At 37.1% G+C, this 72,089-nt stretch overlaps 1 long non-coding RNA gene across 1 annotated transcript; it reads right to left on the bottom strand.

The window, feature by feature from the left end:
• Window positions 1-3,339: 3,339 nt before the first annotated feature.
• Window positions 3,340-34,812, bottom strand: LOC140651888 (uncharacterized). The gene is made up of 4 exons (XR_012042582.1): window positions 34,526-34,812; window positions 34,286-34,420; window positions 17,151-17,181; window positions 3,340-3,407 (listed from the first exon to the last, which is right to left on the bottom strand). It is a non-coding gene; the product is annotated as an uncharacterized lncRNA (long non-coding RNA).
• Between the last annotated feature and the right edge of the window lie 37,277 nt (window positions 34,813-72,089).

Here is a 72,089-nt window from a genome sequence, read left to right on the forward strand (position 1 = left end):
TACTTGAGAGGAATGTCCAGCTGGTACCTGTAGCCAGAGTAGGATGAAAAAGTTAATGTAATTCAGAATAATTTTATATAAGAATAATTTGAGATAATACTGTGATTAGGAAACAAGGTGTCTAGAAATTAAATACAGACAAGGAAAATCAGTGGTTATTATGATGAGAGACTGGAGCAGATTAAGCCCTTATACCCATATTTTCGGTTCTACCCAATGAACTAAACCAGCAGATAAGAGAGAAAATATTTTTGATCTGCGATCTTAAGACTCCAGAGTGTTGAATGATCTAGCATTTAACCACCTTATTGTTTGCTGCTGAAGCCTTGATCTTGATAAAGAATTTCAAAGGTTTAACATGACAGGAAAAGGGAACAAAATGGAGTGTGAAAATAGAATATAATTCTACCATCTAGTTACAAAGGAAAGATTGAGGTTTGACACGAAAGAAGGCTCTCTAATGGTAGACTGTGAAACATATTGCTCAGAGGTGGAGCAGAGTCTCAACCGTTTGAGTTTTCTCAGAATAAGTTTGACAAACAGCTGTTGGTGACAGCCGTGTAGCAGATCCTGTCTTGCGGGAGAGGAATAGCCATCTTCAACAGCACATGATACTATATTGACTCCCCGGCAGAATTTCTTTTAGTCCAAGAAGAGAAACACTTAAAAGAGACTCTGAAACCTACAGGGCTTTGCAGTTGTCACTTATCTGGAAAGGATGTCACTACTAGTCTGATCTCAGGTGTTACCATAGGGGTAACCCACACAGGTAAACATGAGTCAAGAATATGTGTAGTAATTAACTCCAGGTACTACATGCAACTGAATACAGTGGAGTAGGTATTATCGACGTAAAATTAGGTCAAAGCGTATCATAGCCCTTATAAAAATGAAAGGAAATATTTGAAATTAAGCAGAGCTTTTGTGTTCTAATGCTATATTCACTATGTTCATGGGAAGAAAATGGTAAAATCTTTGTTCTTTTCTTGAAAAAAACTATGCCGTTGTTAATGGTAAATAGGAATCCACTGGATGAATTACATAGTATTTGGCTATGCTATGATATGAAATGTTGAAATACGAACTCAAGATTGATCTAGCCTGGAATAACGTTTCAACCACTAGGGAACATGGTATTTTTGCAAAAATAGACTTGTGATTCAGATAATGATATTTCCACAGTATTATTTATTTGTTATGTCTGACAGTGTGCTTGGCCTTGTAGATGACAAGCTAAAAAGTTTTCCTGCCCTGGGACTGCATAGCCTTAGGCCCCAAACCTAGAAAGATTTATGTTTGAATAACTCGAGTAATCTCACTGGGATTTAAACATAATACTGAATTTACAAAATTGGTGCACGTGGCCAATGAGTGGGATTACAGTCTAGAACATGGAAGGAAGAATGTAACATGGCATTAGTAGTTATTTGACCCACATCCTAAGTGTTTTGTTGAGCACATTGAGAAGTTTGCAACTCTGCTGCAAGGAACTTATTTTCCAAGACCAGATAATCTGGAAGTCAGTAAAAATAGGGATCATAAAGTGGAATGACCCTTAAAAGAAACCCTTGGGTTTAACCTTACCTATCATCAGTTAAATGCTCTTCAAACATTTGATAGTTTTATTGGCAATCATGTGCCACTCAAGCGGCATGCATTACTGAGCTGGACAGGGGAGCTCATCAGTCTGGATGCTGTGAGACTAACTTCTTTGAAGGTTTTTAAGAATCCAATTCCTATTCTGTTGGCACAGGCTGCCTAAACTGGAAGATTCAAGCAGTGCATAACGATCCTTATTGTGAGAAAAAATGTCTAAGTTGTCTTTGAACATCAGCATAGTGAAATGTTCAGGTATACCCATGTGCATCCAAAAGAGAGCATAAAATATCAGAAATGCCACTTTATTTTTTAATTTTTTTTCTCTAGTCTGACTGAACTGGAAAACTTCTCCCTTGTCATTAAGTCCTTATGGAAAAAGACTTAGAATAAGGTGCTGTCAGCTGGGGAACAATGGGATCACCTCTTTCCCCGAGGGAGATCTGGAGAGTCTGCAAGACTAAAAAGCATCATGTGGTCATTTACACTGGTAAGCACGTTACAAAAAGCTTCATTGCTTGTTAGGTTTTAAAGTAAGAAAGTTATTACATGAAGTTATTACTAAAGGGAAGACTGAGATGGTGGATTACTAGGCAGCTGTTGTCTTGATGGTGTAGGGAAGGAAGCTAAAAATATAAGTCAAAAGGTATGAAAAGATATCTTTTCATATTTCCATTACATTGTTGTTCATTTGTCCCTATAAAGAAACTCTTTTTTGCCAGTGGTATGTAGGGAAAAATTAAAAACAGAGACTTAAAAGCTAAAATTACAGCCAGATACTTCTTAATAGTACCCTTACTGTTGCTGTTTACATTGTTTAAGAACTTTCAGCTATTTGCATTCTATTTTAATTGGAGAGAAATCAGAGCAAATCCTGTTTAAGCAGCTTTTCAGTCTATATAGAAAATAACAAGTTAGACCTTTTTTCTAATATGTCTTGCTAGAAAAACATGTTGAGTGCATACCATATTACAGCTGAATGCCAAAAAAAAAAAAGAAGCATATATCATATACATTTAGGTTCTTTGGGTTTTGAGAAACCACAAAACTTTGTCTGAGGTTTTTTTGTTGCTGTTGTTTCAAAAGTTAAGTGTCCACAGCAGTATTTCTTCGTGGAAATTACTTATAACCATCACAAAGTTAAAGATTCTGGACTTTGTGTATTAGTATTCAAGAACAGTACCCAAATAATTTTAGAAAACATGCCTACCCAGGGAAGTATTTCCACCAAAAAGCAAAACGTTTGCTCTTTACAGTCGAGGTTAATGGATGTTAGAGGAGAAGAAATGTGTTTTATGCATGAGGAAAATAGTACATGAACATTGTCTTCTTTGTCTTCTGTGCTGAGCACAGTACCAGTATAGATCACAATGTATACACAGGATTAACAGGTATGAAAATAATCTTACTAACTTTCTCCCTATTCTCCATGTCAAATACTGATTGGCTTGTAAAAAGGCGATTCATAGGCTAAAAGCAGGAAAACTCCTAGTTTCCTACATTTGCTGGTGAAACTGATATGAGTGTGAGCACAAGTTTCTTATTTCAAAGAAGTTGAGAGTTAATTAGGTTCTATAATAAATCTAAATAGATCCCTACAGCTGAGTTCAGATGAAGGAAAATAACTAAACAGCTTACAATGAGTTGTCACTACTGCAAAATATTTCCCCCCGAAACAAACCTTCAGGAAAAGGTCTTTAACTTATCATAAAATACAAACAGTTTATTGTACTTATTTGTGTTGTTTCTGTAGTGAGACAAGGCTGTGGAAAAGTAGAACCTTGCTTCTACGATGAGGACTCTGTGTAAACCTGGAACAGACAAGAGATATAGCAGCTTACTTAAGATTTTTTTCTTGTCTAAATACAGGTGCTCTTTTGAGACAACCATTCTTAAATTATTTTCTGTAAATGGCATAAAATTTTAAGTAAATATTTTCACAGTACTTCATGATAAAGAATTATCTATGCAAGGAGAGTAATTAAGATTGAAAAACTACCAATGTAATCTTCAGAAATATTCTCAAGAGTTGATACCGCAGGACACTGGTCTCACACCAAAACAAGTTTTGTTGCCAGGTAATAGAAACAAGAACTTGCATAATAATCCTTCTAAACCTATGACCATGGACCAGACGCCATATTTCAAATTAAAATAATGGAATAATAAAACCAATATAAACTTTCCAAGGCATTGTCTTTTCAAGACAGTCAAAAATATGAACTGACAGCTTTCGAAAAAAATTGAAGTCATGCAGCTTTCTGAGAGTGGAGGGAAAGAGGTTGGGGAGAGGAGAATAGTACAAAATCTGAGCAAATAAATTTTAAGGAATTTCTGGTAAAGACAAGGTAATAAAAATATTAATTGAATGTTCATTCAACTTTTCCATTATTGCCTTTAAATAGACTCCAGAAAGCAAAGGTGTTAAAGGGCAAAAGTAGAAAACATTTCAGGCTACCTTAAAAAAATGCTTTCTGTGAGGGATGTAAATTAATTACCTGAAAATCTAACCTCCTTTAAGCCATTTTATTTCATTCATAATCAGCCACATATTTAGATTTAAAATACTATGTGAAAGTTATCTGATCCTGAAATATTAGGTTTTTTTCCCCATTACAATGATCACATCAGTGCACATTATGATTTTTTAGTGCACAGGATTTTTTTTCTATGTTAAATACATAGAATAAGCACTAATGAGTTTTTGCACAGATTTACAAGTAGTTATTTAACTTCTCATGATACTGCTACTCCTAAAACACTTAAACTCTTTTTAAAACATTATTCAATCTCTAGAGAAAGGCTGGAGCAGAGCATCCTTGGTAAGTTTCTGATAGATTATAGGGAAAACTTGTACCTTTTCTGTGACAGAAATGCTGCCAAAAAATAGAAAAAAGTCAAACTGTGGTCAATTTCCTGTATTTCCCAATTCATATAGAACTAGAATTCAAATGATTTTTTTATTTATATGATGATTTGTCAAAGATTACATGGACCTTTTTTTTCTTTAACTTCAAAGTTGTAATGTGATCCCCCTGAAGTTAATAGGATGATTCCCACTGAATGCAGTGCATCAGGGATAAAATTATTGGAGTCATTTATGGCTCAGTATGGGAGAAAAGAGGGGGAGATGGCTGTGACCCCACAGTTCTCAAACTGTCCTGGACTTAGCTGAAGTCAGAGCGGTTTGTGAGTAGAACAGGGTTCTGCTCATTAGAGCGTAGAGGGTAGCCAAAGCACAAACTAAAATCCTTTTTGTTTGGTTGCTTGATATTAATTTGCAATAAAGTTAAATATTTTGTATTAATGTGGTAATTACTGTGGGGCTTTTGGACTCCTCATTATCAGCTAAAAATAAACTATATTTTCAAACTCTTTGTTTGCAATAGCTAGTGTCGCTAGATGATCTAAGGGAATCAGTTACGTTATTGTGTTTGTTGTAAAGAGTTTAATTGAAAGAAAATGTCAACTTTTTGTTATTAAGTATTTTAATGGAACACTAAATTCAGTTGTGTAACACAAGAAATTACAAGCTGGAGTTCAACTGTGATGAGTTAAGTGTGTTTCATAAATTAATAAGCATGATGAAAAATATATTATATTTGGGTAATAATCATATTTCACTGGTGATAAATCCTGTATTATATTTCTTAATAGGCTGCTAACAGCCCCAAGTTAACCAGCTATTTTTAAAGCCATTTCTTAAGAAAAAACGTGAATGCTGATCTGCCTCCTGCAGAACTGCTCATGGATAAGATAATAGGTAATGCCAAATATTTTTAGAAACGTAACTATTGGATAACCCAAATCCTTGCCCCCAAAACAGTCTGATAGTCTTGAAAAAGTGTTGAGTACCTACATACTAGAAATCAGGTTTCTCTGATAATTCTGTTTTTCAGGTATCATTTCTCTTTTGAAATTTTAGAATGGTGGAGGGAAAATAAGCGTGGTATCTATGAGCTAAGACTACCAGTCTCCCCTTTAATTCAAGGGTCTGAATGTTGATATGCTAATAGCAATCTACAGAAGCCAGAAGTGCAAGCAATTACATGTTTTGTTAAATATTTACCTTACACTTTATTATGTTACTGTGCAGATCTGTCTGTTGACTGCTACAAGTACAAGTTTTCCATAGTTCTCCTTGCAAGTAAAATTGGCAGATCTGCCAGAATGTCATGATTTCCCTAGTAACACATTACTCTAGGATTTAGCTTGAAGTCACGTACAATATCTTCAATTTCTCCTGTTGAGTGCAGGCATAAATGTTTAAGAGTCCCCAAGGATGGTGAAAGACACTGGAAGGAAACATAATCCCTATGAAGATGATGAAAATATTGAAGATCAGCCAACATAGATAATAAATAACATAAAAGAAAGACCCTGTTTTCTAATGTTCCCTGAGAGCTATTCTAAGCACTACTTATGTCAACCATTTGGCCGGGTAGTGGAAAGGGGATTCACGTCATCTGGATGCAGCAAGTAAATAAAGATTTTCATCCAAGATGACTATCATTTCATTGTAGTGCTTGGTGGAGAAATTTAATTCCATAACACTCTGATCTCCTCGCATTTGGCTTCGTTACATTCACAAACGTAAATTGAGCACCTTTTTTCTGCTTTCGCTGAAAGTCGCTCTAGAGGATGGGGTACAGGTGGATGTAGCACCTTCAGCTTTAACAGTTTTCTGGCTAGTCCAGGACAGGAGATTAGAAAGCCCTTAGACACAGGCTGTGGCCATGCTCGGTGATAGGCAGCTGAGCTTCCAGGCTCCTCTCACCACATGACACAGTCCATGATTCAGGCAGTGGAGCAGGAAGGAAGTCAAGTAACTTTCAAAACTCACTAGGGATTTATGGGAATTCTTTCAACTCAAGCAAACTATAGCAAAATATTTCTCTTTCAATCAATTAGCAAATTCTTATTGAAGGAACATTTTACCATCAACTTGACTGATTTGCAAATTTCCTGAGTTCTGTTTCCTGTTTATTCCAGTGTATGGGAAGACTTCCAATGTCAAAAGGAAAGAGCAAGGAAATAAAAAATAAAATTCAAAAATTCAAAAAACCAACTAATTTTAAATAAGTCTTCACTACTTCTGGGAAGTGCATTCCTAGTTCCAATGTTAATAAAATTAGGATATGCAAAATTCAAGTTTTTCCTTACAAACTTAACCCCTACAGTGCAAAACTGTGAACAAAATATATTTTAATAGTCTAGGTAATAGAATCATCTGACATTTATTTAACTGACTTTTTCACCAGGTCTCTTTAATGAACAAATTAAAACTTTACTTTCCTCAGTAAGCTTACTTTATTTCAGGTACCTTAAGTAACTGCACTTAGTTTCATATTATTAGATTTAAAGATAAAAATCTTAGTTTTTTTCTTGACTAGCTGACATGGTTCAGCCTGCAACAATCTTATCTCCACTAGGACTTTAATGTGGGTTAATCAGCATAGGTTATCTTAGCCTGGGCTAAGACAATCTTTTCTTCCTTTTTGGAAGTTGCAGCTTATGGGTTTCTGACTGAGAAAGGAAGCTGAGAGATGCTCGCACCACAATTCTGCTTTGGAATAAGTCTGCTCATCAGCAAACAGAAGAACTTTAATAGTCTCTCCATAGAGAGGCAATAGATGAGCATTAGCTCTTGAGTAAATGGTATAATAGAAATTAGAGGAGACATTGAGCCCTTGCTACTTTCAGAGGATGTAGTACAAACTGGGGATCAGCTGGAGTCCCAGATTTTGAGAGAAAGAGAAACATATGGGATAGGAGCCACTTATCTCAAAATTCTTGCTCCCTGAAGATCTCTTAATACTGACTTTTGGGTTGACTTGAATTCACAACTGCAAAACCTTCCTTTTGAAGGGACAGTTTTACTCTCTGAATCTCTGCATAAATGTAGAGATGTGACCCTAAGGAATGGTTTAAGGCATTGGGGTCTCAATGTCAGCTGTTGCTCAGTGTCATACAATAAATCATACAAAGATAAAGCACACACAGTCTCTACAGAGGTGGTAGGAGTCAGTGCTGCAGAGGCTGGAAGCCTTCCGATTTGAATTGGAAACAGAATCTGTTAGCTTCCTAAAAGGAAATATTGTGTGTAGACTCGCCCATTGAATGACTTCACTAAAATACTAAGCTAATATAATCAGAAACATTTAGCTATAATTTTTGCAGAGCTCATTGATAGTACAGGCTTCCCAACTCTAAATGTGTTTTGCATTTGTTTAAGGTTTGAAATAATTGGGCCTGGTCTTAATTGTGCCAGTGCAACGAGTCAGAGTTGTTTTACTGCCTTAAAGAACTTTTAAAGAAATTTAATTGACTGATTGAGTTACTGTATGTTCTTTAAACATACAGAGGGAGAGAGAATCAATCAAATTATTTTCTTATAAATAATGAGAAAAACTTGTTCATGGCCATGGAGAGGCCTTACCCATTGAAACTTTGTGATTGTTCTGGAGGAGCTTTTGTGAATCAAGTGCTGTGGATTCACATTTGCTGTGCACCAACCTGCTCTCCTACTGCTGAGCACCAGATGGGGAAAGAGCAGGTCTTCTGCATTCACTGACATCTACAGCTCAAATCCCAACCTTTCAGAATCAAAGTCACCAAAAGACATCCATTAATGTCAGTTCTGTGTTTGTTTCTGATCTTCATAACTCAAGAAGGGTGCATTGTAATTAAAGATTTTAGACAGAAGGGCAACAAAAATGGCTAAGGAGGTGGGACCCTGATAAGGCAAGACTTTCAAAAGGCTAGGAATTTCCAAAGCAGAGGAAAGAAGCCTGAAGACGAATATGATTGGGGTTCACAAAGTCATGAATTTCTTGCAAGGTAAGCAGAGAACTGTTATTCAGCTGGTCTCTCTGAATAAGAATAAGGGCACTCCCTGAAACTAGTATAAGGTTGGTTTAAAACAGGTAAAAAGTACTTCTTTTCTCAGCAGGTAGGGAAATTTTGGAACCTATTGTCAAAGAAGGTTGTGGAGGCAGACAGTAGAAGAATGTTCAACAAACTCATTAGAGGAAAACAGGTTTGTAAATGGGTTCTAAAATTACTGGGAAGGATGTTCTCTCTAATATCCCAAATGCATCAATCACGGATGCTGGGAAACCACAAGAGAAAAGTATTGCATGAAGTGGCCAGCCTTGCACTCTCTCCTTAAACACCCCATGTTGCTACTTTTTGAGACAGAATATAAGGCTAGGTAGACCATTAGACTAACCCAGTAAGGCACTTCTTACATTCAGTGGTCTTTGGGCGTGACTGAAGGGGGACAACTGGTGCGACAAGTATTTTAAAGCATAGATGAAAGAGAAAATTAGTCCAGCTTTATAAATAATTGTAAAATCATTATTCCCAGAAATGCCAATTGACCTGTTTTCTGGAACTGCTTGCCCCATAGTCACATCTTTAGCTAGCCTTGAGGTTCTTCAGGTGATCAGCTTGTCACTTACCTGTCAGTTGTGCCTCTTCTGGGAGACAGGTTCCTGTCTGAACACATTGTCATGATCTGTGTTTAGACAGATGACCACAGGATTCCTACATAAGATGTCCAGAGAAGGAGGAGGAGAATGTGGTGGTGACACCAACACTCATCAGTTGCATGATAAATAGCCTGTTGGTTAGAGAGCTTATAGCTGCAGACCTGTAATCAAAGCTGTGTGCAACTGAACTGGCTCCTCTGCTGCAGGTGGATTGGATTTTCTCCCATTGAAAGAGAGCCATTGTGGAACTGGGCATGAAAGAGGTGTGTAAGGCCAGATGAAAAGCAGAAAAGCAGCAAAGAGACCTAAGGTTCTGATCTCTGCTTCCGGTATGTTTTTGAGTTTTGTCTAGTTTGTCTCAAATGGATATTCCTTTCAAAAGGGTGGACGAGTGTCCTTCTCAGAACAGAGTGGCCGTCACAGCCCATTGTCTCCCATCTACAGCCCTTTTGCCATCTCAGTTTAGACAGTCAGTCATCTAAACTCATGTCAATCTCCAGGGAGAAGAAAATGTTATAACAATGCATCTACTCACCTTTTACATAGCATTATTAGTGAGAGGGAGAGATTAAATTTTTTAGCCAAACTAGACTAGATCTCCATGTGTTCATCTTCATAGCTAATGACATCTCTCTATGGGGAAATTTAGGTGGAATGAGTTGTTTATTCTCCTGTCAATGGCCAGGCACATAAAATTGTTGTGAGGCAATGTTCAAGATAAGTGCTTAAAATATGGAACTTACCTGCTATTAAGAAGTAATGAAAAATCCATGGCATTGAGACAAATACTGTTATGTATTACATGATATTTCATTTTCATTCTTGAACATCAACTAATTACAGTGTTTTGTTTTAAGTTTCAAGTATATTTGTGTTTAGAAATGTTCTTAAATTACACATGAAAGGATTATTTTCCTCTTTTTTACTCCTTTTAAAAAACTTCTAAAAATGATTCAGGCATTTTTTCACCTTTTCCCCTGAAAGTGTGATAATTGCACAGCATTGGCAAAATATCTGTTTTCTTTGGACCTATATTAGGTATGTGGAAAAATCTTTTTCTAAGAGAATTTCAGAAAAATCTAGTGCTTAAAAGAGAACATTCTCAAGTCCTAAAAAGTACAAGTTTCTCTGTCTTGAATTAGAATTGTTTTTAAAAGAGGCTTGTGAGAAGAAGAAGAGGCAAAGTCCGTTTGAAAATTAACAATTTTTCTTGTATCAATTACAAAAAAATGAAGGGGATAAAGACAATGGAATAAGGGGGCATCAAAATTCCTGTATTCAAAGGAACAGTGGCTGAAACTTGTGCTGATTATGTAGCACAGGCAGATCAGAAAACTCTTGTCTTTAGGTAGAGAAAAAAAGCTGGTACAGTTGGTAGTTTCATAGATTATTCACGAAATCTGTTGCTTGCTAAGTTTTGCATAATTTTTAGACATGCACATCTTCAAAGAATGGATCAAACTTTCAAGAAAAATGTACTGATTCCTCTAAATAATGTTTTAGTAGTCTCAAGAGAAAAACTACTTGATAGACAGAGGTGAGAGGCAGCTGTAAAGAAACAAGGCTAGGCAATTTGACTTGTTAACTTCCAACTCTACTCCAGCAGAAGTTATACTCCTATGTCTACAGTTAGTGCTCTAGCTCCTAAATTAGCCTTTCTTTGAAATGGTCAGTGCTGCTTCATGTCTTGGAAGTGAGACCCATTTTTGAGACCTAAATATGGGCTTTGCAGCCTGAGGATTTTTTAAAAGAAAAAACACCTTGTGATCTGGTGGTGGCATATTGTCAGTGGAAGAGGCCTAAGGTAGGTCAGAAGATCTGCATTTTCAGCCCAGTTCCAGCACAATTTCAGCTTGCAAGTTTAGTAATTCACAAAAAAATCCTTGAGACTGTCTGATAAATGGAAAAAATGTTTGTCCATTGAAGCAATCTTTTCAAAGAACTATCTAAGCATAGAATGATAAAGCTTGTCTGTAGGTGGAATTAGGCTGAAGGAATTTCTAGCTCCTGGACCCACATCCATTTCACAAATCTGTGTGTACAGTTTAGTACAGCAGGGAGCAAAAAGCCATTTGCTCCTCCAGCATACTCATGAGGTGAAAATAGCAGACAAAGATTTCAACCCCTTTTAAGTTTTAAATGTGTCTGTTTCCAAGATAAGAAACATAAGGTTCACAAGTTGCATAAGACTTTCCAGGCTGGGGGCCTCAGTGTTGGAGCAGACCAGGATCCTGCCAGGGAGCACAGCCGTGGTGGGCCTGGAGCTGCTCCAGGGCCAGGTGGATGCTTTGCTTGCCCTGAGTATGAAACACAGAAACTAACTGTATCTCTGAATTTGCAGTTGGACCTGGGCCTGGATTCCAGGGCACACCTGTCACTCAGGTCTGTGATACGGTGGCAGAGACAGCAGCAATACGAATTATTGCGTATAGTGAATGGGCTCATGTCGTGAGCACCGACAAATTTGTAGCAGTTGTTAGCCCCTTTAGTAATACCGCCGTTCCTGGAAATGGGTTCATATCCTGCCCAAACTCTACCACTCTAAGTGAATTTCTCTGTCTCTGAGCCTTTCCCCCAAAACACTTATTTAAATGCTAATGGTTCCACAGGATTCCTTGTTTCTCTATTTTACATCCATTGTAACATCAGTCAACTAAAGAAATGTAGATAATGGGTCTTTTATCACCAATTCAAAATTCCCTTTCCATTCTCCTTTGTGGAACCATTTAGCCTGTGTCTCTGGTATTGTTTCTCTCTGTTCAGCCAGCTTATCCAATCTTGGCCGTTTCCTCCGCTATAATCTTCCATGTTTGTGACTCTTGGGGGACCTGCCTTTCATTTTTATTGCCCCACCTACTGGAAAATTCTTTGCTCGTTATTTTATTTTAAAGCTTTCCAATTTTCAATAGTCTGACTTATTTCCTCTCTGCCTATGAAGTGTTGTGAATGCAAAAAAAGAAAAATGTATGAAAGAAATGGTAGCGTATTTGTACTGATACTCATGAATTTAAGTCTGTGTGGCAAACAGATCTGAGCTCCAAAATGTACCAAATAAAGATGTATGGAAAAAGTAATCCACTCCTCTCTTCATCATGGAAATACCAAGTTACTGTGCATTCACAAGTGGGTTTTACTTCAAAGTTGCATGTCGTGCAAAAGAATGAGTTGTTAGCTATGACATTTAAGAAAAGGATTACTGTGAACTTATTTTAGAAGGTAATCTTATTTCTCGTACTCACGGTGACTCATTGGTTATGACATTTGAGTTAGAAACATACCATATAGAGATAACTGCTCAGGGTATTATTCGTAATCAGTGTCTGACAAATACTGAGTAGCAGGAAACCAAAACAGAGGTTGTCTGCTATGCTCGGTTTGAGGGTACAGGAAGAGGGTGCTCGGTGTTAATCTTTGACCTTTCAGTAGAGGATTTTGAAACAGGCAACCAGATAAATATTTTCCAGGCACAAACAAACTGAACAAAAAAATTAGGTTTGGTTTTCTATTAGTAAAGAAATGTTCATATTTAAACCTGTATGTAAATTATAGGTTCATGTAGTTTCACAGCAGCAAAAATGGGACTTAAAACTTCACGCAAGATTATCAGGGACCTGGTACCTAGAAAAAGAAAGAAGGCCTTTTTTTTTTAATACTGTCAGCTTCTAAAATAAATATGGAGGAGGAAAGGACTAGTTGAAGATGAATGTTGTAGGATAGCATTTGGGGGAAAAGAACAGTACATCACTACATAAAAATGCAATGGCTACTAAATGCAAAGTGTGGGCTTATGAGTTGTGTAGGGACATTGTCCTGAGAGTATAATGTGATGGACCCTGTATGCAACTGCCGTGGCAATGGTGTGAAACAGTTAAAGAACACAGTTATAACAGTAATGGCTTGTCAATCATTTTTTTTTAATTAATGGGTGCATACTGTTGTCCCACAGATATTTGAGCAAAATTTGTGAGGCCAATAAAGCCTGGTCTGACTAGCTAGATCTTTCTGTGGCTTCCTATGAATTCAGACTGAAGTACTGAGATAGACTGGTCGATCAAGCTATCTATATGTTTTTAATGAAGAGGTGTATGTGTAGTTAGTATATCTCTGCATTAGGAGAGCTTTTCCTGCAGCATGAGATGTCAAGACGAAAAAAGAGCTTCTTCCTGAGAAAGCACTAGTTTCTGCTCAACTTTCCAGAGTTATATGATATCATCTGCCACATTTGACCTTTTTGAGCCAAAATAATTTTGATTCAGAATGGTCCAGCAAACTGGATATTGTGGATAATTAGGGGAAAAAAAGAAAAGCTCCAGGCTCTATTAAAACAAAGTAAATTTCTGAGTAAAAAATTCAGACTCAAGTTTATCAGGACAGTAAGATGGCAACAGCCCTTCCCTTGGACACCAGCTGGTAGAACAAATGCTTCTGAAACCTGTGCCACAACTGCATGGCCAAGCAATCATTCCTATGTCACTGTAAACTGGATAAACACCTGTTTCAATAGCTTTCTAACGTAATCAAATTAGAATATGTCTAAACCAAAACTATCTATATTTGTGTATGTAAAGAAAAAAAGGCAGTCAATATCAAAATGCTCAACAACCTACAGCTGTTATACTAAACTGAGTGTAGACTATTTTTAGATATTATAGTTGTGGCTTCCAATTTTTTTCCCTTTTTGGTATCACACAGACTTATGGGGTTTATAAAACCCTGAATGCATTATATGCTGTCAGAATTTGACAAGTCAGGCTAATGAAATTTTAAAAGGTCCTGTTTACATGTATTCTAGTTGGAACATATATTTCATTTTTGCTGCGGATTTTCCTCTTTAAGTACTTTCCTATAAAGGTTAGCTAAAGCATAGAGGAACAGTATGTTCCATCTGTATGTGTCTGTAATGTCCACTTGAGGTAAAGTAGTGTTTACTTTAAGATCCATTTGCTATTGAACTGTGGAGGGAACGTAGTACATTCTTAGATTCAGTCGTAGGCTGAGAAGGGCAGGTGGTAATAACCAGTTTATCATCTCTTTAATGTTTCAGCAGAAGAAAAAATAGAATTTGAAGTTTTCTTACGTGAAATGTTTTTCCTAGATAGCAGGTTAGATGCTATCTGTCCATTATGGTAATATTGCTTTCTGGAACCTCTTTTCAGACAGATAGCTGCAGTACTTTGGCTAAATAATTAACAAAACATTTGACTAAAGCTGTTGACTTATTTACCAGATATTTGTTATGTTATTTAATGTAATAAATGAGAGCCAATATTTACTGTTTCTTAAGGAAACACGTTCTTTTAAAAACTTTTTTGTCAAACATGCAGACTAGAGTGGGCTTACTGGTGGCCCCTGGGTTTACCCACAAAGGATGGTAACCTAATCCTTCAAGTCCCTTGAAACAAGTTTGCTAATACAAAGTTTGCTGAGCGATTTGCTTGAGCAAGAAGAGAGGAAGGAACAGGTTTGGGGTAGCCAAGAGGAAGGTGTCTTGGCTGACCGCTCAGCCAGCCAGCAAGAGTTTCCTCCTCTGGCCTGCCAGTTTGGGCTAGCAGGTTGTTTATAGGTATTCAGATATGTATGTATAGGTATATATAGGCTTTATTAGCTTGTATAGAAGCCAGTCCTGAGCCAGTCCATATTTGTCATCACATGTATACTCTGCTCCACTCCAGATGATGAGCCCTTCTGTATTTGGAGAAATAGGGAACAAACCTGGATGGCACTGCCAGGGAAAGCTGTGGTCCAGCAGAAATAGTACTGAGCAGGACCTGATAACCCCAAAGGGCCTGACTCCGCATGGTCAGTTGTAGCAGTCCCCATGATGTCAAATACTGCCTCTGTTATCTACTTTTTTGCCTATATTGGCCTGGGTAATGAAGAATTGATAGTATAATTATCCTCTCATGTTAGGCCAATTACCAATAGCTGCTTGGGAGAAAAATGGCTTGATGGTAACATCATTGCTAAGGACACAAAGAATAGGTGCAATAACTTCGAAGATTTTCAGTAGAGTGTAAAGCTGTGTTAAAATATGATAAAAAGGCTTCATATAGTAAAAAAACTTAACAGGAGTACCCAAGCTTGTGCTACAGGAGTATTGGACAACATGCCACAGTGACAACCATATTGTGGATGTGAACAAAGTGGGAACTGTAAAAAAACCTTGCATTTGTGAGATCTATCATGTTATTGACAATTCATGTATTTTCTAACTTATATCTTCGGATTCTATTGTCAGTCTGAAGAAAATAATTCCAAAATATGATACAATGTTATCCTTGTTTATATATATATATATACATCATATATTAATGAATTCACATGGTTTTTAGGGACTTGGAATTCCTGAAATTATTTTAACTTTAAAATATTTTGCAGAAAGCATTTATTATTTATTCTTTATGAATCAAAGATGCTTAGAAACAGCTAACAAATTTTGCCCTTACTTACTTACTGTATCTCCTACAAATATAATTCTGCAGAGATTATCAATACTGGGTGACACATGGAAAAGCCTTTTCAGTGGAATAAGTTTAAAGAATGAATCATGTCATTTCCAGAAGACAAATCAAGCAGTGCTGGCCATGTGGTGGAAAATATAGGCAATCTGGCTGGATGTATTGTGTCTATTTAAAGACACAACTGGAAAATAAATGGGAAGTTTGACACTTTCATGTGTCACAAGTGAGAAGGCATAATACTGCCCTTGTACATAGAAACTGGGGGCATGATACTTAGAATGAGAGCTATGGACAGTGTTGTGTTGTTACCTGTACACATTACAGGTATCAATGGAGTTGCATCATGTAATTCAACAGATTAGCTGTTCCCTCCCTTCCTTGTGTGCTTCTGATGTTGGCATACAGTTCATTAACATCTCTAGCATCTAAACATAACATGAGGATTCAAGTAAAATATTTTAATGATGTTGTTGTATTTTTTACTTAAGTAACAAAGTTATGAAAGAATGAAATATTTTGTTGTTCCAGTGTTTGCACTATTCTTCACTTTCTGCTAGCTGGAAAGTTTCAATGTGCTACATGTGGTACCTTTCAAAACAAAACACCAATTAAAAATAACAAAGTGGAACATTGAGAAATTCGTGTTCCATGGAACAACAAATTGTTTCAAATCGGTGGTACAGAACCAAATTGGCAGCATTACAGTTATTAACATTGTTTTCTCAGTTAATCAGGAGAAAACTGTTTCTGGAATCAGTAATTTCTTAGCACTTTCTGTGTGAATTTTCATTGCTTGCGTATGACACACATATACAATACAGAATATAAAATGTATTAACATGGATATGTAGCAAAGGCCTGAAAGCATGTATTTCTTATTAACCGCAGCAAGTATTTTCTAAATGCTGAGATTCAATGTGGTCTACAATAATTCCTCTTTTTAATTTGTATTGTAACTTGTTCTTTTTTTTCTTGTACTTCTAGTGCCATGATGATGTTTTTCCCTTTCTGTAAGTAAGTGGTATAATTATGCATTGAAAACCTGCATCAGTTTCTTTCATATAAAAACATATGTAGACATTCATATGCACAAACCTGGAACAGCTTTATTTCACAAATTTTTGCACTATTCATAACTGTTCAGAACACGGGTAGACTAAAGACATAGTGGCAATGGATACGTATTATGATGGAACATGATGTCTGACTCTAGCATACAAAACTATACTATTCTGTTACATGACAACTTAATTTGTACTTTTTACTATTTGTTTCCAACTCTAACTTACGAAGTCTGCTCTAGTGATTTTTGGAAAATCTGTTCGTGTTGTGGTTTACTCATTTTGGATATGATTCCAGCATGAAGCCTTCCCTCCAAGAAGTAAAACTTGTTCTAGCTGCTCATAAAATTTTCCCCAGAAGTGTTTATAAAAGCTAGTAAAAACAAAAGTGCTCATTATTTTTGATAAGCAGTGAAGGATTGGAAATACATATTTCAATCACAGAGCTAAAGCTATTTGGAAGTAAAGAAGAAGGGTATATATGCATTTTTAAACTGATAAATGTTTCTTAAAAACATGAATTTTCATGAGTCACTTACCTCAGAGTTTAAAACTTCATCTTTCTTTTTGCTATGGTTAAATGGAGAGAAAATACACCAAGTCTCAGCAAATGTCAAATCCAGCTTTAAAATATTGGGATTTAAAGGAGGTATAATACCAATAAGTCTAAAACTATTAGGGCTTCCTAGTGAGAATATACAGGACTGTTTTATGTAGTTTATGACAGAGAACTTAAATTAGCCCTGCAACATGGATGGTGTAACTTTTCCTGCTGCCTGGGAAAGAAATGCTGTCAAGCTCTAAGTTGTGGTGATGGCACTTAGTTTGTATGAGTCTAATAAAAGGGCAGAGTGTATGCATGTTTCTCCGATTTTAGATTTTTTTTCTCTTGGTCAGAACTTTGAAGTCTTTTTAAAGCTTTGTTCTCTTCCTCTTTTCCAGGCTAATAAAAAGAATTATTATTACTACCACATTTGTGTCTCTTGGATTTTATTTTGGCTAATGCAAGCATTTTTACAACATGATCTTGGACAAAGGAGCAATTAGAATTAAGGAGCCTTATCCAAAAATTACAGCACTTATTGCAATTACAATAGTAACTTAGTAAGTTGATGACTTACTGAGTTACCCAAATGATACATTTTTATTTTGCTTTTAAAGTTAGCAAAAGCTTAATTCTAGAGTTTTGTAATGAGCCTGTGGTAACCAGATTTGTAGTCTGAAGCCTTCGTCTGCCACACTGTTAGCCATCAAAGGAGCCCTGTCCTACCAAGCTTTCTATTTTCACAACAGGATATCTGGTTTCTTTTATGAGGATACAGCTATGTTAATTTGGTTTAGTGGTTTGTTGGAGGTAAGCATGCTCTTCACAGCACAAACACCAAAATCCCCTTAAAGCAGTTCCTTGTTAATAGCTGGGGTCTGATTGGCAGTTTTGCATTGTAAAGTGTGATTTGGTTGGATAAATATGTTTAGTCTAGTAAGCACTTTAGTGATTGAGTGTCTGTTAATGGATAAAGGTGGATTATGGTGAAACCTCTACAGGCTGTCATTGAGCACTTAGAGTTGTGAGATGTCATGGGGGGAATGGGAAACAAACCGGCCCTGTGGAAAAACTCACCAACTATAACATATTTTAAATATTTGGTGCTATTTCAGTATTTAGGTTTAAAACCATATTTCACTTGAGGAAAACAAAGCAGAGCAGACTGTGCAGCTCATAGCCTTCTCGTTTGGCCTTAAAGCAAGCATACTCGTTACATGCATCTGGGCGTATTCAGAGAGAGATCTTTCTCAGCACGTGATAGTCGAAAAGCCACCAGGTACCTGGAGGGTAAGTGCAGAGTAGCTATAACTTTTCTTAGGAATGTACTGTAAATCTTTTCATTCAGGATAAAATTCAATGCAATTTTCTGTGGTTTTATAAATCAGTATGCTTTCTTGCTTGCTGTTATGCAAAGCTACTTTTGTTTTAATAGCACCTTCTCCAAAACAAAGATTTTTGCAAAACCACCCTTACTCCTTCTCCTTCTTCTAAACACAGAGATGAAGATCTTTCTTTCTCTTAGTTTTAAGAAAGGTAATGTGATCCTCCATATAAAGCACCAACAAATGTCACTTTTTTTCCTCTACTCAGGTGTACGCCGCTTTTTTATGAGGTGCTAAATATCAGCTTACTTGGGGACTTGAAATGGCCTTGAGGCCAAGTGGCAGATATTCAGGCACATACGTAGAAACTCTCCACTTCTGGTGAGTTTTAAAACCTGTGTGTCCTCATTGATGGCCATGGTACAATTATTTGCTAAGTTTGTTTATCATACTATGGAAGTATGGCATGTATTAACAGGTGAAGTACAGCCCCAGTGTATTTTGATGTGCGTCTGAAATGCTTAGACAAATAGAGCTTCCATATAAGATTTTTTTAAGCTGTTAAGCTAAAAACTTATTTGGATTCTTTTCTTTTTTCTTTTTTTTTGGGGGGGAGGGGAGGTTTGTTTTCAAAGAAAACCCTGGAACTCTTCCCTATGTTCTCTTTTATGCTTTTCTTATCAAAGAGGTATCAGGCCGACCCATGCCTTACAGTTGATAGTTACCATATGTCAGTATAGGTTCAAGCCCACAAAACTTTCAAAAACTCTAGTGAAATTTTTAGAGCAGAAAACTTCCTCCCACTTAGTCTTGAGAAACTTCTTGCAGCTTCACTGTAAACCTACATATTTCACACACTTTTTTCATCTGGTTAAAACTACCTACACAGGAGCATTACCTTTTGGTCAAATCCAGATTAACTGGGGGGTGGTGGCTTCTCCATTAGTTGTGGTCTTTACAGTTAGATGCTCTTCTAAAGGATATATTAAGTCTCAAATGTATTTAATGGGCTTTAAAGGAACTTAGTGATTGAGTAGGTTCTTTCTATTATGTTACCCTAAAGAACAGGCTAGATGGTCATAAAAGTTATTTCTGGCCAAGTGGTATCTTGGAGACAAAATTCTTCACTAGGATCCATGCAACTATTCCCATATTGCAATAATTTAACTGAGAGAAAAACAGATTTGTAGACTTAAGCTTTTTCTGTGCTTCTTATCACAACTCTTCTTGCTTGAATGAGAGAACAAATCAGCATCCTAATTATTAGTTTCATATAACATATTTGCTTCTAATCACAGAAAACTTGCTCTTAGATGTCAATTTTTAGCAATAATAAGATATAAAAAGGGAATGAAATCATTATAAATATATAAAGATATTATTTATTAGATATACTGCTTTGATTTAGATACTGCCTATAGTCCATTTACAAAAAAAATGTACTACCTAGCATGCTGGACCACTGGAAAATGAGAAAGAAATACAGCTGAGGAAATTAAGACAGAAAAATTTATTTACTTTTCCAAGCCTTTAACATGTTGGTGTGCCTTCCTATTGAAGGTCATCTTTACTCCAAAGAAGAAAAAACAATGCAGGACTTATGATAGAGTTGACTATCTAAGCAGCACTGTGCAATACTGTTCCTTGTTGTAAAATGTGCTACCCTAACTAAAAACTCTACTTTTAGAGAATCCTTTGCTGATTTTACAAGTCAAATAAAAGCTAAAATTAGATTGTCAAAATTCTTTGGAGAAGGGCTGACATTTGAAGAAAGATTGAGAAAGCAGCTGATTGACTGAGGACAAAAACAGAACATCTGGGGAATCTGAGAAAGCATAAGATAAACAAAATTACTGGAACAAGATTTGGGATGGATGAGGAGAAGTAAACCAGGGAAAGGACCAACAGTGTGAAAGTCCTATTGACAGTAGGACAGGAATAATTATTAATAAAACAGAAAAATTTTGAGAGACAATAAATAGCAGGCAGGCAGAACTTCAGCAACTGGAACCGCACAGAAAAAACATGGAGGAAGAAAGGAAGGAGATAAGAGGAATAGGAGGTAAACAATGTAATCTTGAAATTATGAACAAACTTTTGGATGTGAAAACTGCAGACAGACAAGGCAAGAATGAGTCAGATGATAGCAAAGGAGTTATTTAAAGGAAAAAGGAAAGATGCAGAAGGTGAAGAAAAAAGAAATCTATCTGAAGGAAAAAAATATAAGCAAAAGGTGCAGTGAGACAGCACGAAAAGAAGCTAAGTAAAGATGTCTTGTGAGAGAAAGCAAACATTAAGAAAGTATTGATACTAAAGACAATCAAATATTCTGCAGTAAATCTTTTAGGCTTTGTATAATGGAGCTCAGAAATAGATGGCAAATTTAACTTTTGGAAGCTTTAATTCTGTGCCATGAACAAGCAATTTGCTTTAGAAGTATATTTTAAAAGACAAAAATCAGAAATATTGGCCATATTATAAATGTTTTGTAATGTTATTAGTCTAATAAGAAATATGCATGTGATCCATGAACCCAGGAATTTTGGGGTCAGTATCTTAAAATGATGCCAGTGATTTTAAGACTAATGCAGGTCTTTTTCTAGGAATTAAGATATAGCTGCAGACTCTCAAGCTATCTTGGACCTCTTTTGCTAATGTTTCCAATTTTACCATTGCATCTTTAATTTTTTGTAAAAGTCATAATTTTGAAATTTAAAAATGCTTTTCTCTCCTAAGTTGCTGCATAGAGGTTTCATGTTAAAGACAGGGTGAAAAAACAGACTGGCTAAACAGGGGAAACAGTAAAAATTGCACATAGGAAAGTGCTTTAGATGCATGAACTAATCAAACAAGAGAAAACAGGCACTAAAGAGCTGGTAAGGAAGTCATTTTAAGTACTGTAATTTGAAGTAGTAACATACCTAAACAGGAGGTAAAATTTTTGAGCATAAATGATTCCTTAATATTAAATAAGCATGTACATATATACACACAATACATACATAAATACCAGGTGGGGTTCTTAGTTGGGATAGTGGTTTTTTGGTTTTGGTCTGCAACCTTGGCAATAGCTTTCATATCTTGTTCCAATGGCCTACAGTTTTCCTACTCTGATTAGTCTTAGCCACAACACTGTACTTCTGCTCCAGAACTGCAGATGAAATATGTGCAGCCTTTGCAGCCCTTTTTCACAAATACCCAGCAGGCATCCAAACACTTTCAAGCAATAAATAAGACCCCACAAACAAAAGCAAATTAAAACTTCCACATCTATTCATAAAAATATATATGCAGCTTTATTTAACCAATCAGATGCCTGTTTGTGACATGTGAAATAACTTGGTGGTCTTAGTCCAATTCCAACTGGACAGCTGTTTGGACCATAAAACTCCCCACCATAATTGGCTTTAACCGGCATCCTTGTCAGCAAAATAGCCAAGTTTTGTAGAGGCACAGAGACTGAACAGCCTTTCTCATAGCCTAGAGGTGGTTCTTCTAGATTAAGCATGTGGGTGGCCTGCTGATAGTGGTGGAAAACTTTATACTGCTGGAATTTTTTGTATTGCATTTTTTTTAGAGATCAGGACAGAATTCTACTCCTGAGTTTCTTGTAAATGTTAAATTTAAAAAGTGTAATGTATATTAATGTTGAAAGGTGTTTTGGAAGCTACGAAATAAATTGTCTTTTGGAAGCCAATTGTTAAATATCTTAAAGAGATCTCTTAAAAATTTCATTCTTTTAACTTAAAAATTTCATCAATGTTTAAAGCAATTATCTTTTTTTTTTTTCTAAAAAAAAAAAAAAATTAGAGATTTAGAACTAGACTGTTTTGTATATTAGTGGAAAGGGAATTGCCACACTTGCCACCTGGTTAAACCCAGATCCCCAGATTTGTCCTGTGCGGGGAAGTAAATTGTGGAATTGCAATAAAACTCTTGCCAAACATTTGAATGAATGGTAAAGTAGCCCCAAAAAAATTTTAGAAAATCTAATCTCAAAACAGAAACCAATGAAGAAAAGCATGCCTCACCCAGAATGAGAAATTGTTCAGAAACATCATGCCTAATGCCAGCCCTGAACAAACCACAACACTCTGCCTTAGCCTTGACTAATAGGACTATCATCCATAAGGTACCTTAGAAATATAAATTGATCTAAGCTCACACAGAAAGTGCCTTATAAAGCATCTGAGATAGTCCCCAGCACTGTGAAATGAGAAGCTCAAAATATATAAATTGTTACAAAAATAGCACCAAATTCTCTACTTCCCTGTAGCATGTGCAATACCTTGGCACCAGATGTAACATACAACCTGTCTGAAATAGTAAGGATTTACACTCACTTTGCACCAATGTAAATGCCTGTGCAGGGTGCAGGGCGGTGATATCTTGGCCCATAATGTGGAATTGTTTAAGTGCTACAAGAAAAATGTTACTGTAGTATTCATTCTTGAAAGTCTGCCTACTTTTTTCTTTCCCAGTGACTGCTTTTTAAAGAAATGCCTCTCATTTGCCTTTTATATTCTGTCTTGTGTGTGAGATCTTGACAAGCTGAGGGAAAAATGCAGGTTTCATAACATGCTATGGAAAAAAAGAGATGTGGGTTGTTTTTTTAATATAAAAAAACAACAAAAACACTGTTAAGTCAGATGGGCGCATGCTTTGTACAGCTCCCAAGGCCTATCTGAAGAGTACCGTACAAAAACAAAGCTTGGTGAAGAGGAAGCAGCTGCAGGGGTGATATAGAGCCCTTTCTTATAAACAAAGAGCACCAACAAATCTGTTTGAGCATGAATATTAGATTTGCTGACTTTTGCTGACATCACTGTGGGAGATAAACATATTACAAGGAGTGGAACAGCTTGTTGCTTGAGAGGTTGCCAGATGAGATAAGTGAATGGCAAAGTGGCAAATGAAGACAGGGTGCCCATCCTGACAGTCTCAGCCGTAGCTGAGAGTTGTGACTTGGTGAAGTGTTGTAGTGAACATAACTAGGCTGGAACAAGTGGATAAAAAGGAACTATGAACCTCTTTTTTTCTAATGGCGAAGAGCTAACAGCTGCTTCCATCTGGGAACTGTGTGAAAGTGCCTTACAGCTGTACAATAATAAACAGCTAAAAACTCTGCACAGCCTACTGCTCCATTTACATTCTTTCCCAATCTTTTACCTCATTAAACTGTAATCTTCCTCCTAATTATATTTCATCAATCTATTGTTTATGGAACTCTAGATTAAATGGCAAACATATTGAAACAAAAATAAACTTATAATTAGTTGTCTTCTCGTCACCCCTCCTCTCTTTGTATTAGCAAGTGCATCATTATCAGGCCCCAGGGGTTTGGTGAGGCAATCAGTTTACATGGTGCACTTTTGGCAGCAAAGAATAAAAAAACATTTGTAGCTGCATAATATGATTTACCAGCTCTAGGGCTCCAGGGTCTACACTTCCATAAATATAAGTGACAAATTATCAATAAATCATTCCCTGGTCTACCATATTGCATAATGTTTATTGAAACCCAGTTCTAATAAATATAAAAGTCACCTTTTTTATCCAAAGCATAAGAAACAAAGATGACAGCAATTACAAACAGAAATGAAAAATGAGAAATAAGCCCCTTCACAAGCAGCAAACCTTTTTTTCCCTAGCATCCTCAGCGCCTCAGTGTTGTTGGCCTCTAAAAACCAGCTTGGAACAGATAAGACCTTCAACTGATGATTTTATTCTTTGATTATGATAAACATTGTTTTTCTGGTTTTGTTTGTTATGCATATAATTCTCACATCTGATTCCTGGTCTCTGAAGAAATCAGTCCAGTGCACTTTCAGGACATTGATCAGAAACTTCATTAGAATTGGTAAAGTTCTTCCAAATGAGCCCTGTTGTAGATCAGCTCAGCACACCGAGACCTGTGCTCTGAAACTGTGTTGGTTTTGTTCATTGCAAGAAGTTATTTGAAAAGTGAAACAAAGGGAAAAACAGAATATTTGCACGTTAATTAAGGTTTTCATTCTTTATCTCTGTAAATTGAAAACCACAGCTCTAAAGAGTTATACCTGGGGAGTTTTGTCACTCCCCTTTGTGACCACAAGAACTGGACAAAATATTGCTCTAGGATGTAAAAACCCTTACTGAAGACTAATTCAAGAAAATTACTCATTAAAAATTTAGACCTTATCACATGAATTCCTCTCCACATTAAAAAAAAATGTTTGATACACTTACATTTCTTGAAACAAATTTTAGAGAGATCTCACCTGTTACAGGTGCTGATTAAAACATGGGATTATCCTATCCCACCGTTTTCATGCAGGTCAGCATCTGGAAGTAATTTACACATAGTAGTCATTAAACTTCCATAACGCTTTAAAAAGTCACCTTAAATCTTAATTGAAATTCCCTGTCCTTTTGTATTCTGTAGGCAAACATCAGATACCCACGTTAAGCTTAACTAACATCTCCTCTTCAGAAACATTTTCCACTAGTCTTCTGATCTTTTTTTTGTTCCCACAACAATCATAACTATCCTTATATCATGAAAAAGATCTCTGCTAAAATACTTCATTCATCTTACTTAAATTTCTGTTAGGTATATCCTGCTCTGTATGGCATGTAATCTACATGTTCAGTGACTCGTTTTTGCTGATGTAAATAAATTCTCTTTAATTCAAAGGAGCATGCCCATTTAGGACAGAAGAATTTTTTCCCTTGTAACTTCAGTGGAAGTTTTGTTTGCCTGAGAACTGTAGGACTGAACCCAGGAGTTTCCTTTCCACGTTAAACTGTATTTACTGTGCAGGCTGTCTCCCACTGCATGATTTTTATTGTTGCCCTTCCACGTTGGGTTTTGAAGACAGCATAGGCTAGTGCAGTAGTGTGGCTGTGTTTGTGGAGTACGAGGGAGTGAATACCTCTTTCTCAGAAGTTCTTACAGAGTTTTGGAGGAAATGCATCATTTCCTATAGGTTTAAGGCCGTAACTCGTTGACCCACTGGAATAATCCTACTGAATTCATGCGCTCTCCTCCCGTATAGAAGCATTTGCACATCAGATCCTAAAAAAATTTGAAAGAAGGAATGCTCCTGGTACTTGTAAAGCATTAAACAAAACTCCTTTGTTTGAGAAATGGTTCCTCCTCTGGCACTAAGATAGAGTGATAAATACCACGCTGGCAGCATTCAGTAGGGTGGTTATAGCCAGCGTGGCTGCTCTTTGCCCAGGCAATTTGTGGTTGCCAGGACAGCAAAACCGATCTAAAATCCTCATCACCAAACTACATGGGATCTAATGAGTTCAGCCACACTCCTCTTCCCACTTAATCCATCCCTCTCAGAGGCAATATGTCCTCAAGCTCTGTCGGGGGAAGGAGAAGGGATTCAGGCACTCGGCGTACTGGAGCAGCAGCAGCCTGGATCCATAGGAAGGAAGCAGCTGCAGAGCAGTCATGAGTTAGAGACTTGATGCCAGCTCAGCATCTCACATTTGGTGATGAGTGAGGAAGTGGAAGAAACTGAGACCACTGAGCCGACAGACTATTTCCATTCGCTGAAACAGGATGTAATGAGAGATCTGAGAAATCTGGACTTTAAAATAAAGTCAAAATATAAACTGATGTGTATATCCTGACGTAAAGAATGACATCTGTGAGAGAGTCTGAGCAATCTGCATGAGGATATCAGAAGACTAACAGATGATTTTCATAGATTTGAATGCCAGAGCTATTGCTCAACATTCAGATATTTCTGATTTCACATGATATACCCTAATGAGGTCATAGCCTGGAACAAGGGGTAAAAAAAACAATATAAAACTCCAGATTGATCGTAATTCCAAACAATCTGGCCAAAAATTACTGTTTCCACAGGGAAAAGCAGACTTGGCTGATCTGCTGTAAGAATATTGCAATAGCTTGACGCAGGTATTCTGCATGTGCCTTTCAAGGAAAGCCCTGAAAACATTGTTTTAAAACTAAAAGGAAAAAAAAAGAGACAAATCTATCTATAAGAAGGCCATCTTGCAGTAAGTGAAGGAACCCATAAAATGCCATAAAATGTCTTGGCATTATAGAGTTCTGCAGGTGATTAAATGATTGCAGTAAATAACACAGGTGTTTATTTTCTTTCATGGATACCTCAGTTACGTTTTCCTGAAATTTTTCTCTTTTGTTATAAGCAAAATTGAGCAATCTGCATTTATGTTTTTCATTTCAAATGTAAAATAAGACCTCATATAAAATTCCCAAAGTCTTTACATGCTTAATTATGAATTGAAGACATCTCATGCCTAGCAAAGATCTAAGCTGACCTCCGTATTATTTATATTTATTATCAGTCACTTGCAGTCTTTCACTGGATCCTTTTCTTTTGATTTTTTTTTATTGATTGCATTACATCTAGTCCAGAAAGTTTCCAGTTTATTGTAGTAGTGGCATTGTCTGATGTCTTCCTCCAATGATCTAGGAGCTTTTACGGAAGTCACCCTATAAAAATCGTTCAGTTAATTATAACATGGTGTTCTCTTTCTGATAAGCTGTGCGTTAGTTTTAACTAGTTACATGTGGACACTAACAGTTAAATTGTTAATTTCAGAACCAAAAAGCAAAAGCTATCAAAAAAGATACATGAAGACAACATAACAAATAATTCATCCTCATCTTACAGTCTAAAGACACTCAGAACTTTTAGAAGAGTTTTCAGTCTTGCTACCTGATTGCTGGCTTATAGCCCGTAAAAACATATGATGCTTGTTCTTGAAGTTCAGTAATTCATCAAGGAGCTACATGCAGTTATTATATTTCTAACAACTACTTTTCTTGATTGCGCACTAAAATCTCTTTCTCCTGTCAGAGCTAATGGCAGGGTATTGTTTACCATCTAGCTGATCATACTGATATGACACATCTATTTTAATACTGACTGCATGTGTATTGATATCAAGTGCTAGCCAGCCAAGAAACAATTAGGGACCCTATAGTGTAAGCACCTTAGACCCATTAACCTCAGTGGAAGCCATTTGTGTCTGAATTGAAGGAGAGACGTTGGCCCTGAATTTATCAGACAGCTGGAGTGTATTTTTATCTTATATCTGTGGTGTCAGTAGACATAACATAGCAATCTGCATGAGTTCACGTAAATCCAGCTAGAAATGAGCATATTACTCTCTACAGATAATTTTTTCCCATCTTTCTGGCTTTGAAAGTGCTTTGCAAAGCCAGTGTTAAACTGATGTAAGCCAAAAAAGGATTAAAAGTTAGTAGTACACCAGGCAGGTCTGTGGTCTTATCCTGTATCCGTATCTGGTCCTTATCCATACCAGATCCTTATCCATATCTGGTCTTATCCGGTAAGCACGGGTAGGCTCAGCTTGCACACCAGGTTGCCCAAACATGACACCCAGGACAGCAGAAAGCTGTAGAACTGCATAAAGCTCATGGTCTCATCCACCACTCATGGGCATCACTAATAAACTTTGATGAGGGGCAGGGCTATTTGCTAATATAAGAAAGAAATTATACTGAGTTCAAACTGGCGTAGGGACAATAAAATCCGTGAGACCTATCGCTGTGATAAGCCACATGAAAGCCAGCAGTCACAACATTGCGTAACAGATATTTAATGTGATACAATTCATCCTCAAATGTAGCACATTTTTTTGTGTTTGAATGCAAAGTGTAAAAAAAATTATGTGCCCAACTTCAGCTACCAACAGGAGATTCTCCTCTTTGCCGTGTTTTGTAAAAGTCCTAAATATTAACACGCTGGTGCTAAAAGTGAAAACTTGTAGGAATAGCTGTCATGGTTTCCCCCTTCCACTTGTTGGACGGCACTCACTGAGAGGCTGTGAGAAAGGGACTGGAAACAGTGCTCTCAGGGTGGAGTGCCTATTGCCAGCCCCAAGGATGAGGTAGGCAGCAGAAAAGCTTTGGCAGTTTGACATTTTTTGTTGGATTTTTCTTTTCAGATTAAATACTTTTCTTTATTCATGTGCAGAATTTTTATTGGCCTCTTGTCTCCAGGATATATCATTGTATGCATTTTGTCTCAATAGCTGTTAGTGAATATTTTCATAACATGTTCTTCATAAATTACCACAGTTTTCCATTGTAATTATTTAGTTAACTGTCTCCTTAAGAACACTGATTGTTAGCCCATCTTATATGCTTCTCTGGAGAAGTAAATAGATGCATATAAAAAATAACTTTTTTTTATGAGTGAGTAGGCAGTTGCAGTTTTGTTAGAAAACATGTTTTTAATCAAATCTCCCTTGAAAATAGAGGTCACATCCATGACGAAAAAATTTCAGAAAACTCAAGCGCTCCTTGTTAATAGCCAAGATATTTAACTCAGTTTTTCCTGTGTCCACATAGCCCCATTTTCAAGAAAATAAGATGCCTTTCAGAAGACTTTATTCCTTACTTCTTCCTTATTTTATGAAATCATCTACTTAAACATTTTTGTTAGATTCATAATATAATTTTTTTTCCTCCTCCTTATCCTGCTGTAGCCTCTGCATTGAACACAGCCTGTGACAGAATAAAACACTCATTCTTTTTTAAGAAAAACAAAAAATCCTGTAACTCCTGTTTAAACTGCTCCAGATATCTGGGTTTATACTGTTGTATGCTAACATTTCAGGAGCACTACTGAAATAATTATTATCCTCCAATAATTCTGTCATCCCAGAGCTCTTGAAAATACAGGATTCAAACCTATGACCAAATTGTTGCATCTTAAAGAACTGAATCATATCACAGAAATTACATGCGTATATTCACTTAAACTGTGGCAAATACAAGATAGTCCTACTCCTACTAGTACTACTATGTCTACTGTTCTTCTAAAATAATTCCATGTCACCTGCAAACTGTCACTCCTGTACTTGGCCATCTTCCTGACCATGTTACCAGTACAGAGATCAATGCAGATCCATGAGGGAGAATATCCCTAACATTCCTCCCAGGAATTCCTACCCTTTGTTTCTTATCATTTAAGCAATTGTCACTCGGTTGTCACTACATGACAAGCCCTTCCCTCTTACTCTGTAAGGGCACAGCTTCTGGAAGAACATCTGGCAAAGGAGACTGAAAGTCCAGCTACACCATACCAGCTGGATTTACCCTTATTCACAGGGTAAATCATTCTTTCAAAGAACCTTATCGGGTTTGCAAGTCATGCCTACATCTACGAAACTTACTGACTCTTCCCCAAAGCATCATATCTATGTATCATATTCTAAGGTGTTCTCCATCAATTTATCTAGGCTTACATAAAGACAGTCTAAAAATAAAATTCTGGACTAGTAGCTGATGGGATAGCAAAGATTTGTGTCATATTCTCTCAGTATTGAAGCCAACTTAAGCAATAGTCAACACATCCCAATTACCAGTACAGGCTTTTCCTACCTGAGTACCTTTGGCACTCCTGGAAATACCATTTAGGTCCTGAAAAATTTTTCCTCCTTAATTTATCACTACACAACAAACCTCTTGTACTCATGTTTCAGTTGGAAATAGTTCTTCAGACTCTTCTCCAGTAAAGCATGATTTGCATGTATGGTCTTTTCTGTAATGAATACCGGTACAAGAAATTCACTTGGCTTTGTATAATGATCTGGATTTTCCTTGACAAGTCTTGTTATATCAAGATCATCCAACATTTCCAGCTTCTCTTTCAAAGGCTTTTTTCTTTTGATTCAGTGGAAGGAGGTTTTTATTATTAACACTTATTCATTTAGCCAGTTGCTCAAAAATTTTTGGCCTGTCTAAATGTGGTTCTACATTTAAGACTGTGGTTTTACTTTAAAGAGATTATAAGCCAGTACTTACACATGAAGATTTTGAAACTAAACATATTCCATATCAGAAGGATGGATTTTTGTATTATTTAAGCATGAATTAATCGGATTTAAAAATGGTGGTAGGAGGTGTTAAAGGAAGAATTTTTGCTTGTAAAAATCTCTCAAAAGTGTTGGAAATTATAGAAGCGTAAGTGTTTTGCTGCCTTATTCAAAAAAAGCTAAAGACGCTTGAGCTGCAATTCTCAGCCTTAAGGTTCAGGCCTCTGGGTATGCAGCCACTCTGCTTCTTGAATGAAGCTGCTTGAGGACTCACATTGTATGTCTGTCCTCAGCCTTCCTCTGCTTGATGTGCTTTGAGAAGCTACATATAAATTCAACCTGTGCATTGATGTCCATTTGCTTTTACTTCCCCATGCAAGACTGTTAGATAGTTCAGAACCTCAAATAGGATTCTGGATTCTGCTTTAAAACTCTACAAAGCGTGTGTTTTTGTCTTTTACTAGGTCATTTAATGCTGCCACATTTTGTTCAAAAGTAAAAAACATGGTGAATAGACGTTTTCTACTACCATTCTGTTAAAATCACTAAAATTTTTCCTAGGTTATTTTATATACTTTAAAAATAAAGATTAAGCTATAGAAGAATTTATTTTTTACTGCTTTGTTTAATTATATAAAGAAGCAGAATATTACATGCAACACCAACTCTATTAAGCTCAACATAACTTGAATTTAAATTTAACCTTTGCTTTCATCCTTTGTGTATCCTCATATGTTTAAAGTTCATGTCATTAAGTAGCAGGCAGAACAGTCTTTTTATTTTAATCACCAACAAGTTTGTCTAAATTTTTTCTTGATTTTAATTTATACAAACTAAATTTATTTCTAAATCTTTTTTAGTTTGGGATGTTTTTATTTGCAAAAGTGGTTTTTATTTGATGTTTTTTAACAGTTCTCCCTCACATTGGAGCAAGAGGCATTTTACTTTAAAAAAGAGTGTACAGACAACAAACTTGTGCAACAAGTTTGTACAGCAAACATTAGTACAACAAATTTGAACAAACAACAAACTTGTACGGTTGGACTAGATGATCCTAGAGGTCTTTTCCAACCTTAATGATTCTGTGATTCTAAGGCTTGCAAATACTTTAGAAGAGCTGGACAGAACCAACTACTTGTACAGATATTTTCAGCTTTGGTTGGTGACAGTGGTTGTTGAGGGAAGCACGGATCAGAAATTTAGGCTATTTGGAAACAAAGAGGAGGTGTTCATTTGCATAAGTAGAGAGAGTGAGCTGTGGAAAAACATGGCAGGGTCCTAAATTTTCAACAGCACTGTGTCAAAGCTCAGCCTTAATTAAAAACAGCATTATCTCCGACATATTACTTCAGTGTTAGGTACATTTTGCTTTCTAATCCTCTTACTACCACTCATGACATCAATACCAGTCCAACTCAGTTTTCCAATCAAATTAAATGATGATAATAATATTTAATAACCTCCAGATATTAAGTGGATTAAACATATTTCCTGAGCTCTTCTGAGCTGCAGCATCCTGCACAAATGAAGAGTGGTTTTGCAACTAGAGGTAGCATGGCAAAGAATCATAATTTATGCTCTTAGAGTTTTGTACATAATTGTCACCACTTTCCCAATCCTCCAACTTTTATCGATAGCGTTATAGATTATATTTTGCAGAACATTAAGCACAGATAATTTACAGGTGTAAATATAAGCACATTAGACCTAATACTAAAAAAAAAAAAAGTGTTATGTGGATACTTAATGTACAAATATGAAGTCTGCTCTAAGATTCAGCCACAAAGCTCAGCTTGTCTAGGCAATTCTTGAACTAAGGAGTCAGATACAGAAGATGTTTCTGACCTCTGTCAGCATCTGCCATATCATCACACAGCAACAGCTCAATAACAGCCACTTTACCAGGAGACCTTCAGAATAAGATTTCCTTTCATGTTAATTTAGTTACTTTCTTGGAAATTCTCATAGGTGAATCACTATCCTTCAGTCGTAGTGTCTAGAAGTGAATGTTATGGCTGTGTACTGTTGCAAAATCTCATGATTTTGTCATGAATCTATATAGTACATATTGTTTGTTTTAAGGCAACAGCTTCTGAAATTATATGGAAAGAGCAAATATCAGCTTTTTCTTCAGTCTCTGGAAATAAAAGCAACAACAATAAAAACCCCAGCCCTCTCCCCTCTCCAAACCTTAAAATGCAATCCTTAACGTTTCCAAAAGCAGAAGAAACACAGCACTTCCTACTTTTAAAATGTGTTGGGTTTAACACTTGTGATAAGGAAGATGAGGAGAGAGGCTGAATCACAAGTTTTCAACAATTGGGGTTAGCAGCATCATGTACAGTTTCATCTTTTATTCGCTGAAATTCATCACAAATATTCAGTCAGTTTTTAATGGTGCAAGCCTATGGTCAGAGAAAGAATCACTTTCCTTTGCACCTGTCATGGTAGAGACACCCCAAGTAGAACAACTGCTCTGATGTCTGATCTTGCTAAAACCACGACTCTACCTTCATTTTGGGATCAACCAAAGGAATTGCTCACTACCATTTTTTTCTCTCCCATGTATGTTTTATCATTTTTACCAAATGTTTAGCTTGCATTTTTTTCCAGGTTGAGGGTTTACTTTCATTGCCATATTTTTTTAACCTCTCTGGTCCTTTGTATTTTTTCTGGCTTTAGTTTTGGCAAGATCTTTCAGTGTAACATCATCAGCAAATCTATTTAATATGATCTTTATTCCATTTTCCAAACCACTAAGATGTTAATTAAAAACAGCTCTTACACTGAGCCTTCCATTGGCTTGAACAGTTAGATATTTTGCCATTTGTCATTATCCTGTTTTCTAATCTCTGTGGCCCCATTTACATAAAAGGTTGAATTATGTTTTCAAATTATGGTTCATGAGACTTTACTAAGTACTTGAGCTAAGACAGTGTATGTTAAGCTACTGTATCCCATTCTTTCATTAATTTTGAAATTATTCTACTGAAGAGCATAAAAATGCATTAGCAACATTTATTTTTATTCACCCAACATTGCATATTCCACATGCCTCTAGGAATAATTTCTTTTTTGTTTTTCTTTCTTTTTCCCATCATAACCTAAAACTAAAAAAGTACTAACAATCTTCGTATCACATTAGGATGAGTATTTTATCCTCTTTTATGGCTGAGGAGAGATTCAGTGAATTGCCTGAGGATATATGCCAAGACTGTGAAGCAAAGGATAACAGGACTCAGAGGCCCTATACAGTGTTACAGTAGCAGTGTTAGGGCCAAATTCACTATTTTTTGTCCTTTGTTTTTTCCATGTTTTTCATTGTGTAATTATTTAACTTGGAGTTGAGATTAATTGCCAGGTTTTGTCTCCTCTGCTGATCAACCAATCTAGCTTTTGTTTAGTTTTATATTGACAATATGTACCTTTTCATATTATTCTCTTGCTTTACTCTGAGAAATTTCTATTTATCCACATTATTTTTGCTGGGTATTTGAGAACATCCACAATTATTATAAAATAGGATTTTAAAAGTTTTGGATGGGATACACAAACCTGTAATTGGAAACATTAACCAACCATTGATGGTTTAGGAGAAAATTTTTGTCTTGAACAGACTGGTTTTCTATGGGTTTGATCTTTTTTTCGTACATTAGTAAGACTTTTTGCAGCTAAAATTGGGTTATTTCATTGAAGATAGATACATTAATTTCAGTGAAAATGCATTACTTCTGAAGTCAGCTAATGTGTACCAGGACACAACATGTGAAGAAGAATGCCAGGTTTTCTACTCACCGTTTTATTGCAAAGTTCTGAGTATCCAACTATCAGATCACAAACAAAAAAATAGTATTTCTGAGATGCATACACCTATAAAACCAGTATTTTGTGCCTGATACATCAAGTTCAGTCAACATTGCAAACAGTCAACAGGCTATAACTATCATCCCACAGGATGATATCCTACCTTTTCAAGAACAGCCCCTAATGGGTGCTGTGGGATTGAAGTACCAGTGATTTTACCAGATGCAATCTGCGGGCTGCAGAAAAAGTTCGAAGAGGAGGAGGAAGAGACAAGTGCCTGTCTCACAGGGAGTATGGCCTAGGCACAGGGAGAAGAATGAGAGTTAAAGCTTAGAAAAACTATTTTGCAGAGAAGGCACAGCAGGAGAAACACCTAAGTCTTAACTTGCAGACCTCTCCTTACCTTAAGACAGATTCCAACAAAAGACTTGAAGAAAAAGGGGAATGGAGGAAGAATTCAAAGAGAAGTATTCAATACTGTCCTTACAGAATTTGCACAGAATAGCTCTGCTTTTCACAGCCGTTTGCTTTCATCTTCCTTTCCAATGGACTGTGATGTGAAGTGAGTACATCCTTCCTGATGCTGCTTCCATTTGGGCTTGGGTTTTTTCCTCTCATGCAGTTGTTCTCATGGCAGAAGCTGTGCAAAGAGGTCGATACCATGCAGTCACTAAAATCCTGTGTCTGCCAGGGACCTGTTTGCGCTAGCATTGCATCAGCATTTTGCACTACTGCCAGCAGTGGTGAACAGGGTGTTGCTTTCACTACAATTTCCACTGTTAGCACCAGAGCTGGAATATTACAGGGCAAAACTGCATGTCTTTCTTTTAAGAGAAAAGAGTGTTTTGCAGAAAACAAGCTTCACTAACGTTAGTAGTGATTTTTTCTACCTATTGTTCTAATGCACTTTCTTGAATTATTTGGAATTTTTACAGATTTGAAGATGTGGAATGTATTTCTTTAAATCACTTTAAAACTCTCCAGTGGAGCACATTGCCTTATATGCTTTAGAAGTTAGCCAGAGCAGCAATTTTTATGTGGCTAAGTTTGCCACAGCATGTACTCAACATACTTGGATACTGGGAAAAACCCAAACAACATGGTTTCTTAGTAGTAATGAGATTATTTAAAGGGAAAAGGGCAAAATAGGAAAAGATGACAAGGCTCTGTCAGAAGTAGAAACTGGATGCAGTAACTCTGCTCTGAATTTCTTACTGCAGTGGTCTTAAAAACATTTTTGTATTCCAGTATGGTGGTGGGCAGGCAGTACAGATGACCTCCCTGCTCCCAGGGAGGAAGTGAGCAAGGAGCTCACCTTTCCGGTTCCCACCAACATTGCCTGATTTTTTCTTGCCAGAGTTGGACCAGAGACAAACCCATTAATAGAGCTGGCTTCAGAAGGTCACATACAGATAGCTGTGAGTTAGAAATAAATTTAACATCAGGGGCTGTTCTGAACTGGTGCATGAAAGAAATATCTCCCTCTCTTTGCTGTAGATTTAAAGACATGGAAAATTTTGTTCATAAGTAATTGTCTGGGACTCAACAAGCTACATGACATAAAATAGGCTGTGAATTATTAAGAGAAAAGTACTTAAAATGTGTTAAAAATATATTAAAAGAACAAGCAAAATACAATACATTTCAAAGTGACTGTTTGAATCCTTTATTCCTTTATCTGTAATATATTTCTTTTGCAGGTAACATGGAAGGCATGCATTTGCCTTCTAAGAGAAAGGGCTTCATGAACGAGAAGCCTAGACTAGGAAAAAAATAAGATATATTTTTCATATGAGGCTAAAAAGCTGACTTTCAAGCATTGTAGTCTAAATCAAAACTTGCATGTTCAATAAGTCAGAAATTAAAGTAGGCAAGTACTTTGCACATCAGCTTTAATGGTTGTCCTTGGCTATCTCCAGATATCCCTGCAGCATCTTCATTTCAGTCAAGAGGTCTGTCTATCAATAAGCCCTTCAAGAGCCAAGTAGGAAAAATATCCTGACAGCAAGTACTTTGGAATATGCTGACAAATAAAGAAAAAGACCCTTGTTCACTTATGGTAAAATTGATGGTAGTGTAGATAGCTCTCACGGTACCCACTTTCAACATTGACTTTTTGCCACACACCATTATTTTGCTATGATTTTACTTGAAAAGTGACCACAGTGACTGAAACCAGACTGAGAGTCTCTGAGTAGAGAGCCTTAGATTTACACTAAGGACTCCTATCCCTCTACCATATCTTTATTTTCTAATGTAACAACACTTTGTTCTTTCTGATCCCAATTGCCAGTAGGTACATACCTATCTATATCTCCATAGTATGTCAGTAAAATGGAGCATTTCCAAATTTGCACTTTTTTACTAGTGGACCACTGTAGAAGCTAATGGTCATTTAATTTTCAGTAAATTCAGTGTGGTATGTTGGTTTATTTCAAGTTTTGATGTACACCTGAAGCTGGATTTAAATAAGCCTACCATTTAATCTGCTTGTCAGTTCTTGTTTTCTGTATATGTGTGTGGGTTTATGTAAAAGATGCGATATGGGAAAAAAGATCTTGCATAGTCATAGAAAGTGACTATCTCAAGATATAGGCCTCTTTAGGAAATCATTTTATGTGGAATAATTAGGATAGATTAGTAAGAAATGCTTTCATCTTAGTTTTTTGCCTATGTTGCATTTTAAAATAATTAAGAATCCAGATTGTTTCTGTTTTTCACCTTCGTTTACTGGCACCCAGCAAAGAGGCCTACACTTTGATTTTAATCATGGCCAGACAGTATAAGACCTTGGTCTTAAAGGCAAGCGGAGCAACAAGCAGAAACCCTGCTGTGTAATTTCAAAGCAATGTACTTCATGCTGCTAACCCTACAGTATGATTTCTGTTCTGCCAATGGCTCCAATAGCAGACAACTTCCAATTTGCACCTCTTGCATAAATCCACATTATGCCAATAGGTTTAGAAGAAAACCACAAGCTGCCCAGTTCAGCAGTCAGAGGTCTGTTAACAGATCTTTAACTATGATCTATTGTGTAGGAAAGTCTGAAATTATGGATGCAGAGTTTCACTTTATAGAGCTCTCACTTGTGCGATGCAGGTTTCCTTGAGATAATTATAAGTGTTTATTTTGGCTTTTAACAAGTTTAATCACATTATTTAGCATGTTCTGATTTTGTCACTGAGGCAACCATTACTCTTGCACACAAGTTTTACTTAATTGGCAGTGGGAGGAGAAAATGGAGTTTAAAGCAACTAATTGCACTAGACCTCACAGATGCCAAGATGTAGCTCTTTTAATTAAAATTTTTTACAAGATAGTTTACAAATGTAAAAGCACTATCTCTTGTAAGTACCTAATACAGCATCCTGCTTTCAGTTTTGCTCCCATTTTAAGTGGCTAAATATTCTGGAAGTTCAACTAAAGGACGACTGCAAAAAGTATTTCAAAGCACAGAAGACAGAGATTGGGAATATAAAAGTACAGAGTTCAGTAAGGCACTTCACTTACTTATCTGAATTCCAATTTATAAATAACCTTGGCTGCCTGTAGAGGGTAATTCAGTCTGTTAATTTCAGGCCACCATTTAAGTAGCATGCTGTGCCAAATTGCATTTGATGGTTTTATAATGGCATGACTACAATATACTAAAATGAGATCTATAAAGGTATCCCCTAGTGGGAATTTCAACCCAGGTCTCCAGTGGTAAAAGTGACATTCATATCTAGCAGTTCTTTCCACTACATCTCAGGTATGTGTTACTGTCCCACGTTACACAAAAAATACATTTTGCATTGCAATTTGAAGTGCTTACAGTTCCTAATTTAAATCATTTTGCGATTTCTAACTAATGCTTGTAATATTTATTTTTTTTTTAAATCACAGAGTATGCTTCTTGACACACTTCGTCCCACTTTAAATCTCTGAAGTATGGTACTACAACTCTCTGTCAAAAGTGATTGAACAAGTAGCACTTGATGGATGATAATAGGTTCCCCAAAGGGAGTGTTATTTCTTGATCTTTGGCATGAAATAACATAGGTATATTGCAGAAAGGTAAATGCTTGCATCAGGATACTGTTTCACAAAAGACTTCTTTGGTCACAGTGGCATTTTCCAGTGAGCAAGACATCTTCACCCCTCCTCCAGTGACCCAACGAAGCTGAATGCCTTTTGGAAGGTTAAGCTCTGTACGCAGGGGTCATGGGACTGGGCTGAAGCTGGAGGGTCTGTTTATTTTCTACGTGTGTTGAACTATGTTGTTCTCTGGGTGTGAACATAACTTTCTAACCTTCACAAACGATCCCAAGGAAAAGACCTTGCTGACTAAGACCGGGCTTGCCGCTGAGCCATTCCAAAAATTCACTTCTTTCCAGATGATGCATGGCAGCCGAAGAGAATACTTATTTAAACACTGAACTGTATTTTAAACTCCAGTAACCAGAAGCAATGCCTTTACTGGAGTAATGGTGCAATTACTCAGATACTTTTTCAAACATATCTTGGGGGAAAAAAACGCCATGGATGTATCCCTCTAGCATCCAGTCAGCACAGCAGTCCCGTGAAGAACTACTTCTCTTATATATAATTCAGGGCTATAATGCCCTGAATTATACCATGCAAAACAAAACACTGAGAATGTTTTAATAAACTTCCTGGCTCATGTCATGACTCCTACATATTGAAACAGTCACACTATGCCAAACTGCTCGAAAGCAGAGTGATTCATGGAGGACTGCTTTTATAAAAATTGTAGCTATACAAATTTAACTATTTCTGAGTCCATGTAGGTTAAAATTATCTGCAGGTTTTAAGTAGCAGATAATGTAAGTGGATATCTTCACTTACAGGAGGCGAGGGATGAAGTATCCATATCAGATAGATATTCGCACTGAGTTTCTTCTTTAGACAATTTTGAGGACCTTGGCGGTATCCTATTTTTATCTCCTTACAACTCCAAGCCTCATCACTATATCCAGTGTATGGTTTAAAAGTCTTTTTTTAAAAGTGATCTTAAAATATTCCACTACACCAGGTGGTTCTAGATAAATAATGAATACTTGCACTAGGTTAGTGCACCAGGTTAGTGTGCAGCTTACTATTTTCGCTAAGCAGCTCAAAAGTTATCCTATGTCATATTCATTAATTTCCCCAGTGATTTTGTTTGGGATTTTTTTACTTACTTCCCTAGGGAGAAATCTTCGCTTACATGTGACACCAGAATGAACATGCTATGACTGAGACTAGATTGAGTAACTTCTGGTTTCAGGTCAGAAAATATCTTCAGGAAGAGTGTACATCTTCTCCCATGAGTCTGACAGTGCAATATGTCTATCCTTTCTAGTAGTCATAATATTTACAATGTATTATTAATAATGAATTTCACAATAATCCTATTGCTGACCAGACAGTGAACTTCAATAACTCATCGAATGAATATTTTGATAGTTGCTGGAAAATGAGACATTATGACATAATGGCCAGCTACATAATATTTTGTCAGGTTTTTTAATGTTAGACTTTGGATGGCACTGTATGTATTTCATTGTGCAGCTTGTCAGGCTCTTGATTTGTTCATGGCAGTAGAGAGTCTAATTTTTGAGTACTAATTAAAATATGCCATTAAGAGTCAAATTTAATAAAGCAAAGACATTCAGAACTAAATTCAAAGGTAATGATTAAGATAATCTTTCATGATAAGAGATTGCACTGGTATGAAACTTAATTTAATATACTTGTATTAAGCAGTCTCAAAAAAATCACAGACTTTATTCTGATTTTTCTTTTCTTTTCTAAGATACACACTTAAGAAAACCATTTTGGAACAAGTGAAAGAGTTTCAATGTAAAACATCAAATCATTTTTGCACTTATATTTCACCCAAATTGCCTACAATTTTTGTGTGTCTCACAAAACAAATGGCAATATTAACCTGTTTTCTGGTAAGTATCAATGTCAAGTCTAACAGCTGATACAGTTCTTTTATTAGAAATTGGAAAAAGACACATAAATTATGCTGACATTTCTGGTGGTGGACTTTCTCCCAGAAGGACGTGAAAGACCATAGGCATTCTAATGATGATGCCAATTTTTAGATAAGATGTCAGGCCGGTGTTCAGAGTTCGTTTCCAGTTATTTGGGACTTCCTGGACATTTGGCACTTTTGTAAGAGGAAAGGCATTCATCGTACCGACCCTGCTAAGCCCAGTTATCTGGAAATCTCATTTGAAAATTTCAGTTACTTGTTCTTGCTGTGAATTGTTGCCTTTAACAATAAATTGTTTCCAAGGGTGACTGAAGCAATTATTTTGTATAGCTCACATGTCATTGGAATTGGTTCATGTAATTAAGATAGTGTCCTTTGGAACAGAACTGGAACCTGAAATAAATGAAGAGTTCATTTCATTTCTCTATTGGTATATTTGAATGTGCAAGTTTTCTCATTATATTTGGACTCCTCTGCATTCCCTTGGTCCAAAGGGATTCCTTTGGCATCCATTCCTTTGATCCAAAGTAATAAGTTTTAAAATTCAATCATCATCAATCCATAGACGTAAAAAAATTTTATATATTTTGAAAAAGCATTCATACGCACATGAGTCTTATATGGCATTCAGCAATGCCACCAAATATGGCATACATAGCCTGCCACCAAAAAATTGGTATTATATCCTAACAACCTCTTGCAACACACCTGGGATGACTGAGTCAAAGCAATGGATGTGAATCATATGTGTTAAACATTGACAAAAAAGTGAGACATCTGTCATGCCAGAAGCAGGCTATATGTCAGAATACTTACCAACTATCTATCCTTTTTAAATATAGCAACAATCTAGGGTTTTTAAGACTTATACAGGCAGGTTTGGCAGCATAAATGTGCACTACCTGAATGAGGAGAAATATCATGGCTTATGAAGCCTTTGGGAAGACGTTTGAATACCATGAGCATGAGAGTAGCTTTTCTGGTCTACCTATCTATTTCACAGAGAAGGAACAGAAAAACCTGTACTGCCATTTCTACAAGTCCTGTGAGGTACTGTAGGCTTTGGGTAAGTGAAATTTAATGCAGAACTGACTTTAAAAAAGAAATAGGGATTTTTTCCAGCAAACCAAAATATTTTACTTCAAATTAAATCTACCCAAAAAGGTATATTTAATTTTCATTTTGTAAGTAGGAATGTTTCTAATGGCACTCTAGATTTCCTTTGGAAAAACTTCCATTTTGCAGAAGTCCTTTTTTCCATGCAATTATTCTGACAACAAATTCCCAAACAGCTTTTAGCATAAAAGGGGATTATATATGTTACAGATATTTCTCAGTGCCTTCTTAAGGCTATAGCTTCTTCAGACCTCATTCTTTACTTTTTGTTTGTTTGCTTCTTTGTTTGTTTGTTTGTTTGTTTTATACTTCTTACTTCTGGCCTTAGCAAATAACCATTCAATAAGTTATTGCATATGGAAAAGTATTGATTTTGCATGTGAAAGGGAATAATGCTCACAGAGCAAACCTGATCTTGAGCTACTGAACACTGATGGCAGAGAAAGAAGGGTCTGGCAGTGGCTGAACAGCAGTGGTGGGGATACGAGATGCAACTGGGACAGTTAATGCTCTGGGCAACCAGAGGGAAAAGCAGCCAGAGTGTAATCTAACTGCAAAAACTCCAAGCGATTACTAGACTAAGCCTTGGGCCTGGAAGCAATGCTGGAAGCTCAAAAAAATTGCAGATAGCACCATTTCTTAAACTATGCCAATTTAGAGTCTGTGGAATAATGAAGAAAAGAAGAGAAATAGTGTGAAACAACAAAAATAAACCTGCAGAAAAAGAAGCAGTTAAGAAAACAATATAGACAATAGTATGCATTCCCACTGATTAAATTATTTAGACTGAATAATTGCCTTTATTATGGAATGCACATATTTACCCTTTTGATTTTGTATTTTTAGCATTGATAGAAAAGCATTGTGTAAACATCAGGAAAAGCTTCACTTGACAATTTTTGACACATCTATTGTAAAAAGTCAGAAATGAGAAAATAATGTAATTCACTAAAAGTTACCAAAACCTACTCCCTCTGGCCAACCCCTCATATTTCTGATTGCTCTGTTTTATAAAAGCAGTGTGCAAACTTGAAATTTTAAGCTTAGAAAATGAAAAAATCCTGAATTTTGTATCTCAGATACATGATGTAAGAACTGTGAAGTTTTGGTGCAGAAAAAAACTAGTCTTCACATGTATAAAACACAGTTTATCTCCACCATTATCGCCAACTGGAGTGGAGTTAATGTTTGCTTAATTTAACTATTTAAAATGTTATAGACAGAAGTGTTCAAGAGCCTGTGGTTGGATGAGCTGCTTCTATTCACATTATTTGGGAGCCTTCTGCACTGAAGTTGCATTTGCAGTATGAGTTTAATAACTTATTCTAAATTGTGATTGAAAGCAATAACATTGCTATCAGTAGCAAAAAAGCACAGTAAAAAAGAAGCAGGATTAAAAGTAATCTCTAGACTAAAGCTATAAACTGAACATGGCAAGCTTTAGGGTGGCTATTTAATTATCATCCATGTATTACTTTTTTTAGTGATTTTATTTTTCCACAAAAGCACAGGGTATGTGAAACATGCCAAAAGGGCACCCTGACCCCTTTAAGTTCTGCTATTAACCTAATAAGGATCTTGTCCTGGACAGCTGATGATTGCATAGTGTAATTATAGAAACAGGGATAATTGCATTATACATAGGCAGTAGGGAATCTGCTACTCAACAATAAGGGCCTGAGCACGATGATCCCACTGACTTCAGCTCTTAATTGATTTCAAAGAGGGTTAAAACTGAACAGCAGCTTTTAGGATAAACCTTTCAACAAGCACAAATTCAGACAGGCGAGATGATCCAATACACTTGACAACCAAGTAATTTTGCATCCCCATATCCCTTCTACTCTGATTTTTCGACTCAACCTCTATCCCAAGTAAGGGTTATGATTATGTTATGATTTTAACAGGCACACAAAATAGAAAAAGTCTTAATGTTATGATTGGAACTAAATGCTGTATGAACAAATATGTATGAATAAGTTAAATATCCATGATCTTGAAAGAGCTTTATCCACTCTTTTGGGGCTGTGTAGCAAGTAATTTAAATAGTCAGCCACATCTGTTCTGTGCTGGAAAAACTGGGCCAAAAAAGAAAGTACTAGTTTCTGCCCAAGGTTTCAAAATGGAAAAGAAGTGGTTATACCTTGTGTTAGAACTTTATTTGACCGTAATTACGTTTAAGAGTCCACAAGTGTGTAAGATAGCAAAGCACACAACCTCAGAGAGTCTGAGGCTATGTCTTCAGTAGCAACTAGCGTGTCTTGATAGCAGCAGATGTGGAGGGAGACAAAGAGCTGGTCCTGAGGACGCAACATGCACAGTACATGTCACTCTGGCTCATGTTAGCCCGACCTTGGGCCCAAATCCCTGCTAGCTGCTGAAGGTCAGTCATGGGCTTTCCTAGGGCACATCTTCCAGTTTCAGGATCTAGTTCCATGCACTTCCGGACCACTCCATGGCCTGTTGGGGCAGAACTGAAGCCCTGTTGAGTGGACATAATTTTGCTTCAGAAGTGCACTCCTGATCCAAACTAGGTGACAGGCACTTTTGAATAACATGCCAAAGTTGTTCAAACCTGTTAAAAGTTAGGAAAACATAACTATCCAAGCCTTTTGAGTGGTCTTGCAAGTGTTAGCTTTGTCAATTATATGGATTTACCAATGAATAACTTCTCTGTATAAGAATAGTAAATGTGCCTCAATAGCATTTTAAATTTTTTTTTACTATGTGTGTTCAATATTCAGTTTTCCATGTAGTTCTGCGTTTCCATAGAGATGCACCGTGTTTGGAAGAAAAGCCTGCCAGGAGTTAATCTGATTAATAATGCTAAAATGCTTAAGACTGAGAAAAGCTTAAGTGTGTTTTGCTGGTGAAAGCGACTCTTTATCTCACCTGAATGTGGAATAAATAGGAGAGACTCTGGCATGTGTTCAGGGGAGTCTGAGATACAAACCTGAGAGGCAGCCAGCCCTGAGGAAAGTCTAAAGATTAATTCAGCTTATGTTACCATGAGCTTTGTCAGTAAAGCCAGGCCTCAAGAGCAGCCCTGTAGTCTTGGACCTTCCTTCCCTTGGATTGGGAAGGTCACTGAGGAACGCTTAAGGAACCTAAGCCTGGAAGGGACCGTCCCTCACTTCACCAGATCCTGCTCCCAGGTAGCACGTAGCAAAATGTTGTTCAGCAGTAAGAAAGAAGAGAGACAAAAAGAAGATGGAGCAGAGAGATTAAATGTAATGAAGCCCTGGTGCAAAACCAACTGACTGCTTCTTCAGGCTTTTGCTATGGAGAGCGGTGCTGAACGTGGGAGCGAGAGCACAACATCTGAATGGGAATGAGGACATGAAAGTAGAAGTAAATATACAGCAGATGGGCAAAAAACTCAGGGAGATCAAGTGCTGGAAACTCCAAATTATTCATTTATCAGGAAGGGGAACACCAGAGAAAGAAAATTATTTTAATGAAGGAATATAATTACAATAATATTTTGTGAATATTAGTCATGAATAAATTGTGGCCTTCTGCTAAGTGGTTTGTAGCAGAAAAGGATTACTATCCAATTAAGATTAGTAGGAGCACAAACTAAACAGTTTTAAGATCAAACCTGATTAATTCATGCAAAGAAATATACACTATGATTACCTGTAATAGCAGAGACTGATTTTAAATCACTGAAAATTCAGGCCAGTATTTCCATATTCCTAAACCTAATGAACTATTAAAACTGTCTTAAATTCTTTTAGAAGGAGCAGACCAGAACTTGTCTAAACCAAAACCAAAAGTCTAAACAAGTGCTTTTAGTCCTGTGGTTATGCTGTGTCTCTGTATAAAAATGTTGTTACTTTTTCATTTTTAAATTTAAATTATCTAATTTACTTTTATGTATGGAGCATAAGTCTTTTTCACTTTCCAGTAACTCAGAAAACTGGAAATGTTTCCATCTCCTTCTCCTTATGTATGTACACTAATTCTCATTAAGTTTTAAATTGAAAAAAAATTGGCAGCAAAAATACTGAATACAATACATAGATACTGTTAACTTTGAATAATTTTGTTGGTTTGTTTAAACTATTTTTTCCTTGCTGGGAACAGAAAATATCCCACAGGAAAAAACAGTATTTCAACATTATTTTCCTTCAGAAAAGGAACAAAAAGTTGAAATATCACAATTTTTTCTTGGAATTAAATGTTCCAAAATAATTCAATTTGGAAATGTCTATGTTTCGTTTTGACTTACTAAATCAAAGTGTTTTATTTTCTTGAACTGAACCCAAACACTGTGTTTCAAGTCAATTCAACATTAATTTGCTTTGGCCTATTGTGCCTCATGGGAATTTGAGTAGTGCCCCCTGGTTCCCATGCTTTCATATGGGCTAGGCTTCTTGGCAAACTTTTTCCCATTGCACCGCAGCATGTGACTCTAATGATGAGCCATATGGCTTGGTCAGAGGGGAGCTCATGATGCATAATGGGACATAAACTTTTGCAAAGACAATCTGCATTTTTTCCTTAAAAAGCATTTGACACAATCCCCAGCCCGCTTTCTTCAAAAGCAATATTGCTAGAAAGGCTAGAAAGGGAGGACTTGGTTTGCAGGTATACTGCTGAAAATTTTGTGTACGTGAAAAGTCATGGAATTCCAAGAGTTAAGAAACAGGACTGCTTTCATGTCTGTCATAACTCCTTTTAGATGGGGAGGAAATTGGCCCCTACATATCTTGACAACATAGTAGAGAGGACTGCAATCTACAGAAGTCAAGGGGAAAAAATGTGATAATACAGCAGATGGGGAATGTGTTCCTATGGTGACTAGATACAGTATATTTTCTGCTAAGATATACCAATGAAAAGCAACACGGACTGCAGTAATGGAAGACCGAACACTAGTTCTTCCTAGGTTAATTATAGTCAGGCTGCTGCTAGTAGTGATAGCCAACACTAAAACCTACGCGCCCATTGTTTGTTTAATATGTAGTATATTACGATTACCACAAACTTTAAACTAGATAAAAGAAAGGATAAATAAAGCATTTTAACTGGTTTAGTATTTTGCTTTCAGTGCCCCCCACAAAAAAAATCATCATAAAGATCAGAACTGTAGTGCATTGGGTTACCTGCTCAAACAGATGGGAATAGCCGGACTTAGAGACCTAGGCGGAGAGAGGATGTGTTGTGAAGAGATTTCTCATTATATTACAGGAAGATACATTGTCAAATGCACAATGAGGTTGCAGAGGCAAGGTTTAAGAAGTTAGGAAATGCCAGCATTAAGGTTGCCTGTGGCCTTATTTCTGCCCTTTGAGAGCTAACTGAATGATACAGTTTTTCTCCCCTTTATGCAAAAACATCTATGCAAACAAAAACTTACAGTTGTGTCAAAAGGTTTCTGCAGCAAGTTTTTTAAATCTTGTCAAATGATATCTTCCACAGAAGCATCTGTTCTGACATTAACAAAATCTAAAAAACATTTGGATGAGAGCATGCTGTTTTTTCAAAAGGTCCTCAGCTACAAGGTGGTGTCTCTGCTCCTCAGCCTTTATTTCAGGAGAGAGAGAGAGTTTCCTTCTTCTGTCCTGGACAGGATGTCTGTTCCTGGCTTTGGCATCCACATACAACACTAGTTGCACAGAAACTGGTCAGCTAACATTCAAGGCTCTCTGAAGAACTGAGCTGCCTTTTCATGCATATCATGTGACTAGTCTTGGCATTGTCTTAATGGCATTAGCAATGTTTTGATATATGATATGTAGCAATATACTTCCTATATAGTAGAAATAATAATGATGATATAATAAAGTGGGGAAAGATCTGTTTGGCAAGTGAAGCTAACTAAAATAATCTTACAAGCACTAAGAAGCCTCTGCAGGGTTATAGTGGAAACATGAATAAAACTAAAAGACACACTCAGTGATATTTTCCTGGATGAGCCACTGAGAATGTGTGTGAACAGTCAGGGACTGCGATTATTGGGGGATATCCAGCTATTCATTTTGCCATGAGTCTGAGACAGCTCACTCAATGCAAATGAAAGGCATGTTTGCCTCTGTGATGGCCCGTTACTGGCTTGATTTGCAAAAAGAGCTATAAATTATGTTGAAGAATGCCAAATGTATAGTTTTGTGATGTTAACGGTCCATGAGGGAAAGAAGAGGAATGCAAGTCATTTAATTGCAAAAAACCCTTTTTGTCTGGTTTTCAGTTAGGCAAATATAGATGTAGTACACTCTCAAATTGTGCTCAGAAATGCAAATGATTTTATCTGGCTGCCAAAGAAGGTTCCAATTATCAAGTCAGATTGAAAAAAAAAAATCACATTTCCTATTGCACAACCCATATGCTTGCATTTCTCCAAACTTGCCTCAGCTGCACTTGCTAGCTAGTAGTAAAGGAGCTTGTCTGTAATTACAAAGGTGTTAATTTCAGCATTGCGTGTACTTTTTCTTTTTACTAGATTGGCATGAACATTTCACACTCTAGTGTGTGCTGTAATTGGAACAAACTGCAACACCTACTACTAAAAACTGAGCTCTTTGTACCCATTGCTTGTCCCTTCCATTTAAAATTCCCTAGCCACACTTCTGCCTCCCAAGCTGCCTTTGAAGGCAGATTTATGTGTTTTAAGTACGATTCAAGCATATTGCAGGCACAGCAGGAGATTGTAAACAATCAGAAACTGAATTGGGGGAGTCCTCAGCATCTCAGTGTGGTAGAACCTGAAAAACACCTGCAGCTTAACTGTTTACACATACGTTACGGATGATTCAGCATTGCTAGTAAATGTTATTAAGGAACATCAGGCAAAACACAGAGCAGTGTAACCAGCCTATATGGATGCTCGCTGTGCACATGAATCACTGCTGTGTTGAAGACAGGGTTTGACTGGCTTCCGGAAGATTCATCCACTTCTTTATCATCATCTTTATTTTACACAGCCGACTTCACAAAAGGATATCTCAAGGTAATATGAGAAAACAAACTCTGCTTTGATCTAAAATGGAATGATTACATATCTATCTTGAAGGACTTCCACTTGGTAATTCTGTATTAAACACCTGTTAGAAAAATACTGGAGATATATATAATATAAGGCTCATTTGCCTTGGTCCATCGGGTTCAAAATTATACACATCATATAACCAGAGATAGGAAAGATATTATATTTTTCTCAGCTCTTTCTGTGCAAAAAGACTTTTTTGTCCTTTTGTGTATGTCTAGGACCGTGTTCCTACTGGAAGAGGAATCAATGATGCAAATTCCAGATATGTCCTCAGTGTTAGGTGTTGACCAGACTAAAGACAGTGGTCTTTGAATACCAATAGCCTCAGCAGCAAGCAGAGCTATTTTCCTTTTCAAAAATTGTCTCAAGAAACACCACTGTCTAAAGACAAGGACCACTGTCAACAGGCAGATCCCATTTCAGTGATATGCCCTAACAGGGATATATTTGTTCTTGGTTTTCTTTCTCCCTCAGTGGCTCTTTGGCATAACTTCTGCACCAGGGCTATGCAATTTTTTAACACCGCAAGCATGGCTTTCCCTTTCTCCTGAGAGAAGGAAGTCTGGATGACTAGGGCTGGGTCAGGGAGTTGAAATCAAGCCTCCCACTTCCTGGGAAAGTGCTTTAATCACTGACTAGCAGTCACTAAACATGCAAACAGTGAAGGGTTACTCTTTTTAAAAATTATTTTATTTAGTGAAAGTGGCTCTGGAGCTCTGCTTTGTGCTAAACTCGTTGCTGCTGACAAAGTGTTTTGGGATTCCTCTGCCGATGTATAAGACACCAGACCACTCAAGGGACTTCCAGATGTCCTAAACTGTTTTAAAGATAGGCTCAATTTGTCTAAGGTTATGATACTTGTAGACATGAATAATAGCAAAACGTAGGATGTGTAATGATTAAGATTGTTTGTTTTGGACATGGAAACGTAATCTCTGCCTAAATTGCGTGCTAGACCCAAATGCTTTTCATGACTCATAAAGTCAGTGTTTGGCAAATGACTATGACCACTATTATTTATAGGGAAACACTGTTAAAGAATGGCTGCTTTTCACGGGAGTAGCAGAGAGTCCTTCGTTCTGGACTTCAGGCAGTTGATAAAGTCAGGGGTAAAGTTTCTAATAAGAAAGTTTCACCCAAGGCAATGTTTCCATCTAAACTCTCTGGCTTTTTTCAGCTGTCCCTCAGTCTGATCGATAGGTCCTTCAGAATTAACCTAGCCTCATTTTGTAGAATGTGACCCTAACGTTTTCTTTACTCTTCCAAATACATGAGCAGCTGCAATCTTCCTATCTAAAAACTCTGGGCTAAGAAACAGAATCACTGTAACACGAATGCTGCTACAGCTGGGTAAGTCTGAAGAGATGAGCCCTTAAATCTAATACAGCCAAGTAAAATAGAAGGTGTTAAACTCAGCTTGATTTTTTTTTTTTTATTTTAGCCTTAAGAATGATACAAGAAATTAGACAGATAGGTGATACCTTTGTTGGAGACTTCTAAAAGTCAAACTGCGAAACACAATATTCAAGTTTTTAAACAGGAATTTGCAGAACTGACCTAGTTCTGGTTATCCTTTCAAATGCCTAGTTGCATCCTCTGAAATCCTTCTGGAAAGACTGCAGAGAAGATCAAGTTGACTCTACCAGAAACTCTTCTAAAACATTGTACTATTCCACAAAACAGGGCATGTTTATCTGGAGCTGTGAACTTCAGGAAGGATGTTGTAAGTGGTTGAGAATTTATAGTTTCCACAGAAGAGGAAAAACATAATTTTTCAGTCTACCTATATCTGAGAACTGAAACATACAGAAGACATGTGACAGTATGGTCATTAGTTTAAAAAAAAGAAGGTAAATAAATTAAATTAAACTAAATTAAATTCAAAAATAAATTAAAAGAAAACAAAAACATCTAACAGGAAACAATTATCTTGCCCTGCAAGTAAGGCTTAAAAATATTTTTGTATTTCAAGGATGTTAGCAAAAATTTGTGAATTTTCATCAAAAACCTTCTACCCCGTTTTAACACCCTACACCCCAGCAGAAAAGATTTACAATGTTGACATTTTCTCTTTTATCAACTCTGATTATAAAAAGTTGCTGCTGGCTTAATCATTATTTTTCTTCAGAAGTTGAAGGCTTATGTGTCTCAATGGCAGTAAGATTTCTCTCTCTCTCCCCAGCGGTGGTGTTTTAGAAGCAGCTTTGACACCAGTATTTACATACATCACTGAATTGCAAAGGTTGTGTGCCTTGCAAATGCAAGAAGTTGCTTTATGGCTATTTATGAATGACCTATATGACTGATTCACATGACAAATATGGTAATAAGCAATAATTGACAGCATTTTAGTGTTGATATATTGTTCCTGGTTTAACTTTGTTTTAATTTTTCCTCATGATTAAAATTAGATTATGTCAAGTTCACATTCACATGTAAGATAAAAAGAACCAACAAGAAAAGGGTTTTGTTTTTCCTCCTTAAAACCCCTTAAACCTCATAGGTTAAGTCATGGAAACCTATAAAGCTCCTTTAGTGAAAACACATATACATTGCATGTTGCTGGATTTGTTGAGGTCATTTGATATGATCTATGTTCTGTAATGTGTGACTAGATCTCATACGGAGCTTTGAAACAGTAGGCTAAAATGACCATTTTAAACATTTTAAATGAACACTTTAAAAACAAATTAGGCACCAGAAGTATATATCTATAGCACTATTTACCATTCCAGTTTATATAAAAAATGGATGTTTGAGAAAAAGTTAATATTAAATACTCTATTCAGTAAGTTGACCATTTATTCCACCTTTATTTTTTACCATTGTGTGGAATTTTGTCATAAAAACACAGACAAACTCTAGTTTGCAATATATGTGAGCTAATTAAAGGTAAATAATAGACAAAATCAGGAGGAATATTTAGTTACATGGAATTGAAAAATAGGGTGAATGTGAATGCTGTTTGGTATTAAATTACCCTCATCGTTTAAAAAACACCTGGATGGGTTCAAGAAGTAAAGTAAGGCTGAGCAAAATATGAATTAATGAATAACACATTTCCATGATAGAATGTTTTTGACTACTATATAGACCTATAAATAAAACATGCTATGTGCATAGTTGGCACCCACCAATTGACTAATGTTAATGTAAGTAGACACAGATTTCTAGAGTCTTTTTATATAAAATGTGGCTAGTTTCTGCTTTCTATGCTATGTTAATGAATGCCAGGGAGACTATCGGCTGTATTTTAACTTTTTGTTTACTTCGTCAGACTCATGCTGAGAGAGCAGTAAGTGCCATTCCCATAGCATAGGGCTTACCACATGTACTTAAAAGGTCCATACTTACACAATTAATCACATTTTAAAAATTATTTGCTTTCCCACATTGAACACAATAGGCCTTTGTTATATTTAACAGCTTATGCACAAAAGAAATGCACGAGCTGCTAAAATACTATAATCGCATAGCATTGGCTACAATAAATCGCTAAGTTTTAATATGTCTGGACTGCAACAAGCTCGTGATTATCTAAGATGGTGGAGGATAATTTCCCCCTGAAAGAAGAGACTAGGGAATTTAGCAGCTATTTTTGTGGGGAAGTAAATATACTGGAAAGCTCAGCTGAGAGGTTATAGAGAACAAAACTAGTCACTAGCAGTGGAGGAAACAGAATTATCCCAAATGTCTCAGTATCAGCAGCAAAGAAAAACTCCACTAAAAAAACAATGACAGAACAATAACAAAAAGCAAGAAGACTGATTAAGATGTACAATAGGTCACGTATAGCAGTAATAACCAAATGGTAAAGGTAACAGTTTCTTTTTACTTTGGGCAGCAGTTAATTCAGCAGCTTAGGAGTGGATCTGGGATAGAGAATCTGAAGGGATTTCTGGTCTTGTTAGCATTTAATAGCAGATGATGAGGACAAACATAGGCTAAATTCTTCCCATATTGGGGAGAAAAAAGATCATCTATACTTTTCTTCCCAAAAAGGTGGAGAAGCAGAAGGAGACGATAGGGCTGTTGCAGGTATAATCAAAGTGGCATAGAGGAGAGAACTAGTAGCATGGTGGAAACGGTAGCTGGCGGTGCCATATTCTGCACCTGACTGCCTTTGCTTAGAATAGCAATAAGCACAAAGGATATTTTCCAGCAAAGCAGCAGCTCTTTGGGTAGCCAAGCCTGGGGAAAGGTTGTATAAGAGTAAGTTGGCTTAAATGAGTGGTAGTCTAGCGAGAAACTCTAAGTAAGATGATACCATTAATCATAGGAAAGAGCTCCATGAGCTCTCAGAAAAAAATCCAAGAATAGGTGACAACATGGAAATAATTCCATTTGCATTTCAGAGAAAACGTTTGTCCTTTTACATAAAGTATGGGAGCTCAATGGAATATGCTGCTTTTAATAATGTCCTGGAGCTTATGCATTAGAAATGATACAGGAGGAAAGGCATAACTTTCTGCAGCAGCTGCAGTTCCAAGTGCTGCTGGAGTCTACTTTCACCTTGTCTGCAAGAGCCGATACGAGCACAGCATATGAAGTTGTGGGTGCAGATAGTAAAAATATTCTAATCCAAAATGTTAAAGTTCTAAATATTTTAATTAGATTAGATGTGTGCGTGTTCAGATGAACTATTGAGCTGTCAGGCTCAGCCTTTAGACTGGCTACAGGATTGATTGCTCATATTTGGAAAAATGCAAGAGACTATCACTGATTGCTTAAGTATTTTCTTGAAACATCTTCTTTTTTTTGTCATAACTCGTGACGACTATGCCCACCTAGTGAATCCTAAATCTTCAAATGGAAAGGAATAATATAACTTCCAAGCTAATACACAAAGTGTATCCACGAGTGAAATCTTATGCATGTTCCACTGCTAAGTGTATGAAAAGCCAGTCAGACTACACTGAGACTAACCAATTTACCATGTTTGCATAATGTCCAGAAAAAATAAATGGCAGGAATCACAGATTGATAAGTAGGTTTGACAGCGATTAGTTTCCCTTACAAATAAAAAATGCTGCAACCTTTCCCCAAAACCTCTGCTAACAGCACTAGAAGACCTTCCACATTAGATGAGAAGGAGGAAGAATTTGATCATAGCTTCTGAGAAAAGAAGAAGTAGTAAGGTAGAAGGCAGAGGAGACTAAACGGACTACCACAGAAGTGCACAATATACAAAATAATCTTTCTAAAGATACTTAGGACCACATAAAAAAAACCCTGGGGTCCCTGGCCACTAAAGTGGAATTCTGAATCCAGAGTGAGACACAGTATCTAGGGAGAAGAAGAAACCTCTTCTAAGGACAGGAATGCGTCCTACCCCTCATATGGCTATATGTAAGTGGTTACGTCTATGTGGGACTCTCACTATACAGAAAACTCTCTTGCAAAGAAAGAGACTTGGACAAATAGAGCAGGTCCCAGTCTTTTCTTTTAAAAATCTAACATTTTATCCAATCACCAGTTAATGTGAATTGAGAGAAAAGGTATTGGAAGTGATCTTCTCCATTGCAGGTAACAGATCCAGTGGACACTTCCTCATATCTGCACTATTAACTCATCTCAGGACCTGTTCATCTTACATTATTTTCTCTACAATCATATAATGCAACAACATCAATTCCAACAGTGGAGAATGGTCCTGCCCACCTTACCTCAAATCTTACAGTGAGAAAACTCTCTCAGCATATTGGAAAAAACCTGTTTGGATCTTCTCAGCCTCATAAACTTGGGTGTCCCTTATTCTGACAACCTACCTTTTATATTCAAGGTACATATCTACCTTATCACTCTTCTGCAATTCCATCTATCTTTTGTGAGAAGCTGTTCCGTCAGTTTATGGCTGGTATGTGTCCCAAGATGCCCACTCAAGCCCTTTAGGAGGCTTAAATCTCTGGGTCCTTCTTCACCCTGCCAGACTGGCACAACTCAGGGCATGCTTTCCTCACTGCCCAAAGACTGGTTACAGCCAGACAGGGTGGCAGTGGTTAATCTGGCACTGGCAGGGTAAAGCAGTTCTTGTGCTGGCACCGCTGGGCATTGCTGGGACACCGAGGGATGGTGGATGCACCACTAAACCAAAGAAATACTGAGGCAGACTGAGTACAAGCTCCTAAACCATCTTGACAGAAAAGCTGTTTTCTTCCTTCTTGAAGTGGCAAGCAATCTATTGCACATATTTGGAATCCTGTATAAGCAAATGTGGTCAAAATTTGGTTTTGGCTGGTTTTTCCACTCTGTATAAGTGAGAGGTAAGACTGAACTGCAAAGCAATATTCTTTGAAAGGTTCCCATGAATTTACTACGAGAGCACACTCCGAATGGTTATGAGAACTTTGGGATCCATTGCAGCACTGTTCACAGTGACCCTTTCCATTATTTTATGGAACATATGGACCTGGCTGTCAATTTTAATAGGGAAGACAACTTTGTTTAACACAGAAATGTATCTTTAATAGCCAAACCTGTGGCTGTGAGCATTCTGTAAAAGTCTCAGGCAGAGACATTTGTGGAAATGCATTTGAATTTATTTAAAATCCTGGAAAGGACTGAATGTCAAGCAAATTTTTAAATTTATAAACTACCCATGTGTCCATGGATTATAAGATTTTCTGATACCATGGGACCTTGGAGTAATACCACAACACAGATGGATTTGGCCAGTACCTATAAAGAGAGGAGGTTTTTTACTTTTTTTTACTGATTGAAGAATGGGATTAGGAGGCAGGACTTAGCAAATTCTATTCTCAGCTCTGCTGCTCGTTTATTGTGTGACTGTACAAGCCACAACCACATTAGAAAGTCTCGGCTTTCTCTGAATGCGTGCAGTGTAGTCCCATAGTAGCACTCTGAAAAGCCTGCACTCTGGGTGCAGTCCAGCAATCAAATGAGCAAATTCAGGCTCTGCAGCCGAGCTGGTGACTGCTCATTCTCCATCCAGTATTCTGTGGTCACCAGGGGAAATATTGCTCTTGGAGTTGCAAGAAGCTTCTGTAGCTGCAGGTCCCAAGTGGCTCTTGGAGTTTATTTTCTTTTTTAATTTAGTGTGGGCTGGCAGCCATGGAGGCTACTTTCACCTGGGTCAAGCCCTTAATGATGAAGGGAGTAATACTGGACTGATTAGAAGCTATCACCCAGAATTCACACCCAACTTATTGGTGGTGGTGAAGCCCTCACAGAGTAGTAAACACAAAGTCTAGTCTGCTGTTTAGGTTCCCCACCAGCTGCATCAAATAGGCCATCAAATTAGCTTGATTTTTTCCCATCATTTTACGGTGATTACTTCCTGGAAGGCATTATCTTCAATAGGATCTACAGCAACTATTTTAGATGGGTTTTCATATTTGTTACTTACTGCTCACAAATCCATTTGTATTTAACAGTGGGCCATCAGTATGATTTATTAACAGTCCAATAATGTAGGATCAGTATTTTAGTTTACTTTGTTTGTTTTATGTTTGGTTTCTTTATTACACTTTGGTAATGCTGCAATAAAGAAAGCATCCTGGTGCTTTTTCTATTTGTTTTATTAAACCTCTTTGCTGCAGGGTATTTGGCAGTTGTCATGTAGGTTCCCTTTTAATATACCAGCTGTACTTCATGCTTATTCATTTCCTCTGTCCTTAAATGTTCCTCAATAAACTAAACAAACTACTTATTAGAAGTAACTTCTAATGTAAAATTTGAATGCTCCCTTCAGTGCATCAGAAGCTGCTATACCTTTACTTTCTTTCTGATGACAAAATTACAAGCTTTATAAACACTGGAAATGTGTTTTTCAAAACATCAAAATGTACATTGTTATGAATGCAAATACTGCAGTTGGAATTTTTTGTTTGGAGCAGATAGACTGATTATTTTGCAGCCCTTCACTGGACAGTTCGTTCCTTATTTTCAGCATTATTTACATGCAATAAGTATCGCATATAGCTGCTACGTGGATAAACAAGTATGAAATAATTTTGAATAAACATAGATAAAGTAATTTTTCACGCAAATTTATTTTCTAGCTGGTGGTAGCAACTCCTGCATGCAACAATTTAGAGTCCAAATATAATTTACAATAAAACCCCATTTATCCTGAAAAAAAGTGCAAAATTCCTCTGACCTGAATTAGTCTGGCCTTTATATTTGTGGAGAGAGTATATCCACTTCATATGGCATTTCACGCGAATGTTATTATGATACGGATACTCGTATTTAAGGATATGATACGGATACTCGTATTTATTGATATCCTTAATCGTTATCCTTAATTGTTATCCTTAACTCGTTATCCTTAATTGTTATCCTTAACTCGTATTTATCATATCCTTAATATGATATTTAAGGATATGATACGGATACTCGTATTTATTTATTAAGATACTCGTGAATTTAAGGGAATAAGTTCTCATCATAATATTATTTCCTTAACATTTGAGGCTCATTCTGTGAAAACCGTGACATAATAGCCTGCCCTCTGCAGAGGCTGAGCTTTAGGCCACATGTACACTGCTAATGGTCACCTGAGCACATGCCTCTCCTGCTGAAGTGCCCTCAGGCCTCACCTCACAGGCCTGTGTGGCACCTTTGACCTTCCCCAAATATACCCACATGGGCACTATATAAAGACTCTATTTATTCTAAAAGTCCTTGAAACACCCTTAAAGGCACGTTGTTTGGCAGGCCCATCAAACACAGCCCACAGACGTTTACAAGGGGCATGGCCTGTCTCAAGCTATTTTTTGCCATTACCTTCTAGGAACAGGATGGGACTTTCCAAACTCTTCCCCTAGGTCAGTCTACAAGCATCTTAAAGTTACCCAAAGCACTGGACAAGGTAGACTTCAAAGCTGGTCCCTGGCTCTCGACCTCATCCATCAGAATTCTGCAACTCTAAAGCTCTTCAACCAAACCAGGACTGGGTCTCTTTTGAAGTCACCAGCTTTGTACATGTTCCAGGGTGGGAAGGTCAGAAAAGATCTTTTTCTCATACATATGTCTAGGCTAAACACATTAAGAAATCCCTGCATCATCTCAACTCAGCTGATTCCTAGTAGTAGAGAGTCTTTTGAAGCAGGGCAACCCTTTCTGATGTTCCTTCCTCAGAAGAGTCAGGTAGAAAATGCAGGTGTGTGAAATGTGGTTGAGCATCTTTCTCTCCAACCATCTTTCTCTTCTTCTCCAGGATTACACATTACACTCTGGATTACACATTGCACACATTACACTCCAATTTCTGGAGGCAGAAATTGGTGACAACTTGGCCTAGTTGGATCTAAAGAGCTTCTTTCTCTGCCCTTTCCTCAGGAAATTACATGTCTTAAAATATAGGGGAAGTTAAGTAGGTGATTTAAATTTGAAATGAGGATTTCTGCTAGAGTCATCTGCATTACTAGATGGCATACTTAATTATGCCGAAGTAGGACTGCTATTGTCTTACTATATCAATTCTTGTATATTGGAAAATAACACCCAAATGTGTAAATTAATAGAAGCTGTGTTGCCTGCTTTCTTTCACAAAAATAATTCTTTTTAAAAAAGCAGACTGGAAGAAGCCATGATCCCACAGCAATATCAAGCGTGTTTTGACCACACTTCAGGAAAGTTTGTCAAAGTGGTTCTTTGGCAAATCTCCCTTATTCCACACTGAGTCCATTACTTTTAGTTCTATTACTGGTGGAGAAGGATATTTTTTTCTTTATCTCCACAAAAATTTTTCTATGTTGAAGTACTGTTATTCTGTGTATTCTCTGTCTTCTTTCGCCTCCAATTCATGTTTTCTGGACCATTATCTGATCATTCTCGTCATTCCTTCTTGTCCTGCCAATACCCTTCAGTTGCTCCAAATCTTCTTATGGCCACCATAACCCAGTCCAAAGTGTTAAGCAACATGTACAGAGTCCTTCACATGATGATATGTTTTCACAACTCTTCTTTGTATATAACTCGGTTGGACAATAGCTTTTTTTACATCTACACTTTTTTGTTCATGTTTATATTCACCATATGGTCCACTGACCCACCATGCAGAACTGCTTACTGTGTTTTTTCCCTTCCTGCAGTTGGGGGTTGATTCATTCTAGCTCCAGTCTAAGTCTTTATATTGTACTTTGTGAATTATATCCTAGCTACACCAGATGACCTCTCCCGTTTGTTGAGGTCACCTTGAATACTAATCTGGACTCTCCAAGTTGTTTGATGGCCCATATGGACAAAGACATGTATTCACTCCAAAGACTCCTAGCAATGGTAGCCCTGGACCCCAGATAGATTCCCACAGGTGCCTGGGTGATGGACCCTTCCAGTCTGACAGTAACTCCAGTCTGACAACTATTCGTACAGGATAGTTTACCCCTTGTTCATCCACCTGACAACAATTTCATTTCTTCCGTATCACACTGCTTTGCTTCTGAGAATGCCACTTGAGATCATGCAAAAAACTTTTCTATAGTCAAACTGTATCATATCTACTGCTCCTTTCTATTCACAAGGCCATTAGCAGAAGGAATCTGACAAATATTGCTTGACTATTGATTCTTGACAAATCCTTATAAGTTGTTTCTGATCGCCTTGTACTTTTGTTTCTGCTTACAGACATTATTTATTCTGGTATTTTCAGGAAATGGAAGTCAGTTTGATTGGTCTATAAGTCTGTAAAGCCTCATTCTTAAAAAACAGCTAGCATGTGCTGACCTAGGACCAGCCGCTGAGGTGAGCTTCACTACCCATGAAGGGTTGAGGTGGACATACAGTCGTGGAACCATAACCCACAGTTGTGGTGAAACCCCAGTCTTTCCTCCTCACACTGCACCAGCCAGCCGTGCAGATGTTCCCCGTGCATGCCTGCTCCCTCCCCTTTTTTCTGTCCTCAGCCCTACTCAGGAATTACCCAAAATCTATTTCAGAGAACACTCATGTAAGATAGCTGAAGCTGTTATAGAGTCTCCATCCTCCTTAGAGGGGTTATTTGTACTTTTTTTTTTTCCCCCTTGCTTTTTAAGCTCCACCTTTTTCTTTTTTCCCTTTCCTTTCCTTTCCTTTCCTTTCCTTTCCTTTCCTTTCCTTTCCTTTCCTTTCCTTTCCTTTCCTTTCCTTTCCTTTCCTTTCCTTTCCTTTCCTTTCCTTTCCTTTCCTTTCCTTTCCTTTCCTTTCCTTTCCTTTCCTTTCCTTTCCTTTCCTTTCCTTTCCTTTCCTTTCCTTTCCTTTCCTTTCCTTTCCTTTCCTTTCCTTTCCTTTCCTTTCCTTTCCTTTCCTTTCCTTTCCTTTCCTTTCTCCCAACTACTTTTGCTTTGTGGAAGGCCAAAAACAAAGCAAGCAGTTTCTACATGTGACCTGAAAATAACGACTCCTCAAGTTGCTCTTCCTTCCTGGAAAAAAAGAATTTTGTTGTCTCGGGCAGTCTGCCAGGAAAGACCAAGCTCCAGTCTATTGAAAACATCATCAAGGACAGAGAAAGCTCAATTCCTGAGAAACTGAGCGGGAGAGCATCGAGAGGGAGGCTGCAGCTTTGAGAGGTAAGGTGGCCTCTTCAGCATCTTGGATCCATTTCCTCAAGAGTCTTAAACAGAACGAAGAAGACTTTAAATAGTCAGTAGTGTGCCAATGAAGAAAACTGAAAATGAGGATGATGTGTGCTATGATCTGTTTTGGTGAGTGGGAGACAGAGCAAAGAGGGAGGCACAGGATTAGGCTGCCATTGGGCCAGTCACAGTTCATTCTATAGCCTTGTTTGGGGTCTTTTTTTAGGGGAAATTGTAATGTATTTGTTACAAGAATTTACGATAAAGAAGTTGCAGAACAATAATGAATACCCCTGTGTACTCACGTTATAACTATCTATCTAGTATATTTTTTGTTTAAAATAATTGCTCTTCAGTTTCTTCTAGCCAGAAACATGGAATGATGATCAATGAGTTACTTTGCCAATCATTTAATAAACATTCTCAACCTAACCTTAAATGAATAAATGACTAGTGAAATGACTGGAGCAAATGTCATCAATCAATCTCATATACCCAATATGTAAGCTGTTTCAATGGAGTAAAACATATGGTTGTAGTTTAAAAAGAAAATCCTTTGGAAAAGTTCGTACAACTTTGCTTAAATAGAAGCTAATCTTTGACATAATCCAATATGAAGAGGGTGAGAGAGATTTGTTTCCTTCTGATGTGATTATAGAGCCTAGCTTTGAAAGAGTCTTTTCCAAATGTTTTCTAAGTCACAGTAAAGTACTTTGGTGGGAAAAAAATAAAGGGGAAAAAAAGAATTAAATAATATGTAACAATTGCTAAGGATAACAGAGTTAGGGTGATGGAAAAATTATCACCTAGGAAGCAAGCGCCCATATTATCCTCTCTCTGCAGTGTTAGGAGTCTAAGGACATCAGTTATCACTCAAGATTTAGATCATCACTTAATGTAGGGAGTGACATAAAATTCTCCGGAGAGAGCTACGTGTAGCCTGGGCTGCACGAAGAAGGAAGGCTAGCTTCACGACTTTCCACGTCCTTGCTGAAAATTAACTCTATCTCTGCTGAAACCAGGACACCAGGACAGAAGTAGGAATGGATGGCACTGTGCAAGATACTTTGCCCTCTCTCCAAAAGTGCTTGTCACCAGAGCAGGCTGAGTGAAGTATAGCATACTGCCCATGACACTGGCTGGAGAAGGCAAGAAAACCAAGTGGAAGAGCACAATTACAAAACCCATATTGGCTTTTGAGACAAAACTGTGATTGTCTTTTTCTGTGAAAGGCAGATCATTACATGCTGCTCTTATGCAAAATTTTTTCATTTTAAGTAAAAGCATCAGTGTGAGCCTTTCCTCGGTTGTTGGGCAACAAAAAATATTTTTCACAAGCATCTGAACTCACTTCTACTCTCAAACTTCATAGCTGAGTGGAACAAAATGTGGGAAAGAGTTTTAAATGTAGGTATTTTTTTTATCTGTTTAGAAATGGAAGGAGAGCAAAATTAGAACTGAAATATATAAAAATTGATATGGAAACTGCAGTTGTGTGATGTATGATGTGCTCTGAAAATGACCAATATTTATATGCACTCTACTGAGAGTTATGCATCAAAGTGGATGCGGAAATTTTCTTTACTATCAAAGGGAATGCCTTTTAGTATATAGTCTCATAAACTGACCCATGCTTTCTTTTTAGACTGCTATTCTTACTTTTATCATAACATTTCTTGGGTATTTTCCCATCTATATATATCCCATAATGATAATCTAAACAGCAGACAGATTCAAGTAGTTTAAATAAAAACTTCAGTTATAAGAACAGAATGTAACAATTAATATATAATTTAAGCATTTTTATGAAAAGATTAAAACAAAGGTATTTTCATTAAAAATTCCTATGGGATGCTCCTGCTCCAGGTTCTCATCTTGCTGTTGACAATGTGTATTATATTAAGCAGCAAACAGAAAGTTGTCACCAGTTTTAGTTCTGCAAGATTTAGTGCTGTACTGAAACAAACAGCACAGCTGATCGGACTAAAAGCAAAGGTCGTTTTGTCATACCAGATCAGTGAAATCCTAAACAACAAATAAGCTTATTTTTAAATCTTAAACATTATTACAGGCCAAAGTTAGTTAATTTCCCACTAAAAGTGATTTAGTTCCTAAGTCACTTGAAAATAAGATAGGCACATACCTAGATCACTCAGGCTTAATCTATCAAAATCAATCAACATCACTTTTAAATAATACCTTTAATTTTTAATCTGGCAGTAGCTGTCTGGAAAAGTGTTCCATTCTCCCTGCCTCCAAATAGTAAGAAAAAAGTAATATTTTTATTTTTTAATAAATCAAATGTTCATCATTAGAGCAAATAAATAATAAATCCTCTTAAATATAGCTATTTTTAAATGTGTAAATTTGAGAAACAACCAAATTTGAAAAAAAAAGGAAAGGGAAATTGTTCTGGTACTTCTAAACTCATACAACTGTGAAGAGCAATATAATTCATGTGTTAATGTACAGGTTTCATTCCTGTCTCACATTATGCCGGACCCCCAAATTTTAGGTTGCTTGGGGTCTCAGATTTTAGTTTTTCAAACAGAAATAGAATATATAGCTTACTTACAGAAAAGAATAACATGCAAGTCAGACTGCTTTAGTGGAGTACAAATACTTGTGAATGTCCTAAATGCTTGAACTTCTTTGGTAAACTTTGGAAAGCTCTGGAAACCATGATTAATGTCTAATCAGAGTCGTTGTAAAGGGAAAACCAAAACCCGCAGGCTATATTCAGAACCTTCTGGCATTCCCCAGGTTGGGAATGCCATTGTAATTGTTGCTTGCCTAAGTGAAGAACCTTCTCAGGAGTGTTTGGGAACAGGGCTGTCTGCCACAGCTAATAACTCACTCAGTATCTACCCCTCCAGAATCGTAATGCTCCAGCCCCAACCGCGCGCCTGCTCCGTATGACAAAGCGGCTGATGAATGGTAAGAGCGAGCAGAAATGGTAATGAGTCTTGGGATTCAGGGGGACACTACCCACCTTATGTGTTGGAAGAATTTATGAAGATAACATGACATACTAATATATTTTTACAGCCCAAGCAAGATATTTTATGCCAGCTGTGGGATCCACACGTAGTTTATCAATATAACTTCCAAGACCTTTCCCCTTTTTTCTCTGTGCTTGTACATAGTATTATTACCAAAGTAGGTAAAAGCAAGTTGTTAAATAGAAAACTTGCGAACATGAAGAGAAACACCTTTTGCTTCTTTTTCTGATTTTTTTTAGATCCATTTTGAACAGTAATAAAGAAGGCGCAACACCTTTCATGTATAAAATCTCTCCCTTGCAATTATGCACTTCTCTTTAACCCTAATTTCTCTCCTGGTGCATTGGTGGATACAAAATATTCTGTAAAGCGATGTCATTGTATGTTTCACAGACTCTTCAGCAAATTTTAAAACACAGTGATTAATGTCACCAGACCTGATTTTTGCTATAAAACTAGTGCAGCTGCCTGACTTGCAAATCTTGTTTGCAAAACTCTAACACTGACATGAAGTTCTTGTCAGTCCTCTGTAACTGCAGCTGCTATAGATACCAGCCGACTATTTGAGGGCTATGTGAGATTTAATATATTTGATTGACTTAACGCAAATCAATGAGCTGATTTTCAAGTAACTGACTTCCTGCTTTAATGGTTAAACAGAAGTAATAATTTAAAAGAAGTAATATTTTAAAAATGAAAAAAAACTATTTGACCACTAGGCAATGAAGTACATAACAAGTAGCCTGACATTTCTATTAGACTATTTTGTCTAATTCACAAAACACAAAAGCTATAACTGTGTGACAGTAAGGAATTCCAAATTTCAGAATAATCATCTAGACAACAGTGACACAAAAATCCACATCATACTTAAAATATGGGTTTATTCCAAAACCACATGCACGCCAACTGTAAAGCCTTCCTAACTGCTTTTCCCCACAACCCCTGATCATATCACACCTCTAAAACAGGCCCAAGGAAGTGGGTTACACTGTATGGGTTAGTATTTCTTTTTGGTGTGTTTTGCAGGCTTGAGCTGTGGGGGGAAGTCTACATGTTTAACTATTACACAATCAAATAAAAAGAAAGGTGCAGAGCATAAAAAACTCCTTTCAAATCAAATTAATATATTAAATTCATTAAAATATTTCTTTCCAATTCCCTTTCTCTTCCCCTTCTCCCTTTTCTTCTACTCTCTTTTCTTTTCTTGTAGAAAATGGGCATTAATGGAACGAAAAAAACCAAAAGAAATTGCTATGTTGCTTTTCAGGTGGATGACAGTAAACACACAGGTTAGCTTTATTTGAGTTAGATAGAAAGGACGCAAGGTTTTAAACCAAGGAAATGAGTAATTCAACATGACCAGGAAAATGGATACTTTGATACATACCTAATTTTGTTTTATGGTCCTTTATAACGCATAATCAAATTCCACAACAGTAAATGTGGATTAAGTCAATGGTGAAAACAGATTGTTAATGAAAATATAATAGGTTTATGCTCATTTCCCAGGAGATTACTCTTTCACTGTACAACAGCTTATAAATTTATAGTGATCTAAAGTGAAATTACATTTCTTGGAATTTTCAAAGCCAACAATGGTATTCAGCCCCAGATTTAAAGGAAACCATTAGTCTTGGTCTGTCATGTGCATCAAGGTTTAGAAGGCAGTACACTGTTACATCACTGAACCTGTGCCAAATATCCCGAAAGGAAAGCAGAAGAGCCATACATCTGGCCTGCAACTTTGCCAGCTACACTGTCATGTCTGCGGCCCAGGCAGATATGGTAAAAGGCGCACACTGAATACCTTCGCCCGTGCTGCAGAGGTGAGAATGTGATGGCAGAATTATGCCGAGGCCCCTACAAATTTCTTCTGGGAAGAATTTCAATCGTAACTGACCATGACCATGACCCCAATCCCACATCAAGGCTTCACCAGTGCTCAGGAGTGAGGCTACATATTTCTTAGTGTAGGATTGGAGTCCAAATACAAATTGAAATTTGCTCTGTCTTCCTATGTATCCCGTATGTTTGAACCATATTGTCAGCATCTGTTTAGATGAATCTAGTGAGTCAGGAATTTTCCAATGAAACCGTGTTTTACTAGAAAGACAGCAGTTTATCAAGACTGAAATTTTGTGGCACTGTGCCAGACTTTGTCAAAAAGCTTTCAGGTCCTTGATAGCTTTCAGGGAGAGAAAGAACCTGCAGCCCTCAATATCTAGTTCAAGTCACCACCCCATCTAATATGTATTCGTATGTAAAGACATATCTACTGTAAACTGGGCTACCATACTTTTATTCTGTGGACAAGTCCACCTTTTCAGTTTGGAAATTTTATTTAATTGAAGAAGAATTTGGCTGTTTGTTTGTGCTTTCGGGACATCTGGTACTCTGAAATAAAGAAATGGATCAGCTGGGCTGTTGAACATATGGAAATTGTGAGCAAATGACCACTATATGTGAGCAGATCAACTGCATGGCACATGAACCCATGTTTCCACTGGGGCTTTCCCATAGATATTTGGGATGTCCAGTTCCCCAGGGCAATGTCTAGTAGCCATACCCAAATGAGCTGGCTTTGGTATCTTTCTATGTCATCCTATTAAGCTACATAACTCTTCCCAGAGCAGAGCAACCCCAGTTGGATGGATTGGAAAACCTATCGTGTAATCCTGGATGTGGAGCACATATCTGAGATTTATGCGTCCCCCATCTTTGTGAATGCTTCCAACCTGCAAGGTCTGAGGTGCCCTTTCCAGGCAATCTTATGGGAGCTGTCTGCTGTGAACGCTACCACAAGACACGTCTGTTTATTAGCCCAACGATACCTACAGGTCTCCCATATCCATACCTTATCAAACCTGTTAAATTCACCTTGGTCTGCCTTCAGCAATAAATACCTCCAAACTTCATGAATTTCCCTGATGTGGCAAATGTTTCAAGGAGGAAAATGTTTTCAGCTCATTCTGGTTAATTCTTTGGAGCAAGAACTGTCTCTATCTATGATGTTCAGCACTGCCAACAACAGCAGTACTCTATAAATTGATAATAACACACATAATAAGAAAAAACTTGAGTTTTCTTTCTATAATAAACCACTTAGTAATTTAATATAAATACTTGTCAAAGCTTGTCATGCCTCACAGGTCTTGAATTGGCTCCTTCTGTAGGATGACTATTTGAGTGAAAGAAGATCATTCATTACTGTTGATCTGTGTTTGGATTTTTAGTGGTGTAAGCTTATTGGAAAAAAAGTCTCCTGGAAATGTGGAAGAGGCTCATGGGTTTGGAGGAGTCTCTTTCTGTCTACCAGTCCCTGCTAAATCTCAGACGCATCCAGTCAAGTTCGTGCAGGTGCATTACGATAATATTTCATTGACGAATTTACCAAAGGGGCTGGAGCCCATGCTGCCATGAGGACATATGCAGCATCTCTGCATTTTCGTGGCCAAAGGACAAATTCCTTAGTGCATTAGCGACTTTAAATAGAGATGTGGATAACATCCCTCCAGCAGTCAGAAAGGAAAGGAGCTGTTTCTGCTGTGCAGCGATGCCATATGCAGCCTCCATTTACAAGCTTCAGAGCTTGTAGGTGAAGAAATTTTCATATTTCTTCCTACACATACCTTTGATAAGTTTGGCAACTAGTTAGTTTTTAAAACTCTCATGATACATGTTATACTGAGGAAATGAGAGTTATTAATTTTTCTAAGTTTTAAACTATTTTATGCAGTTATTAAGAAAGGAAAATTTCACTCTTTTGTACAGTTTATCCAGTGTTTAAATACAGGGTTTACTGTTAAAAGTAAATATACCTTTTGATTCCATGTATTAAAGGACAAAAGAAAATCAACAGTGAAATAGAGATACACACTTGATCTAACAGAAGAATGTTATATAGATCATGAATTACTACATCCGACTGTAAGAAATCTACTGAATTTCTTACCAATTACTTGGAAGAATATTTTCTAGGTGAATGGAAAGCTTTATTTAGTTTCTGGGGACTGCAATTTTATAACTGAATGTTATTCGCAGGAAAAGAAACATGTACTTTTTTATAGCTAGTATCAACATCAGTTCTGGGCCCATAATAACAAGATCCAAAACAGAGGCAAGAACAGATAGTTCTGATGAGAAATAATTTCTATACTCACACAGAAATGTATATGAAGATGCTACTTTTAAATTACAGCCAGAGCAGTGTTTGTTTGTGTGTATGTGTGAGTGAAGGCACTTTAAGCCTTTGCTACACTGGATTTAGGAAAAAAAAACAAAAAACAAAAACCCTAAGAGGATGCTATAGGATAAAAAGGCTCAGTTGAAATCAGTTGATAATTGGATGAGGAACCAGCAAATACCTTACCGTGATGAACAAGGTTTAGCAGTAAGGGTTGGTATGGAGTACTGGTTGACTGACATTATTTATTAAATAACAGACAGTGATGAAAAACACTGTGTATAACATACAATGCAAAAGAATTACAAGGGGTGTGTGTGATATGGATTCACAGTCATGATAAGCAGCAATGAAGTATGGTGGAGTGTTTCTCAGGGTATCTCTTAGAAGCAAACTCAGGAGAGAGACCTCTAGAAACACCTAGATTACAACATGGAATATTTTCAAAGATTTTATAGTGGAAGACATGAGCTAGTCATGTGGTTATATTAAAAACAGCAGGACTTTGACGTCAGTCAAATCCAGCTGGGTTTTGCCTTTAACCTTGAGGTGAAAGAGAGCTGTGGAAGTCTTTATTATCACTGTCAGAGAGAGCTCCAGTGGCACTGACAATTTTGTCATGTTTCTTTCATGCTGAATTGTCAAAATAATTTTTTTAAGCATTCGAGACACCAATATTTCTCTGTGAGAGTTGGATTGTGTGCATTTGTTTATCTCACTGGCACTTGGTTGCTGTAGTCAGATACCACATTTTTTTGTAGTACTGTGCTTTATTGAAGGGCAGAGGCTTCTGCAAGGTAGGGTTGTCACTAAGAGTATCATAAAGCTAGTTCTTTTTCAAAGGAAATAGTTATGTAAGTATTTTCAATTTTCCCCAAAGTTCATTCAATGAACAAATAAAACTGGATTTTTAAGATTTCCAAAACTATTAAGGTATCCCATTTATACGTGTAGGCCTAGCTTTTCAAAGGTCAAGGTGATAAAAAATAATTACTATCAAAATTGGATACAAATTGGTTCCAAATTTGAGAGGCAGAAATAAAGCGAATTTTCTGCAAAGCAACCTTTGAGACAAATAGGCTTCAGTCAGCTGATGCTTTTGAAATAAATTTGACTGATTTTAGTAATTGTCATCTCTCCTGTCTCCTAGGTCAGCAGATTCATTTATCTCCAACAGTTGTTCCTGACTTTCCTGAGTTGTCTTCCTACTGTAAGATGAGAATTATCTTTTAGGTAATTATATCTTTCTGTCCTATAGAAATCTTCTGCTCAAATTTATGAAAGACTGCAGCAGCCACATGGACCTGGAGCTCCTTTCTATACCTGTCATAAGCTCAATTGCCATATTATTTATTGTGATATTATAATAGTAATAAATGGCAAACTTCAGTTGTACATAGCCACAATAAGGTAAAATATAAAACACATACACAAGAAACTTTAAAGGAATGCTTAAAGCAAGGTGAAGCACCAGAAGATAGGAATCACCAGAATTCAACTGCCCTGTACAAATATTTTTTTGACCTTTTTTTGCCTGTGCATTAGTAAATAATCTTTAACTATACAGTAAGAACAAAGGTTTTCTTTACTGTATCAGCTCCCAGTCCTGGCCTCTCTACCTTCGCAGTCTATTACATACACAATCCCAGATTGGTTCTCCTTTTCATTACAGTGAAATTTCTTCTTTTTTCTTTATACTGCCTCAGTATGAATGTAAGGAAAACTAGTGAGGTAGTCTCTACTTCCAGTCCCCACTCTCGGCATCACATTGTCCCACAACAGCCTGAATTTGCAGTTCCAGGGAAACCTGTCACCCTGCCAGCTGTGGGCTGGAGCATGCTCAGCCCCAATGAAATACTCAGCAAATTAGCTGTTAAACTCTAAGGGGGGTCCCAGCAGATAGTGCTGCTTTGATGCTGTTGCTGGGGTGGAAGGTGTTCAATGTGTTTAGCTTGGCCAAGTTTAGGTATATCACTAGAGATCCAATAAAAGGCACTTTCTGAACAGCAGATGCAATAATTTTCTTTCCCAAATTTTAAGGCTGTATGGGTTGCATACAGGAGAGATTCTCAGTAACCTTTTTTCTTTTTTTTTTCTGATAGAGCAAACACTCAAAAGAGAAATATTCCACCAGAGGTAAAAAAAACAGCAACAAAGAAGAATTCTGTGCAGTTAGTTTGGCAAATTCATATTGAAAACAGCATATTCTGTGATTCTACATTGAAAGTGGCATGAAAATGGAGCTACAGACAGCACAGCCTGTTCTGTTGACAATATGCACAGAGTTAGCTAGGTTTCCTACCTACTGATCTATAACTTTTGGAGAGTTTTTGTCATTTAGCCTATCATGAAGAAAGTTTTAAGTTCCCTTTGGGATGGTGTATATATATGATCCCAGCTGATGTATTTTCAGTCTTGAGGAATGCATAGCCTTCTCTGGTAGCTAAAAATACCTTTATGAAACTAGTTGCTTAAATTGTGACAGGATCATAAAAACCCCAAAAGTAAATAAAATTTACTTTGAAACAGAAGACGCCCACATTAACGCTTTCTAGTTAGGTGGATACAGCAGGGTGCCTCTGAATAAAAGAGCAAACTTTTGCATCAAAAATTCAAAAGCAAAGAAATGTTCCATGTGCTGCACACTAAGAGCTAACCTATGTGTTGCGGAAGTGCCTACAACAGGATACAACTATGAAACCTCTGGGTGAAGGAATGTTGTTCAGCACAAGTGGAGAAGGCTGCAAATATGAGAATAAATCACTCTGTCAGAGTGACGAGGCCCAGTCCCCTCACTGCAATCCTTCTAGCAGGATTTGGACTTGGGTGTCTACCACAGGCTCAAGGCTCAGGTTCTGCCTGGACTCCCCTTCAAGCCCCTTGCTCTTTGCACACCCCTGCGCAGATGCCCTTGCGTTCCTCCTCATTCCTGTCCCAGACAGAAGCCCAGACCAGCACCACCTTCAGGGTGAGGGACCTGCTCCCAGCTGCCACCCCCTCTGAAGGGAAGTAGAAATCAACTGAACTGCCTCCAAATCGCTCCCATTAGGGTTAACTGGGTTCTCTGGCTCCTGTTAATTCTTTCTTAACAAGTACGGAGTTCATACCTCTCATCAAATTTCCCAACAGTGGGGAAGTGGCAGAGCATTTTGGATTAATGGACTTCTACACAGAAACACTTCAGGTTAAAAACATGCCCATTGCAGCTCAAAATTGTGCTTTCTCTTTTTGGATAATGCCAATGTACATCTGGACCCATCTTCTTTACCACTGGCATTAGAATCAGGCTCTGCTGCTGCACAGGTCAGAGGAATGTCGTTGTACCAACAGCAAGCAGGAGCAAGCAAAGGCTTTGCCTGCTGCTACTTAGCCATCGCAGGAGGACACAAGCTGCAGAAGTACAAAACAAGCAGGTGGTGCCGTTTGTGTGGGTTCAGCTTGTCGATATCTGGCAGCACATGACATCCTCTTCACGATGCCCACTGGAAGATGAACATAGTTGAAAGGATTTGCTGGAAACCCATGAGAGCGGATAAACCCTGCTGAAAGTCCTACATGCAGTCTGAGCCTGTCCGCTCTCTGACCAGTCCACCTTGCTACATCTGATCAGGCAGAGGTTCAGGCTGAGAGCAAAAGCCTTTCAGTGGGTTCAGGCTTAACGCAGCAACAAGAGCAGAAAGAAAAAATATTCTGGCACTTGTAACAAGTGCTGATCCCTTGTTCACAATTCGTAAGAATGAATCCACACTGAGACATTCAAATGGCTTGAACTCCATCAAGGTATTTCACTGCTTAGGGGCATTTTGCCAATACTCATACCATCTCTTAGTGGTTTTCCTTAATTTTCACTTGTTAAAATCCAGAAAACAGGCAAAGATTTCCAAAAGATAAAAATAGACATCAATTCTTTAGCATGAAATGCATGCATTAAAAGTGACAGGCTCCATTCAAATCCTCTGGGAATGAGGCATGCCAAGTTTCATCTGGCACTCAACCATGCTCGCCTAGTTAGAAAAGTGGTCTCAGGGATTCCTAACCATGGTCTCAGGCACGGGTTTTGACACAAATCCGTTTGTACCACATAAATCATGGATTCATTGCTTCAAATACCAAAGTCAATTTTGAAATCTTATGTTTATAGCGGATCATCAATACTCATCAGTACTATCACCTTTTTAAAAAAAAAAAAAAGAGGAGGAACTTTTAACAATATTAGAGTGAGTGCAATGGGAACAGAACACAAGAGATTTTTTTTAAGCTACAAATCTGAAGTGGAAGTGAATGTTAAATGTATGCCTCATACTAAAACTTTATGAAAAATGAAATGTACAAAAATCTGGATCCATGCCATGACACCCATTATGGTGAAGTCTGAGACTCTGACCCTTCATGTTATACTTATTGTGTTTTTGACACATTTAGTCAATTAAAATGGGTGAAGTGTAATTTGTTTTTCTTAAGTTTAATACAGCATGTCAATAGAAGCTAACCAAAATTTATAGTAGGAACACTAAAACTGCCACTTGCACTTAAACAAATGAACACAATTTATCATGGCTGAAATAAAAAGAACATCATGTGCATTTGACTTTATACTTCACATGAGCATGTTGCCAAATATAGGAAAGCATGTTACAGCTGACACTTCCAATGGAAAAGACATTTTACTTCACATTAAATATTGGTGTGAAAAATTTGGACCCTGTCCAATCCTAAGAAGTGTTAACGTTGGCACTTCCACTGTATACTTTTACTGTAAATTGTTGTAACATTTATTTGACATGGAATACCCAAAGGATTGATGAGTAAAGAAAGGAAGACTTTTTATTGTGCCATGTTCCCTTTTTCAGTCATACATACTAAGCCTTTACATCTTCAGAGTTTAAACAAGTCGCCACCTGTACTCAATCGGTGAAAGTTATTTTTCATGCAACTAGAGTTTGCCTTTTTTATAAACCTATAAAAGCACACATTTTCCATTTTATTGGTCAGCAAAGCAATGGCTGATTTAACCATAAAACTTACAAAAGTTGTTTCTTTATGGTAATCTATGTTTTTTTAACCCTTTATAATTCCTTGGAATATAAGCCTCTTTCATTTCATTCGTTGTCAGAGACTGAGAACACAAAACAAACTGCAATATTTTTTCTTTTCATTAAAAAAGTTT

Source organism: Ciconia boyciana, chromosome 5 (genome assembly GCF_034638445.1).
Source record: "Ciconia boyciana chromosome 5, ASM3463844v1, whole genome shotgun sequence".
Classification (NCBI taxonomy): domain Eukaryota; kingdom Metazoa; phylum Chordata; class Aves; order Ciconiiformes; family Ciconiidae; genus Ciconia; species Ciconia boyciana.